Source organism: Symsagittifera roscoffensis, chromosome 1, assembly GCF_963678635.1.
Source record: "Symsagittifera roscoffensis chromosome 1, txSymRosc1.1, whole genome shotgun sequence".
In the NCBI taxonomy this organism is placed as follows: domain Eukaryota; kingdom Metazoa; phylum Xenacoelomorpha; order Acoela; family Convolutidae; genus Symsagittifera; species Symsagittifera roscoffensis.
Genome location: NC_087062.1, coordinates 19,478,346 through 19,550,434, shown reverse-complemented (window position 1 = coordinate 19,550,434; position 72,089 = coordinate 19,478,346). Strand labels below are relative to the sequence as shown.

General features: G+C 42.3%; 1 protein-coding gene and 1 long non-coding RNA gene across 2 annotated transcripts; both read left to right on the top strand.

Moving 5' to 3' along the window:
* Window positions 1–43,974: 43,974 nt before the first annotated feature.
* Window positions 43,975–47,104, top strand: LOC134855303 (uncharacterized). The gene is made up of 2 exons (XR_010164466.1): window positions 43,975–46,390; window positions 46,665–47,104. It is a non-coding gene; the product is annotated as an uncharacterized LOC134855303 (long non-coding RNA).
* Window positions 47,105–64,888: 17,784 nt separating this feature from the next.
* LOC134840126 (tubulin beta chain) lies at window positions 64,889–66,785 on the top strand. The gene is made up of 3 exons (XM_063855822.1): window positions 64,889–65,010; window positions 65,185–65,404; window positions 65,504–66,785. The coding sequence occupies exons 1-3, from the start codon at window positions 64,954–64,956 to the stop codon at window positions 66,562–66,564; spliced, it is 1,338 nt and encodes a 445-aa protein (XP_063711892.1). The 5' UTR covers window positions 64,889–64,953; the 3' UTR covers window positions 66,565–66,785.
* Window positions 66,786–72,089: the final 5,304 nt, after the last annotated feature.

Here is a 72,089-nt window from a genome sequence, read left to right as displayed (position 1 = left end):
TGAGCAATCGCTCCTCTAGGATGACCCCCAGTCTTTGCTGTTCAACTTATAGCATCCCGATCTCTTTCACTCTTTCGACCCAAAAATCAAGGACTATCAATTGTTTCAAGTCAAAATACGCATCCCTTGTCGAACGCCTTTATACATTATCCCAACACATGAAAGGGGATGCGATCTCCTACGAACCTAACAAAACAAAGGGCATTTTACGCTTAGCCCATGTTTTTGCAGAGTCGTCTCTGGTGATCAAAACTCGTAGGGCCTCCATCAGTTCTAACTCTTGTTCCTTCAATCTCGAATCGTTACCTATTCGTACTCTGACCTTTTGATTCCCATAAGACACCATGGCAACCGTACTTGTAACTCGGTCCTCACGCATGGGTAGGCCAAAAATACCGCCACGGTTGAAGGTGCATTCATAGACTTATCGGAGTATTTCTGGAGGGCAACCCTCTAAAAGATTTTCAACAGCTGCTCTAATCCGTTTTCATTTGCCTCTGATGGCATTAGAGTGATTTATTCTTTTCGTTTCAGATTGGAGCCCTCAATTTACTCTTGTAAATGTTCTTGCATGGCTTTCATAACACTCCCGACCATTAATCGCACTCTCGCTGAGTTCCTCGCTATGAGCATCTCCACCTAGCCACCAGCGGGATCACTCAAATGGACTGAATCGGGTTTTCTAATCCGACTGTAGTCGACCACGTCGAGTTGTTCCTCCAACTTCATTCGTGCTATGTTCGTTCGCGAGGGCTTGTAGATGTTCATTCGTAATGGCTGATGAGTTCCATATCGAGTTTCATATCCGCCAGGGTTCATACGCATTTTGTCGACTTCGAGGCTGTTGAGATCAAGCCGGCCAATAGCATAGGTGGTATCAGGTTCTCATTTTCTCCTCCAATCGGTGCCACACAATTCCCATGTTCATTCTGGTTCGGATGGGACACTTTCGCTAAACTACCGCATTGGCTTTCGACTTTATCACCCTGGGATTCACTGTTTTGCTCCCTACTTTACTTTTCAGCCTCTTCAGCCCTTCCTTGGCTCGCTTAACGAGTGCCTCCTCGAGATCGGGTATTCATGGGCGCTTTCCTCCGTGACTGACTCGGTCAGACAGTCAGACTCCATGACCGTCAGACTCCATGAGGTTCAGTTTTCCAAGAACCTCACGGTTGATTGGTTGATTCAATCCCACCTTCATTACGGACTGCGTCCCGTACATACGTATCACGTCCCAAGTCTTCTCCATGAAGGCCACTCGGTTATCAAAAAACAAATCTCTGACCAATCACGATTTAAAAAACAAGTCACAATTTAGAACCATTATACTAACCATCTCCACAATGAAACGTCATTCAAATCATTTAAAAGTGGTCAATTGAAATTCTCTTTTTGTTTTTAGATCAAAAGACAGCACCAAGGTGGATCGTCCACCTCCGATTTTGTCAATGTAAAATGATCAGATGCTAACATTTTTTGCACCGGGAGTAGTCCAGGTCACAAAAACATAATCATGACATAATCATAATCACACAAAAACACAAAATATCAATATCACATTTCTCAATAATACTACACAAAACCTTATAGTTAATTTGTATCCTAAAAACAAAATCCTAGTACTTAAAAAGTAAACTTAGTAGAAAATTCTTAACCCTAATCATAGCTGTAGCATATGATCAGATAATACTTCTTGTGTAAGTAGACTTCAATGTCGGTTTTACCAGGAAATCTCTGAGTTGAGTTAGTGGCAGCACTAAAATCTCAAGAGTCACGTGTTGTCTATCAGTGGCCTTAGTTACCAAGAAAAACGAGTATTTTCCTGGTATTAGTGATATGCAACAGAGGGTAACGCTATCATCCCTCCTGCACCAGGCCTCTCTTCCCTCAAAAACTCGATATTCTTTTGTCAATTCTTGCTCATGCATGTGTTCCCTTCAGTCCTGTTCTGTATCATTGATCAGGTCGAAACCCTGTGATACCACTATTTTGTCTCAACCCACTATTGAATCCGCACTTTGTCCAAAAAAAATTGGTCTACGGGTTTTATTTCTACTTGTCCCTTCCCCTGTTGCTATGTCGCGTCTTCATGGTCAAGGGAAAGTCGGGTTCTACTCTTTTGTCAATTTCTGTCTGCCCTGCGCAGTCTCAGTCCTCGTCGATGTATGGTAGAGTTTCTTGATCGACCTCTAATTGCTCAGTTAGATCCAGGTCCAGTGGCAGATCACAGTCAACCATCATCTCAATTCGGTCGTTCTTATCACGTGTGCCTCTCTCATTTACTTCACAGATGGGATCCATATCAAGTAGTCATCCTCATGCACGTCAGCCAGGATGCACTAGTCTTCTGATGAGGCAAGGCGTGGACTGATAAACGCGACCACCTTGGTGCGTCTCAGTTATTTGAAATGAAACACGTCATTTTTTCAGCAACTTTTTGGTTCCCTTTGGGAGAACAACCTCCTGGGACACCCAAACATAGTCCCTGGTTGAGTGAGCCTTGGCGTCAGCGGTCCTCTTATGAAACTTCCTCTTCTGCCTGATTTGAGCCTGTTGCATATTCCTTCTGCACACATCATTCGGTTCTTTTTGCCTCCTGATCAAATCACGCACCTACTTTTGCGGTGATGTTTTCCTTCGCTCAAGTTTTAATAAACAATCTTTGTTGATTTGTTCCAAGTTTTCACGCACTACAACAACTGAGTTTTTCACTTCTCTCCACTTCTGCTCCATTTCTCGTGTTCAGTTCCTACTCCATCGCTTCTTGTTCCTGTTCGCCCATCTCGATGTCTTTCACGACCTTCTGCAGCGTGTCCAAACAGTTGGGGTCCGTGCCCCATTTTTTTTTGTTCTAGCCATCTCTGCTTGCAACATGGCAGTAGATCCACGTTCACTTTCTGCTCTCGGTTCCTACAAAAGCTATTGTGCAAGCACAGGCTCATGTTCCCTTCTAGATCAGCTTGTAAGAGCTCCTTTTTTTATCATTTTCCGTGGTAAAAGGCGTTCCAGCTACTCATTTCACAGCTGTATTCACAGCAATCGTGTGCGTCAGGAATGTTCTCTTATAGGCTTGTGGTTCTTTATTTAGCTGAAAAGATTGATAGGCCTTCGTGTTCCTGGACATATGACGCTTCGCATGTTCATATATCCACGACGTCATAACGTCACGGAACCAAGGCATCAACCTCTGCCTCGCCCATATCTTTTCGATGGCTTTGGGTATCCTCAGTACCTTCCAGGTGGTCTTGAAAAGATCCAAATTGTGGTTGAATTTCACGCTGCTTAGTTGCTTACGTGTCGGCATGGTCATCTGCTGCTCGATCATCCCCTTGTTTGCTTCCAACCACCTCACTGCGGTCATGACACTAACTACCAAGATCGATTCAGGCTGGGTCTGGTCAGGCATTCCCGTAGAGAACAACTCCTCCACATCCCACACTAACATTAAGTTTCCTTGTTTGGGGTACCATAAGTCTTCGCCAGGCATTGACAAGGATACTCCCCATGGGTCATCAGAATGTTTCTGCAGGTCCGGTAATCTGAAGCTTCTAGCAATGGTTCCACCTCTGTCATGGTCTGACTCGTTCCGTCCTTTTCATCTATGGTGGATAATTTAGCCGCTAATGCTCCAATCGCCTTCTTTTTCTGGAATTCACTCACATTACCCTCACAAAACTTCATAAAATTTACACCCACTACGTCTTGCAACTTGCCTTTTGATCTCCTCGGGACAGCAAAATGATCTTCGTCAACAACTCATACGACCTCTCCGACATTCTGGCCGATCTCAAGCATTTCGTTACTGAAAGAGTTGATTGATCAACACTTGTTGTTTCCTCGCATCTAACACCATCATGTGCGTAGGAAACTTACTAGTGCAGTATGGTGCGGAGCCTGAGCCCACAAGATATCGAGGCAGTAGGTCTATGATGTTCCTCACTATCTTTCAGATTAATCTCGTTTTCCAGAGCCTCTCGGCAACCTCCAATTTTCTGTTCCGTCTGTAACGCTCCAGGGAACACTTCTAGACTCAAGGAAGTGACCAACTTGCGGGCACGCTCCACGCGCTTCAATGACTCAATCGAGCCGACCATGCTGTAAAATCCCAAGGTAGTCATCAGGTTCACTTCCATTGCTCCACGGCAACCCGCATTCATTTCCATCTCGCTTTTGTCCGACATACTCAACCTTACGTACAATTTGGTTAACTGGCAGTGCTGCTCACTCAGTTTATTCAAGCAGTGGTATTCAAGCAGAAGCTAGGCAAGTGCCCTTCCTCATCCAATCACTTGGAGAATTCCCCCTGGACGGATCCATGGGTGGTCTGTCATCCTACTTCATAATTTTCAGAGCCAACAGGCTGTGTAATAAGGCTAGATTGTGCAGACTCCCGTCATCATTCAACTCTAGTACGACGTCTGCCGTCACGTGCCATATCAAACAGGAATTTGGATGAGGACACCATGAAGGCTTCATGAGCTCCCGGATCGTTACTAAGCTGGCCTTTACGGGACCGTCCTATGAACCGCATTCAAAGCTCACCTGCCCTTTCAGTTCCGGAACCGAGGGTTTGAGCAATCGCTCCTCTAGGATGACCCCCAGTCTTTGCTGTTCAACTTATAGCATCCCGATCTCTTTCACTCTTTCGACCCAAAAATCAAGGACTATCAATTGTTTCAAGTCAAAATACGCATCCCTTGCTTCCTCATCCATAAAAAGGCTACAAGACCTTCCGAGTACACCTGAAACGAAATGGAATGGTTTCAGTTTGCCCACGGTTGTAAATACTTTGGATCTATGGCTCTTTCAATTAATTCACGATTCACTTCAAGTTCTTTGTTGGAGTATCTCCTCACTTCATCCAGTGTCCGATAGCTCTCAATATCGTTTGAATCATTGATAGGTGTTTGGAGCGGCATGTCCTGGTAAAACTCCAGCAGGGCTCTCAGGAAGGTCTGTCCACGATCAATCCCCACTTGTCGAACGGCTTTTATACATTGTCCCAACACATGAAAGGGGATGCGATCCACCACGAACCTAACAAAACAAAGGGCATTTTACGCTTAGCCCACGATTCAGCAGAGTCGTCTCTGGTGATCAATACTCGTAGAGCCTCCATCAGTTCTAACTCTTGTTTCTTCAATCTCGAGTCGTTACTGCCTCGTACTCTGACCTTTTGATTCCCATAATACACCATGGCAAACGTACATGTAAATTGGTCCTCACGCATGGATAATCCACAAATGCCGCCACGGTTGAAGGTGCGTTCATAGATTTATCGGAGTATTTCTGGAGGGCAACCCTCTAAGAGATTTTAAACAGATGTTCTAATCAGATTGGAGCCCTCCATTTACTCATGTAAATGTTCTCTACATGGCTTTCATAACACTCCAAACCATTAAGTGCCCTCTCGCTGAGTTCCTCGCCATGAGCCTCTCCACCTAGCCCTCAGCGGGATCATTCATATGGACTGAAACGAGTATTGTAATCCGACTGTAGTCGACCACGTCGAGTTGTCCCTCCAGCTTCATTCGTGCCATTTTCGTTCGCGAGGGCTTGTAGTCAACAAGCCCACCAGATCCGCACTGGTTGATGACTTTCATCTCGAGTTTCATTTCCGCCAGGGTTCGTACGCTTTTTCTCGACTTCGAGGCTGTTGAGATCAAGCCGGCCAAAAGCAAGGGTGGTATCAGGTTCTCCTTTTCTCCCCCAATCGGTGCAACACAATCCCCCTGTTCATTCTGGTTCGGATGGGACACTTTCGCTAAAGAGGTCACTACCGCATTCGCTTTCGACTTTATCACCATGGGATTCACTGTTTTGCTCCCTACTTTACTTTTCAGCCTCTTCAGCCCTTTCTTGGCTCGTTTAACGGGTTGCCTTCTCGAGATCGGGTATTCATCGGCGCTGTCCTCCGTGACTGATTCGGTCAGACAGTCAGACTCCTTGAGGTTTAGTTTTCCAAGAACCTCACGCATGATTGGTTGATTCAATCCGACCTTCCCTACGGACTACGTCCCGTACCTACTTATCACGTCCCAAGTCTTCTCCATGAAGGCCACTCGGTTACAAGTCACTCCCGTTTTCCTTTGCAATTCACTTTGGTATCTCTCCCATTCTTCCTCTGAAAACGTGCCCAGAAAAGATCCTCTCAAAGTTTTGTCGATGCTCCTCCTTCTAGGGGACTCGTGAAAGCGGTTCTGTGCGTCTCTTCTTCGAGAGTCCAATGCCAGGTAGACTAGGTCCACTAGAGACAAGCTGGCTGGTGCCTCTTTCGTGGGGGACATAAATGAGGACGGTGTCATTAGTTGCAAAATTTCATCGACCTCCCCACTGTCATCATCTTCACTGAATTGATACTCCAGCAAATCCCTTTCTAAGTGCAATCTGCTCGTTTTATCTTCCTTCCCTCCATGGGATTGTCATCTTGGTTCTCGGCATCATCATTAGTGGCATCATCTGGCTTAGGTCCCGGTCCCGATGGGCCCTGGCTCATATCCATCACCGAGTCCGGCCAAGCCCACGGCCTTCTATTCCCATTGCGTTGAGGAGCGCGACGGTGAACATCGCCAGCTCCGGGTCTTCCAGTTCGAAATTCAATCCACCAAGCGTTGATATATCTCGTCTAGAGTCGTTCCTAGGCTCGCTGAGATAAAATCCCTAAGATAATTTGTTTTTCCTATCATAAATAATCTTCTTTCCTATCAAAGAAGATTATGTTTTCCAAAAATAACCTTCTTTACTTCCAGTTATTTTCTTGCATTTCAATTCTTTTGGTTTTGGATATCAAAAAACAAATCTCTGACCAATCACGATCTAAAAAACAAGACACAATTTAGAATCATAATACTAACTATTCTATCTCCACAATGAAACGTCATTCAAATCTTTTAAAAGTAGTCAATTGAAATTCTCTTTTTGTTTTTAGATCAAAAGACAGCACCAAGGTGGATCATCCACCTCCGACTTTGTCAATATAAAATGATCAGATGCTGTCATCTTTTGCACCGGGAGTAGTCCAGGTCACAATAACATAATCATGACATAATCTTAACCACACAAAAACACAAAATATCAATATTACACTTCAATAATACTACACAAAAACTTATACTTATTTTTTATCCTAAAAACTAAATCCTAGTACTTAAAAAGTAAACTTAGTAGAAAATTCTTAACCCTAATCATATAATACTTCTTGTGTAAGTAGACTTCAATGTCGGTTTCCGAAAAGATTGCGTGTACTAGAGCATATAGCTCCCTGGGTTGCAAGGTTCCCCTATTGGGGTCTTAGATCGGCAAGGAGAGCAAGGTCACTCCTCTCTCAACCAGGAAATCTCTGAGTCGAATTAGTGGAGCACTAAAATCTCAGGATTCACGTGTTGTTTATCAGTGGCCTTAGTTTACAAGATAAACAAGTATTTTCCTGTTTTTAGTGATGCAACAGAGGGTAGCGCTATCATCCCTCCTGCACCAGGCCTCTGTTTCCTCAAAAACTCGATATTCTTATACTCTCTTTTGAAGTCGGCCGCTAGTGCTGTTTTAAAACTTACATCCGCAGTTTTCGCTATAGCGCACGTGCTTTCCGTGAGTATAAACTCACTGTCTGTCTCGACAATGTTGTTCGAGTAGTGATTCGGTAGGTCAAAGTATGACCCGAAGATTCGTCCAGAATTTTCGCCCTCCGTTTCCAATTCCCCTGTTTCCCTTGCCGACTTTAATTTTTTGATCACATGATTTTTGTTGTGGCTGAGTCTTACCCCTACTCCCCGGACAAAAATGTCCATATACATCCCTGTCGATCGCCCAGGATCGTGCAGATCGAGGTTGGATTCGGGAACACGTAAGGGACCATCTGGAGCGATCCAGTTGGACTCGGTGTTGTCATGACTGATGTATTTGATGCTAGTCTGATCAACATCCTGAATCGTCAGGATTGTCTCTCTGTGATCTGGAGCCATTCGAGCACTCGCAGTTTTGTCAATTCTTGCTCATGCATGTGATCCACCTCAGTCTTGTTCTGTATCATTGATCAGGTCGGTACCCTGTGATACCACTATTTCGTCCCGACCCACTGTTGAATCCGCCACCTCGTCCATAACAAATTTGTCTACGGGTTGTATTTCCACTTGTCCCTTCCCCTAATGCTATGTCGCGTCTCCATGGTCAAGGAAAAGTCGGGTTCTACTCTTTTGTCAACTTCTGTCTGCCCTGCGCAGTCTCAGTCCTCGTCGATGTATGGTAGAGTTACGTCATCGACCTCTAATCGCTCAGTTAGATCCAGGTCTAGTGGCAGATCACAGTCAACCATCATCTCAATTCGGTCGTTCTTATCACGTGTGCCTCTCTCATTTACTTCACAGATGGGATCCATATCAAGTAGTCATCCTCATGCACGTCAGCCAGGATGCACCAGTCTTCTGATGAGACAAGGTGTGGTTTGATTTCTCGCAATGAGCTGAGCGTCCGGTGCTCAACTGATAAACGCAACCACGTTGGTGCATCTCAGTTATTTGAAATGAAACACGTCATTTTTTAGCAAATTTTTGGTTCACTTTGCGAGAACAACCTCCTGGAACACCCAAACATAGTCCCTGGTTGAGTGGGCCTTGGCGTCAGCGGCCCTCTTATGAAACCTCCTCTTCTGCCTGATTTGAGCCTGTTGCATATTCCTTCTCCACACATCATTCAGTTCTTATGGCCGCCTGATCACATCACGCACCTACTTTTGCGGTGCTGTTTTCCTTCCCTCGTACTCCGGATAAAAGAAAGTTAAGGGGAGGGATTTTGTGTGGCCCGTTATCATCATGGGCGGGATTATTCCCGAAGTGGAGTGTTCGGTACTACTATACGCACCCATTACCTGCGGTAAGTGCTTATCCCAGTCGTCCATGTATCGTGAGCAATAAACCCTTATCATCGTTAGTTTTGTGCGATTTTGCTTTTCGATCAGGCCATTCGTCTGCGGGTGAAAAGTGGTCGAGTGGGCCTGCGCCACTTGCGACCTCTTCATTAATTTGTTTGTGAGATCATCTACGAATGCTTTACCCTTATCTGACTGGAATGTGATCGGGCAGCCGAGTCTGTCAATCCAGACTTTTATTCAATGGTCGCAAGTTTCTTCCGCTGATGCTGTCATGCAGGGAGCTTTCTCTGCGTATTTTGTGAAGTGATCAATCATCACCAGCATTTGATTCTAGCCTGTGACGGTCATGCAGATTTTCTGAAGTTCGATTTGTACCACCTCATTGAATCCTGACGATTCTATTGATTGCAGGGGAACCTCAGCTTCCTGGGGTCCTTTGCTTGCTGACATGACAAGCATGCAGAAAATTTTCCACAAGCCTTTTGCAAGCCAGGCTTCTGTATCCGGTTACAACTTTGTCCACGCCTTGATGGCCCCTCTGGTGGTGTGAGCGAAACAATAACTTAGTTTGATACAGCTGTGGTAGTACTATCGAATTGTATTTGTAAAGGGCGTTGTCTTCTTCTTTGCGCTTGCAGGCCACAATCCCGTCTTTGTTTAAGTATAGCAAATCCTTTCTCTTCAGGTAAAACTGCTTCATAATTTTATAGCTGTCTTCTTCCAAGTCACCTTTATCGGCTGCTCCGTTTTCTACCCATCTCATCAAATTTTTCGTCATCCTATAAAGGTACCCGGCGTTCAAATATGTCTTCATCACGTTAAGCTGTCCGCTAATTATTTCGGAGAATGGGCATCGTCCATCGTTTTAAGACACAATAACTTTCTCAATGGTGTCGCCTCTTGCTCCAAAGGCTCTAGATTGGTACGGACGACCGTAGCATGCGGTAGTAATCCAGTCGGACGCTTCGACTTTGCCAACATTTCAGGTTCGTCTGCGGCATTGCGACTACCATGCCTACCTCATCGGAGGTATATCTGTCCTTGTCTGGGTCTTGATGCATCTCTCTAACTAACCCGCGCTGTTTCCAATCTACTAGTAACGAGTGAACAGCAATATCCGACACGTCGGATTTGAAAGTGGTCTCAGACACTTTTCCCCGTACTGAGACTTCGAGTCGTCACTCGAGATGTTTGAGTCTATCCAGTCGCCTTCTAACTTGCACTTCATGCTTCTTGACTCCCCGGACAGAAATCTGTCCCTCGTTTATCCTGACATCGACTCCTCGGATAAATCATCCTTGTCGGGCCCGAAGGAACACGACTCCCCGGACAGTGTCTCATCTCCAGACGATGTCTCATCTCCGTTCGAACAGTCCGAGCAAGGCTCGTACTCCTCCTTCGCATCAGTGAACTGAGCCCTCCTTGCCATACTGGATTTCAGTTCAACACTGACCCCTTGAGCGGACTGAGTACTGGTCAGTTGCGAACGTTCCACGTATGGTGTTCTCAAAAGGAAATCTTTCGGTAGCTGGTTTACTATTGATCGGCAATCCCGTTCAACATCTCGACTCCGGATCGCTCCCGGTCTCTTCTCCGTTCGTTCGGTGATGGTAGGCATCTGCATGGTCTCCATTCAATCAGGATCCTACCTCCCAACTTCTCTATCCATCAGATCGCGGAGCTTTCGCAAGACATGCGGTGCTAGGCTCAACGTTTTGTTCAGTGGCGCTATACTACTGATACTAAGCCTGGTAAGTTCTTGCTGTACCAGGTTGGAGCGGACTACCAAGTCCAAGGAAACCGGATCACCCTTCGCCAACACTTTTATCTCGGCAGCCATTTCCGCAGGAAGTTCGGGGTGTCCTGGTATTGGATGCTCTGACTTGTCAAGCCATCTGGTGTGTGGAAGCTTTTAATAGGTGTCTTTGTCCAGAAAAAAAACACCCTTAATCTTTGCCAGGTTAGCCTGCTTCTCTATCAGTCGCTCATTAAACTCTGTCTTCTTGCTGAGGCTGTTGGTATTTTGGTGTTTGACACGTGTTAGGTGCTCTATAAAAAAATGATAGCTATCCATACGTACAAGCCCGCGAGCGATATAGCTCTGATCCATCGAATGAGTTTTTAGCCAGGCGAGAGCGCGGTTTTCAACGCGCAAATTAAAGGGAGCACTCCCTAAATAGGCTCTGTACTTTTCCACAGAAAAAATTACTGCGAACATCTCCGCTTTCGGTGCACCATTTTTCATTAGGTATCTCTTAGGACTTTGCTCCCATAAGCTATGGGTCGGAGAACAGTCTTTCCAATCCATACCTAAAATGCTCAAAAAACTAATTTTACTCCAATAAATTTTTACGGCTTTAATTAAGCTATTCTAAGCTTATAAGCTACTAAAACAAGCTATTGGAAGCCTGTTTGCTCGCTTCAATATTTCGTCCCGACCCACTGTTGAATCCGCCACCTCGTCCAAAACAAATTTGTCTACGGGTTGTATTTCCACTTGTCCCTTCCCCTAATGCTATGTCGCGTCTCCATGGTCAAGGAAAAGTCGGGTTCTACTCTTTTGTCAATTTCTGTCTGCCTTGCGCAGTCTCAGTCCTCGTCGATGTATAGTAGAGTTTCGTCATCGACCTCTAATCGCTCAGTTAGATTCAGGTCCAGTGGCAGATCACAGTCAACCATCATCTCAATTCGGTCGTTCTTATCACGTGTGCCTCTCTCATTTACTTCACAGATGGGATCCATATCAAGTAGTCATCCTCATGCACGTCAGCCAGGATGCACCAGTCTTCTGATGAGACAATGTGTGGTTTGATTTCTTGTAATGAGCTGAGAGTCCGGTGCTCAACTGATAAACGCAACCCCCTTGGTGCATCTCAGTTATTTGAAATGAAACACGTCATTTTTAAGCAACTTTTTGGTTCACTTTGCGAGAACAACCTCCTGGAAGACCCAAACATAGTGCCTGGTTGAGTGAGCCTTGGCGTCAGCGGTCCTTTTATGAAACCTCCTCTTCTGCCTGATTTGAGCCTGTTGCATGTTCCTTCTCCACACATCATTCAGTTCTTATGGCCGCCTGATCACATCACGCACCTACTTTTGCGGTGCTGTTTTCGTTCCCTCGTACTCCGGATAAAAGAAATTTAAGGGGAGGGATTTTGTGTGGCCCGTTATCATCATGGGCGGGATTATTCCCGAAGTGGAGTGTTCGGTACTACTATACGCACCCATTACCTGCGGTAAGTGCTTATCCCAGTCGTCCATGTATCGTGAGCAATAAACCCTTGTCATCGTTAGTATTGTGCGATTTTGCTTTTCGACCAGGCCATTCGTCTGCGGGTGAAAAGTGGTCGAGTGGGCCTGCGCCACTTGCGACCTCTTCATTAATTTGTTTGTGAGATCACCTACGAATGCTTTACCCTTATCTGACTGGAATGTGATCGGGCAGCCGAGTCTGGCAATCCAGACTTTTATTCAATGGTCGCAAGTTTCTTCCGCTGATGCTGTCATGCAGGGAGCTTTCTCTGCGTATTTTGTGAAGTGATCAATCATCACCAGCATTTGATTGTAGCCTGTGACGGTCATGCAGATTTTCTGATGTTCGATTTGTACCACCTCATTGAATCCTGACGATTCTATTGATTGCAGGGGAACCTCAGCTTCCTGGGGCCCTTTGCTTGCTGACATGACAAGCATGCAGAAAATTTTCCACAAGCCTTTTGCAAACCAGGCTTCTGTATCCGGTTACAAATTTGTCCACGCCTTGATGGCCCCTCTGGTGGTGTGAGCGAAACAATAACTTAGTTTGATACAGCTGTGGTAGTACTATCGAATTGTTTTTGTAAAGGGCGTTGCCTTCTTCTTTGCGCTTGCAGGCCACAATCCCGTCTTTGTTTAAATATAGCAAATCCTTTCTCTTCTGGTAAAACTGCTTCATAATTTTATAGCTGTCTTCTTCCAAGTCGCCTTTATCGGCTGCTCCGTTTTCTACCCATCTCATCAAATTTTTCGTCATCCTATAATGGTACCCGGCGTTCAAATATGTCTTCATCACGTTTAGCTGTCCGCTAATTATTTCGGAGAATGGGCATCGTCCATCGTTTTAAGACACAATAACTTTCTCGATGGTGTCGCCTCTTGCTCCAAAGGCTCTAGATTGGTACGGACGACCGTAGCTTGCGGTAGTAATCCAGTCGGACGCTTCGACTTTGCCAACATTTCAGGTTCGTCTGCGGCATTGCGACTACCATGCCTACCTCATCGGAGGTATATCTGTCCTTGTCTGGGTCTTGATGCATCTCTCTAACTAACCCGCGCTGTTTCCAATCTACTAGTAACGAGTGAACAGCAATATCCGACACGTCGGATTTGAAAGTGGTCTCAGACACTTTTCCCCGTACTGAGACTTCGAGTCGTCACTCGAGATGTTTGAGTCTATCCAGTCGCCTTCTAACTTGCACTTCATGCTTCTTGACTCCCCGGACAGAAATCTGTCCCTCGTTTATCCTGACATCGACTCCTCGGATAAATCATCCTTGTCGGGCCCGAAGGAACACGACTCCCCGGACAGTGTCTCATCTCCAGACGATGTCTCATCTCCGTTCGAACAGTCCGAGCAAGGCTCGTACTCCTCCTTCGCATCAGTGAACTGAGCCCTCCTTGCCATACTGGATTTCAGTTCAACACTGACCCCTTGAGCGGACTGAGTACTGGTCAGTTGCGAACGTTCCACGTATGGTGTTCTCAAAAGGACATCTTTCGGTAGCTGGTTTACTATTGATCGGCAATCCCGTTCAACATCTCGACTCCGGATCGCTCCCGGTCTCTTCTCCGTTCGTTCGGTGATGGTAGGCATCTGCACGGTCTCCATTCAATCAGGATCCTACCTCCCAACTTCTCTATCCATCAGATCGCGGAGCTTTCGCAAGACATGCGGTGCTAGGCTCAACGTTTTGTTCAGTGGCGCTATATTACTGATACTAAGCCTGGTAAGTTCTTGCTGTACCAGGTTGGAGCGGACTACCAAGTCCAAGGAAACCGGATCACCCTTCGCCAACACTTTTATCTCGACAGCCCTTTCCGCAGGAAGTTCGGGGTGTCCTGGTATTGGATGCTCTGACTTGTCAAGCCATCTGGTGTGTGGAAGCTTTTAATAGGTGTCTTTGTCCAGAAAAAAAACATCCTTAATCTTTGCCAGGTTAGCCTGCTTCTCTATCAGTCGCTCATTAAACTCTGTCTTCTTGCTGAGGCTGTTGGTATTTTGGTGTTTGACACGTGTTAGGTGCTCTATAAAAAAATGATAGCTATCCATACGTACAATCCCGCGACCGATATAGCTCTGATCCATCGAATGAGTTTTTAGCCAGGCGAGAGCGCGGTTTTCAACGCGCAAATTAAAGGGAGCACTCCCTAAATGGGCTCTGTACTTTTCCACAGAAAAAATTACTGCGAACATCTCTGCTTTCGGTGCACCATTTTTCATTACGTATCTCTTAGGACTTTGCTCCCATAAGCTATGGGTCGGAGAACAGTCTTTCCAATCCATTCTTGCTAGTGATGAAGTATGCCCGAGATAGCGGCAACAAATGCGTCTATGTCTAGCATAAACTTTCCTTTCTCGGTCGTCATGCTGAGGACCGGAGCCTCGCAAAGCTCGCGTTTGATGTTCTCAAAAGAGTCTTGAGCCTCGTCAGTCCAGCCTTATTTCGCATCAATTGCTGCAGGCTATATCTTGTCAGTATACTCTTTGATAAATTCTCGATAATAATTAGCGAAGCCGAGAAAGCTCATCAAATGTATGTCATCTTTTGGTGCCTACCATGACAGCACTGCTTCAACCGCTTCAAGATCTGGTCTGACTCCGTGCTTGTCTACAAGGCGACCAGGATACTTCCTTGAGTCCATCAGGATCTCACACTTGGAGGGTTTACGTTTCACGCCGGCCTGTTTCATGCAAGCAAAGACTTCGTCCAGTCTCTCTATGTGGTTCTCCAGGGTTGGTGTCTCGACGACAATGTCATCAACGTAACACCTTATGAGATTCCATTTCTTCTTGGTTACGTTCGTGAGTGCCTGGGCCATCAATTGCTGAAATGTAGCCGTCGCGTTGCATAGTCAAAACAGCATTCTTTTCCACTGGAATAGTCCCAGTTCACATGCAAAGCCTGTTTTCTGATACTTTCAAGAAGATTTCATCAATGCAGGGAATCGGGTATGCATCTTTTATCGTTACTGCGTTCAATTAGCAGAAATCACAAAAAAAAATCTAAGTTGCCCCCTTTTTTTAGCCATGACCACGCCATAGGCCCACGGGGACTTCCATGGCTCAATCATGTCATCTTCCATGGAAATCTCATTTTCTTTCATGCATGCTGCTGACTTATGTGGGGTCATTCTCCTAGCCCCTTCCCTGTGATGTACCGTTTCCTATTCTATCTCTAAAATTGCAACAGCCTATGTCGGCTTGATGCTTCGAAAAAACCTCTGCGTTCCAATTCAACACTGCTCTAAGAGACTCCAGTTCCTTATCCGATATCTTGCCTTTCAGGTGTTCTATCTCAGTTAGGACTGGCTTGTTCGCCGCTAATTCTGTGTCTGTTGGTCTCTCAGGGAGTTACGAGGAACCAGACAACCCATCGTCTGTCTCTGATTTCATGGAAAACACTTTTTTGAAAGATTTCTATTCATTTATTCCTTTCAGTATGCAGTCGTGGTTGGCAACTAATGGAAATTCAGTTACTTTAAAATTCTTCAAGTTCTCCATACTCTGATATTCTGTGTTCAGAGGCAGCGCATAGCCAAGCTTTTTTCCACGTTGTATCGTCACCGATGTTGGCTGTGTGTTCAAGAACACAATCGCACACAGTCCGTTCTGAGTGAGTGAAAAGCTTCTTCCTAAAATAGCTGAGCTCTTACTGTTCGGGTTGGGGACCAGAAATACTCGTCTGTTGTTACTAGGTTCATTGAAATTCCTCGTCCTAAACGTCGCCACTACTGCTTGATTTGGTTTTAACCTCACTTTCCGATCTCGGAAAATGCACCTTTGCTTGATTAATCAAGATATTATTAACAGGTTACTTTTCATACTTACTCTCTGGGTCCTTGATTCGTATCAACCCGTCGTTGAGATCAATCGTAACGTCAAAATGGCGCAAAAAGTGCGCCCTAGGATGAACTGATGGGATTCGTCCAAGTTTTTGACAACCAGGAAGCTCATTCAAAGATCCCTTTCTCCAAATTGCAGCAAGATTGTGGGAGTTCTTCCGACCATATAGATTGCGCCATAATTGGCCTCAGCCAGTCTGGTATTACTCGGTATCAAATCCGACTCATTGAGGCCCAAACCGGTCCAGGTGCTTAGTGCTTATGGGCATGACACTGACCACAGCTCCAGTGTCAAGCAGTCTTTTCACGGAAAGTTGTCAGCCCTATACGTCCAGTACGTGTGCTGCCAGATCGGCTTCACAGCCTGTGTGGACCGCATCCTGTTCAAGCATGGCATTTTATCCAATTCGTTGTACCTTAAAGTCCTCTTGACCGATGTAGATCCGGCCTACTTAGTCACTTGCCTTGGTCACGTGGGCTTTCGTGTAAACGTTTATGTCATCCACATTCATTAGAATCGGATATGGGCCATAGACCTTTACATATGGTCCATCTACTCTCATCAGTCTCGGCTCACCGGTTGTGAGTAACGATATCACAGCCCTAGAATTGAACTTGGGATCTTTTTTTCTCAGGTAATCTGCATAGATATCCAGGTTTACCAGGGTAATTCACCACCTGTGACCCGCGACCGATTTGATCGATTTTATCTTGCTTCCCTGTCTTGTCATACCGAAAGTCATCCCTGAGAACACATTCAATCTCAAACCCCTTTTCTTATGTTCCTAGCTGTTTTATTCTTTCACTGTCTTCTCTAGGGCATCCAGTTTCTCGCGCAACTCTGTATTTTCTAGTTCAGACCTCACATATTGTTCAACTTCTTTCGTAGCTAACTCTTGTTGAAATTCTGAAATGCTGTCCGCGCCGCTTAATCATAACCTTGAGCGTACCAGCTGGTGCAGCCTCCAGACTTGAGGCAAGCGCGTCGTCCGGCAAGGTCTTTACCTTCTTAGCTGTGAATGTGCCTTGTGTCATTTCTTTCTTCAACGACCCAGCTTCGTTCATCAGGCTTGCTTGAATAGCTTTTACTACTGAAAGCGCCTCCTCGTGGCGTGGATGCTTCGCGTCCGCTACTGCATCCCAAAACTGAGTGCAGTCCGTTTTGAAATTTACTTCCAGATTGAAAAAGAAACATCTAGGTCCATATTTCATTATGAGCCCTCTCACGTATTCTTCGTGATCTTCTTCAGTTAAGTCAACGTCGTTAAGAAAGTAACCGATCGCTTTCATGTTTATTTATGGTGGAGCAGGCTGAGACGTGATGTCATCAGGAGGCTTATACCAACCAGAACTTGTGCCGGTGTTCACTACGCTGTAGTTGCCGTAGTTGTTGAAGTGATTCTGAGCCCTTGGTTTTATGAACAGATACTCACGCGATTTCATGCGCAAATCATCGGGCGTCGGCACGGAGTTTTCTGACAAGAAAAAATTGGCGGTCAACATGGTCTTCAGTGCATCACTCTTTACTCCATCCATGGAAAAGTTCTATGGCAAAGTTCTGAGGCTATGGCAAAGTTCCTTTCTGAGATTCTCTCATCAGGATTACTTCTCTTTCTGAACAGTTAGAGGTCATCCAAAAACTTTTCAATAGACTCATCATCTCTTTGGCTCCTCTTCTCAAATTTCGCGGTTGCCTGATGGCCCTGCACACCCGAGCCGAAACGATTCAGCAGGATGTCAAAGATTTTGCTAGCACTGTCACGTTCAAGTGTCCTTTTCGCCATAACACAGCTTAGGGCCGTGCCTTTCAAGTTGTATGTCAGTGCGCAAAATTCCTGTTTCGTCAAGAGTTTTTTTCCTGAAAATGTAACTTCATTATCTCTATCCAAGAATCACTGCAGCCATCTGACTCACCTTTGTACGACTTCGGATTCTTGAGTTTCCTTCGCGAACTTTCTCCTCTCTCAATAGACTTCAGTAGTTTAGTAATAAACGTCTCAAGAGACCTGTTCAATGGGCCAAACATTGAAGTGTACCCTAGGTCTCTCTCTATGATTAGGTTCAAAACTTGTTCTCAATCTCGGGGGAACCTCTGCATGTCTTGGTACCCTGAATCTGTCAGTTGCCTGACGCGAGTTTCCCCTTGGACCGAAATCATTTTCCTGGTTGCTGATGCTGAAGAGTTCGTCAAGCTTCCGAATCATAAGATCAGCCTTAGCATCCAATCTTTTCTCCAAGTTTGTCATCGTTTGAGCATAGGTGCTGTCATGATCGTTCAACAGTCGCTCGATCTCTCGTGTCATTCTGCTATCTCTCTCTTCAGACTCCTTGACAGCCAAAGCCAAGCTCTCCGCAAAGCACTGATCGGTATTTTGAATAGATTGGGCCTGATCAAGTTTTGCATGTGATTTTGCGTCTGCCAGCTCATCTGTTAACGTCTCATGGCCCTACTGAGCCCTCTCCTCCACTCGATTGATCCTTTTTGTCATGTCTTGCCGTAGATTTTAAACGCCTGTCATTACATTGGCAAACATGCCTCTCAATGCACCGGCCATTCCCAAAACTGGAGTCAGACCTAGAGACATTGACGTCAATTGAGGTTGCAGCCTAGTGCTCGATGACGCACCACCGTTCTGCCTTCCCATCGACATAATCAGCCTATCGAATTTCGCGGACTCTCCCATCGTTATCCCATCTGACATCGGTATTGATGGAGAAATGGACATCGCCTTCTTGATCTTCTCCCGTCTCGGCCTGGGAAACAAATATGTGTCCGAGTGCATTAGTCCCAGATGGTCAAGGCCAAAAGACAGTCCATCAGTTCGGAGCGACGTCATGCCTTCATCATACAAAGTTTTAAAATTCTTGAGCTAGATTGTTCTTCCCTGGCACTTATGCTCGACATCATTGCTCCTTTCTCCGACCACTGTTCTTGGTATCCCATCTATAAGTCACTTTGAATACAAGTTACTGTCCTGTATCGGTCTCTTGACGCTCCGAGTTCTTCTGAGATTCTTTGATTCTTTCCCGCTCAAAGTCGTCTCGAGACCCTTCTAGGTCTTCGTGATGGTGACAGTCGGGTTGGGTGGGATCATTGTTTCTTCCCCTTCCTCAAAAGGATCAGTTGGAACCTCGTTCGCTGCCCTGGCCTCAGCTTTTCGCCCTTCTTCACCAACTAGATTCTTCTCGCTTCTTAGTTTCATTCCGCTCACTAAAAGAGCACTACGACCTTTATTCGTAGCCTCATTAGCAAAAACGTCGAAGATGCTGCTAAGCAAAGACTGGCTGCGCCGCGATATAAACCTCCGCCTGCTTCCCGTGCTCTTCCTGGGAGTTTTACTCACTTCTCCTAGCGAATCCCTCCTCTCCATAATTCGCGATTAGTGAGGTTTCGGTAAATGCATATAGAAAAAATCTATACTTTGACGACTCTACAAAGTTAAACACAGTGGCTGCCCAGTGTTGAGTTACTAATAACTCCACTCAAACACATAGCGTATAATAGTATCTCAAAAATCCGCAAGATATAATAACCAAGCACACAAAACATAATAACAATAAAATATCAACACACCCTATAGGTGACAGCGATCTCTCGTTCCAGTATCACTGTACTTCTGATGAACCCGATCTAGAATCCAAAGTTGATCGCGAGTCTCTGTGTCTATTTACTCAACTGGTCTATTTACTCCTTATAAACACATCTCGTAGATATATGACCTGCTATTTTAAACACATCTCGTAGATAATTGACCTTCTTAAAGGGATATTTGATGTTTGTAAATTACCTCGGAGGGTCCCTCTGAATTTTCACTAAGGAGGGTTGTTAAGGGGCTTAATTGTTTACAGAGGGTTACCTCGGGTTACCTAATGCAAACATTTTTATTGCTTAACTCTAAAAACTCAAAAATTCTATTCTCAAAACATAACATAATGAGAAAATTCGGAAACTACGAAAAACTTTGATCTAAAGAATTTGGTCAGCTTTGGATGAGAAAATTGCTCCTTTTTCAACTGATAACTATCAAAAATTGTTGTCTAAGCACCCTCAGCGAGCCAAATTTGCAGCTCCAAATCCAAAAAATATTGATACTTTTTTCGTAGCCGAATTTGACCTATACAAAGCGATAATGTTCTTCACGAACGGATCATCAGCAGGTCCTTTTAAAATAGTTCCTCAATTTTCTAAAGATCTTGTTAGTAAATCGAATGGCACTGCAGGACTTAAATTTCTGAAATCGATTACTAAGCTAATAAACCTCATTGGAGATGATGAAATACCCGAACCCCTAAGATCTTTTTTGGCGCAAAGCTTATCGCCCTCATAAAGGTAGACGGAGGGTTGACACCGATTGTCATAGGCAACACTTTGAGAAGTATTGCGTCTAAACGCGTTGGGGGCAAGGCCTTCTCCGAGCGACAAAAATTTTTTCGGAAACGTACAGAAAGGATGCGGTACCAAACGAGGAACACAAATAGCTGCACACTCGTTTCGAAACCTAATTGAACGCAACGACCATCCAAAATGCCCTGTTCTTTTAAAACTAGATTTTAAGAATGCCCTTAACTCTCTAAACAGAGAAACAATGCTGAATCATGTTTTTTTTTCAAATCGCCCCGAATTGTATAATTACACCCATTAAGCGTATAATAAACTTAGTTAACATTTTCACGGAATCTCTATCATAATGTCAGAAGACGGAACTCATCAGTGTGATCCTGAAGCCCCACCTCTTTTTGCGGATAATAAGACGAGTTAAAACAAATGGAAATTAAAACAGTTGGAGTGGAAAATTAACATCTGGTATTTAGATGATGGAAATTAAGCCGACTACTATAAGTTAGTACTCCGGGACGTTAACTACTTTCTGAATTCAGAACAAATTTACGGATTGAGCTTGAACAATGAAAAATATGAAGTTTGTTTTTTGGGACCGACTACGAGTACAAAGTATAATTCAATTTTAACACTATTTCGAAAAATAAAAATAACAACAAAAGAAGAACTCATTTTGGGATCTCCAATCGGCGAACATTGCCGAAAAGAGTTGCTCGACGAAAAACTTCAGGAGCTTGAAAAATCTCGGATTTCATTGACAAACTAGACGCTCAATATGGTTTTCACCTACTGAAAAACTGCTTTAGCAGACCAAAACTCCTTTATTTTTTGCATACAAGCCCTTGTTTTTTGCAAAATCATTTTTTTGGAAGGCTACGACGAATTACTAAGAAATTTGTTTTGCAAGGTCAAAAATGTGAAAATGGATGATAGCCAGTTGTTACAAACAGTTCTCCCGGCAGCCAAAGGTGCTGTGGAAGTTTCTTCCGCTCGTCTACTAGGTTTACCTGCTCTCTTAGCCTCAGCAGTAGGAGCGAAAAATGCTTTAAGCAAAATCTTTGATTTGGAGCATGTGCATGGAACCTATGATGATGCGCTTGAACGGTGGCTTAAACATGGAAAAATTGAAATGGCTCCGGAAAATCTAATCAAAAAAAAATGAGCAGGGCAAATTTTTGACAGCGAAATTGCAGATTTGATTTTACGACTCGAACCAACGGACGTAAAAAGATTCAACGCGTTCCAGTATAGATTTGGCTCCCAATGGCTGAACGTCATACCGTGCAAAAATTTAAGGTGAAAACTGTCGAACCAACAACTAAGATTTTCGATTGCACTTCGATTAGGCTCGAAATTGTGCGAACGGCATAAATTCGTGAGCGGAAAAGACGCTACCGAAGATTATTGGCTTGTTCTTTCTTGCCTCAAAAGTGCAGTGAGATTCTCTAGGCATTCAAACCTGTTTATCTCCTACTAACATTGCGTCTGTTGTAACATTCGTCTACTGCAGTCACACATGAGGCTTAAGAAAAATAGGCCCTATAACCACTGGCTCAAGGGTCAGGGACACCATCTCTTGTGTTTTTCTACCTCAAGAACGGTCGGAGCCAGTTCGGTTCGTTTGTGACATGAGACTACGACCCGTTACAGCTTAAAGGCTACTACTAAAATATCCCCCACTCTAGAATTAGAAACGTCCCCATACTTAGGTCTCTAGATACCCAAAATACATGAACGCCGTTAAAAACCGGGTTGGAACAATCCGTTAAGTTACTTTTTATTAGACAGTGGAACTTTGATCCATTTCAGATGGATCAACCTAAAACTCGCCTTACCTCAACATAACAATCATAAAACACACTCTAGGAATTTAAATTTGTACTCACATAGTAGCACGCTCAAGAAGTGGGAAATAATCCAGTCGGTAATTAACTCAAGAATTAAATAACGTAACTAAATGAGTCTAATGTTTTATAGTTTGAACAATGAGAACGAGTTTATACTCTAGACAATAGTTTTCTTGTGAACCATTAGGACACTCAAGTTGTCCACCTTTCCACCGAAGGTTCACTCTAGTCCAGTTCCGAATAACACTCCAGTCGCTATAATCCAATTCGTGGGAATGCTCTCGTCTCTGTCACAGATGGGACAGCTCTACTCTCGATTATGATAGTGATGGAAATTGCGAATAGCAATTTCCTACTGCTTTTTCTTACAACTTTCCCGCGTGTGTGACTCAATCGTTCTGAAATTGTTCTGATTTCTTTTTTCTGATTTTCAGTTATCGCGAGAAAATCGTGCATGACAGGTTCCATTCGAAATTTTGAAAAATTAAATTTCACTCCAAAATCAAGTGTTTTTTGCTTCTCTCAAGGTCAAACTTCCAAATATGACCGACTGGCACATACTCCCCGGACTCGAGATCGATGTCCTCATCGCGTGCTGTCTTCTGCCAGTGAGTCCCAGAAAACCGAGTGTTACTCAAGATACAGTGCCAGTGGTCATTTACAGAAGTTTGCAGCAGACTTAAGCTTATCTACACCCCAAAATTCACAGCCATGTAAAATTTTCACACTATCGCTAAACAGCAATCAAAATCTGCACACACCTGCACCCTTGAATTCTTGCTTTCCAAGCCAATCATTTAAAATTTCTTTTGTCCTATTCAATCAGGAAATTGTCATGCAGTATTTTGATTTATATAATAAATATAGTATATTAATAACAATATTTGCTTTTTTAAAACTTCTTTTTCGTGAATCCTGGTTTCACCCGGACCCACGCTCAAGTCCCCCCTTTCCCTCTCAAGACTCAAGATCCATTCGAGCCACCTGCTCATCTCGCACTCTTCGCCTTGGAGGTACTGCACCCTGAAGTACTAGATACGGCAAACTGTCTCAACAGTTCCTCTTCATCATCGGAGCTAATCACAATCTCCTCCCAAGCCTTCAGCTGCTCGTAGGATCGCATCCATTCTCTTTGCTCTTGCAACCTCTTTGCTTGGTTGGGTATTGCCTTCACCCTAGATTCCCGGTTCAAGCAAAAGGAGTTGTGCAGGCTCAAGCTCACGTTCTTCGCCAGGTCCTCCTCTAGTATCGATTCCCTCGCCTTGGTATTGTCTCTAGACATCTTACCCACTCTCTTCCATCCTGTCGTGATTGCATTACGATGGGTTAACAGGGGTCTCTTGAAAGTTTCTGGCCCAATCTCGGCCTGGAACTGTCGATACTCCTTTTGATGTTTTCTCATGTGATCTTTCGTTGTCATGTACAACCAGGACGTCAGCGTCGCCCGAAACCATGGGAAGTACCTCAAACGGCTCCAGACATGTCTGACTTCCGTTGGTATGGCGAATACCTTGCACGCAGTCTCAAACAACTCGAGTCTCCTACTGTAGTCTATCGCGTGTATTGACTCTGCCGTTGGCGTCCCCGCTTCCCGATACTTCGTTATATTCTCTTCTATCCATCTCAGAGCCAAGATCGTACTCACTACCAAGATCGTCACCTTCTGTCGGTGATCCGGTAGTCCGATCGACCGGATTTCTTCCATATCCCACACCAGGCAAAGGTTCTTGTGATCTGGATACCACACCGTTTGCGCTAAACAGTGGCATGGGCATTCTCCATGGGTGATTTCAATGCTCCTGAGGTTACGCTCCCCTGAGGCTTCCAAGAGAGGCTCAAGCTCCATCATTTTCTCATGCATCGTGTCGTTATCTTCCAGGTTTGGAGCACTTCCCACAGGTTTTCCGATCACGTTTTGTCTCTCGTGATCGCTTGTGTTCTCTCTCTCCAACTTCAAAAGTTCTTCTCCCCAGATTTCACTCAAGTCATCTCTCAATTCTTTTGGTACTGTCCCTCTGATTTTTCTCAACAACTTGTGCGAGTGATGCGATATCCGAGCCAACCTCACGCACTTGGGCACTGAGAAGGCCTTGTCCACCAGTACTCTCTGGCTGGATGCTTCCACCATCACCATGTGCAGTGGGTAGTGACTTCCGCACAAGTTGGCCATCATTGACCCTATCAGCGATTTCGCGTTCAATGGCAAGCCATAAGCTTCGCTCATGGGAAATCCCATTTCCGCCTCGAGACCAACCTTCCAGCTCCGGATGTGTTTTTGAGTCACCTGCAACACCCCGGGCCATGATTCTACGCTCAACGCCGTCACTAAATGATGTTCAGATTCTAGTCTTTCCAGTGACTGCAGACTACACATTCTCGAGAAGAATCCGAGAGCTGTCGCTATATTCACCGTGGTTCTCGCGTAACACTCCGCTACTATTTGCACTTCACTTTTCTCCCTTTCTGTTATGTCTTCGAACCAAGTGACCAGGTCTTCTTTTTGAAATGACAGTATTCTAACGCATGACCGTCCATCGCAGGTGTGCTCTCCGTTTCCACACGTCAAATCCAGACAGCTACCTGGCTCCAATTTCTTTGCTGACCCGGGATTACTAGTCTTTTCGCCTGGCTCTTGCATCTGAGGTGAAATTAGCTTATGCAGCACACTCAACTTTGCCAGATCTTCATCTTCCGTTGGTGCTAACCTCACTCGCTCGGTGGTTTCCTCAATCAGACTCGCGTGGGGATGTGGACACCAGGAGGGTCTTAATAGTTTCCATACCACTCCCAAGTTCGTGGTCAACAAGCCATTTCCATCGCCCATGTTCACTTCAACTCTCTTGTCTGAACGTGGTATGCTCACCACCTCTGGTGTTTTCTCAAGAATCAGGCCCAGGTTCGGCCCCTCTTTTTCCACCGCGTCTATTTCCATTATTCTTTCTGTCCAAAACTTCAGTAGCTCCGCTACCTCATGGTTCCTGTGGGCGCCTCCAGCTTCCGAGTCTAAGAAGGGGTTGTAGGCCATTCCCATCACTCCAGACACATATTGGTATTCCCCCTTCTCGCTGATTCTCGAGTACTGCTCTGACGAGGCCAGGTTACGGTGAACATCATGTTCTTCTTCGAACTTCTTATTATAAAACCTCCGTACCTCGTCTAGCTTCCTATGGTTCTCTAGGGATAGTCTGGAACCCTCTTCCTTTTCTATTCCTGTGCTCTGATACACGTTCAAGATGACCGTTGAGACTCTTTTTTCCATGGTTTTGCTTGCGCTTGCTCTCTGTTGGCATGCCAGGATGGTGCTATCAGACATCATCGACATTATCCATCTCAAGAAACACGTGGCATCCTTTCTTCTGGCCAGGCTCAAGCCTGAGTTGTCCCTGGCTACGTGTTGCATCAGTGCCTGATACATCTCTAGCTTCTTGCTTCCCAACTTCAGCCTGTCATACGAGGTCAGTGTTTCCAACTCTATCCCCACCAGACTCCAGGTGAACATTAATTGTCCTGCAGTTCTAACGAAGGGATTCGCTATTAATGGTGTTGCTGATGAGGGTGTCCTCATTGCTTCTTCAAAATGATCCTTCAACAAACTCTGCCAGGACCTCTTCAGATGATTTGCCATTTCTATTCTATTAACCTCGGCCTTTTGCTGGGTGGCCCAATTACGTCGCTTGCGAGCTACTCCACTGTCCAACTTCTTCCAGCAGTCCTCCATTTCTTTCAATGTTTCAAGGGCCACCCACCACGTCCGGGAGGTGTTCCTCGTCTTGTTCCTTTCCAATGGATCACTTGTCACTCGCTTGCCCGTGGCCTGGTGTGCCTTCGAGATCCATTCTTTGCCGACATCTACTTCCCATGTCTGTCCGTTCGGTGAACCTCTCTTCACGTTTATCTTTTGAGGCTTGAAGTCTTCCTCCGATGTCGAACTGGTGGAAACCTCTATCTCCCTCTCTACTTCAAGTGGTCTTCTGAGCTCCGAGCTGCTCTTGTATGCCGCCGTCTTGCATCTAGCCAAAACCATGGGCGCCGTCTCTCTCAAGTTTCCTTCCAAAACAGCATCCACTGAAGGACTACCCAATCCTTCCACTTCTCTCTTCCTCTTGCGAGTCTTCACATCTCTACTTGAGGGTGTTGTGGCTACCATCACTGATTCGACCTCTCCATCCACTCCTTCCAACTCTTGCCTCCCCCCTGCTCGAGCCTTAAGGATATTAGTACTTTTAATCATATTACTAGTCCCAACCTTATCCCTTTTTATATCATCAACCATTTTATCTACAGTTTTTTGTCTCCGAGTAGAGCTGTCCTCACATTTTTCTTCTCTAGTCTTCGATCGTGAATTCCTCAGCTCTACCAGCTTGCTCAGTAGTTCTTTTCTCGCCTTCTCATCTAGGCCCGTTCCTATCAGAAGCGGTTCTCCAAATCTTACGACTGTGTCCCACAGTTCCTTCTTGAATTTGTCCAGCGTCGTCTCGCTGCCCACTTCTTGATTGAATTCTTCCAAGAACTCCTTCCAAGCATCGTCCTTCAGTGATCCCAGGAATATGTCCCTGTTCCCTTCGAAAGTGTTCTTTTCCCTTTCCTCCGAGCTCAAGAGTATCATCCCCATATTGAAGGTCTCACTTGCCAATGGCAATTCCAGATCCTTCCGGGGAGACGGAATCAGGGGTGGTGTGGCAGTATCTGCCCAATTTTCCTCGCTCAAGTCTTTCAACAGCTCTTGAGTGGTGAGCTCCTCCCCTGATGGCCCTGGTTCAGGCGTATTCCCCACTTCCATGTCTTCACCGGCTTCACTGAGAGTTTCATCCATACTCTCTTCTTCTGACTCATGTCTCCTTCTCTCGAGAATTTTCTTAAATCGGTCCTCGACGGGTCCGCTCCTCTTGTCTCCAGGTGTGTCCACGGACAGTGGTGATGGTGTCGTAGGATCCAGCTTTTTGTATTCCGTCAGTGCTACATGCAGTTGACCTGCTGCATCTAGTTCTGTTCCTTCCTGTCTTATTTCCACCTGTTCCAAGCCATAGGGCGCCTTATATTTTCTCGTGGCAAATTTCATGTCGTCTACCAGTGCGACGTGCCCCTCCATCACGATCATCCTGCCATCATCCCATATGGGTAACATGTTCTCAAGTCCCTCCTTCTCAAGAGTTCTCAAGACCTTCCGCACCTCATACCCTGGGGGCTGCGAACCTCTACTCTTTTTCGCTTGCGTCGTCCACTAATTTACCTTCATCTCGCTGGTATGGAAGTAGACCGCCGCCGTGTAGCCAATGAACAGGGGGTCCCAGCCATCAGTGAAATCCTTCTGCATTTCCTCCGTCGTCATCCTCGCCATTATGGAGGGAACTACCAAGGGACTATTCATTCCTAAGGTCATCCTCCTGACTATTGGGAACTCAGGCATGGTGGCTGGGAGGATTTCTTTCTCCATTATGGTCTCCAGCTCCCTCTTCACCAGTGCGAAGCACTCCTTCCAGGCAGGAATTCTCAAGATTTCTCGTCCGTCCGCCGTCAATTGGTTCAAGTTCCAGAATTTGGGATACATTTCAATGGGACCCTCTCGCTTGCCTCCCATTCTACATTGCATTTGCCCCCTGAAGTTGTACACTATCAGCTCGGCATCTTTCACCTTTCCAAAGAGTACCGTGTTGCTCATTCGCCCTCTGAGCACCTCCTGCTGACACCAATTTAACGCCGTCCCATCCAGTATACTGATAAGGCTCAAGTGCGTTACAGAGTGACGATACGTTGTCACCAGGGGGTCTGGGAACGCGTACGTCACTGCTGGACCATAAATGCAGGTCACCACCTCCTCTAGGCCCCGGATTATCCCCATTGGGTCCCACTTCATTGCCAGGCATAGGTCCGTCAGCAGAGGCATCCCTCTGTTCGTCTTCTTCCATTCTTCTCTCGAAGTTGGATTCTCATCTTCACCCGTCATGTGCCGATTTTGCATCATGAGGTATTGCACTAGCAACGTCTTCAATCCTGCGGCACACTTGTAGGAGCTGGTTTCAATGCTCGTGTGGACTCTCCCCATAGACAGAGGCTCTCTATATTCCATTAATCGATGAAACGACACCAATTCCCCATGGGTCAAGAGCACTAGTGCCAGGTACCCATCAACTCGAAGTGTCTCCACTCCCCGACTAAACATGTATGCTGGACCCATGTTGAACAAGTATCTGGGGTAGACCAAATACAGGGCCAAGAGCAGGCTGATGGGCATGCCCAGTATCTCCTGCACGAAGGCTCCAAAGATATCCGCCGTGGTACCGAATATTCCTGCCAAGAATTCCTTCTCCCAGCAAGGACTCAAGAACTTGAGAATCTCGTAATCCCTCCGAGTCTTCAATTCGCCTTTGGCGTGCTCTCTCCAGAACCCTGCGATCGTCACTTCATTGGCGGCCGAGACAAATCTAGCCACCGTCATGTCTCTTACTTCGGCCAGCTCCAGTTGCTTCTCTAGGAAACTCCAGACTTGCTTCACGAGGAGTGGTGCTTCCTCCCTTGTCTTATTCGTGGCGTTCTCCAGCCTTGGTGTCAAAAATGGCCACCAGCCATTCTCTTGAGTCAAACGATATTTCAACGATCCTAATTGCTTTTCCGTCTCGGCCACATTTCTTCTCTCGTTACTGGGACCTCTAGACTTGCTGGTGGAGTTCGTGATCTTCACATCCATACTCCGAAACCACAGGCTGGCCGTTAATTTGCTTATCGCCGGGTGATCGTCCCCGATGACTGGGCTGAACTTGAGCTGCCTGGCAAAGTTCGATATCTCTAGCAAGAGCACCTCGTCTAATACGATCAGGATGTCGGCTAGTCCATAAAAGCCCCTCAGTGCATGAGATATGTCCGCCCATGCCGCCGCCAATTCTGACTTGCGAAGCCTCAGGTTCGATGGCTCCAACTCCCGATTGGGGGCTGCCATTAGAATCCGCCATTCACTCCCTTCTGCTATCAGGATCAAGACCGCGTACACGAACTGTAGGGCGGGTGGCATATTCGCGTATCCAGGGGATGTGGTAAACACCACCTTCGTCTTGGACCCGAATCTCGAGACAACATTCTCTTGCACTTCATTCATCGCCGCAAACAACGCTTGAATGGCTTCCCATATCTTCCTCGATGTCGGAATTTCATCGCCCTTTAGTTGCTCAAGAAGTCCCATCGCGTGCAGGTGATCATTCATCCCTGCAAACAACAGCAGCTCAGGTTCACAGGGCATCTCCGACTTTATTGCCACTACCAGAGTTAACATCTGATTTAATTCAGCTCCTGGCAAAGAGTATATCAAAGTCTCCGGCCAGAACAACTTGGGAGACGTTCCTTCGAAGTCTGATCCCGCCACAATGACTACTCTCGCAGCAGCTGGGTCTGCTCTATCATACACTGCCAGGGTTTTGGCCAGCTGGGTACTCCCACAGGGCTTCCCGTACCTGGGATCTTCCGCCAATTTCGAGCCTTCGTAAGCGGCATCTGGCAATCCCGTTCCTCCCGGATTGAGTAGCTTGTCTACCACCTTCAACTGTGCCGGGGTTGCCAACCTGATCCTGGCGATGCTAGTTCGGTGCTTGGGAGGTTCTGCTATAAGTCCCGGACTCCCCAGCAGCTTGAGAGGTCTGTAGTTAATTGGTCCCATGATCGTTTTTGTGGGAATTCCCGTCAGGTCTGTGGTCTCCATCAACTTCGCTCTCGAGAAGTGCGCCTCATGAGCTTTCAACCAGTCCACGCAATGATGCCTATTCAAATCCTCGTGTGATACTCGTTCGATCCCCAGGGTTTCCGCCAATTCTTGCCTGCATTCCAAACTCTCTAGATCCAGTTCTTTCACCTTCTCAGGATATCTCAAGCGAGCGGTCTCCATAGACTTATTTTCCCGTTTGCTCTCTGCCACTACCACTGAGGATATCGCCGAGCTTGGAGGTGTTGATGACGTCACCTCCTCAGACTCCATTGGCGTGGCACTCTGCAATCTGGTCTGGCTGCTCCTTGAACTGTCTCTAGTGTCAACTCTCGGTCCCAAGCGACCAGACAAGGCCCTTGAGGCAAGGAATGGTGGGTTCGGAGGTGGTCCTAAAGTGAATTGGGCTGTCTCTAGCAGATCCGCCTCCAGCGCATTTATGTGTTCTTGGAAGACGTCGTTTAGCCACTCTGCTCCCCTCGGTCTATCAAAATTGATTCCATCACTGGAGGTGTCTTCAGGGAATCCCTCTTTCTCCATGCGCTCTGCCACGTCCAACAGTCTGACAGGGAGCACACTCTTCCGGTGGATGTCTCTTATCCCCTTGTTTAGGTTCCGCACCTTCTCGTTCATCTCCAAGGCGTGCTGATCAAACATCATGTTGTAGGGGACAGTACATATCGTCAACAGGATGGGGTCCATCTGAATCCTCAGTTCCTCAAGAAGGCAGCTCACCTTATCGTGCAGCCTTGTTATTTTCCTCGCTTCACCCCTTGATACATCGTTGGTCCCGATCATCAGGGTCACCGTGTATACTTTGGTCATCCCCAGCATGTCAAGCGTTGCTAACATCTGTGGCGTGGCAGCTCCAGCGAAACTCAAGATTCCCGTCTGCCAGTGCGATCGGATCCGGGTCAACACCCGCACCAGGCTGTCCCCTACGATTAGATGAACCGCACCTTCTGGTACCCGGGGTGGCGCCATGTACTGCACCCAGGCCGCATCATGAAAGCAGTCTCTCCTAGCTTTCTGCTCCGTACTCCAGTCCAGCCGATTGTGCCTGTGGTACCTCCCCTCTGTATTCTTCTTATAACTCAAGATCACGACACTCCTAACCGGCTGTTCCCTCCACGTCGGGGGAAGCTCCGGTCTTGCCGAACTCTCACGACTCTTTTGTCGCAATCTCTCGCCCAGTTCTCTCAGACGCGATGAGCCGCCGCTCACCTGACTGTCACTCGAGGTCGAGGTTGGGGTATATCCCGGCAGCTCCACATCCATCAGTGGGCGTATGGGTTGCGTCTCTAGGCTACGCAAGGAAGACGTTGCGTCATTCGGTATCCAAACTTCCAACCCTTCACTCATGTGTTCACGGGCCTCGCGGTCAAGGTTGAACCGTGCTCTTGCTCTGGGGGCTTCATCCACCTCCATACGTGACTCTGGCCTCGAGCTGGTGACCACTCGCTCCTTCGGCCTGGCTCCCTTCTGTGCATCAAGCTCGCGTTGTCGTTGTTCTATTCTGTCTAATTCCGACTTCAGTTGATCACGATTTGCGGCGTTCTCCCGCACCCTTAACTCCTGTTGATGCTCAGCTTTTTGTATCTCAAGCAACCTCAGAGCCTGGTCTCGCTCGTTGACCGCCTGGTCCCTTTCCAGCTGAACCTTCTCCCGATCCAGATTTGCCTGATCCCGATCGAGGTTCGCCTTATTCCTTTCCTTCTGCGTCTTCTCGAGCTCTTTCTTTAGAACACCTAGATCCGGATATGCCTCGGTCGTCTGTTGCATTCGTGACATCGATGGCACCCTACTCGAGCTCTGGCTTGTGGACCTCACTGTTGGCCTAGTCGGTAGTGGGAATTCCCCTGCGCCATATTCGGTATTTTTATTCAGGCCAGGATTCCTTGCCAAGTCAAAACCCTTTACTCCTCCATCCACATTCCAAGACAACCATCTGGTCTGTTCTTGGTTCGATATTCCCTCGGTGGTGTAGCCGATCATCAAGACAGCCTCCGTTGCAGACTCCCTGCACTCACCCTGGTCCTCCAACTGGAGGATGGCATTCAGCATCACCGCCATTCTCTCGTCTATTTGGGTGTAGTCCAAGTCCCTCAGGCGCCTGTACAGCTCATCAAGAGTGGGCTTCCTCAGGGCCGCGGGCACGGATTTCCATAATCGGTCTGCCATTCTTCGTGACTTCGGGATGTATACAGGTATGTGTTGACCAGCTCAAGAATTACCTTACCAGCTCAAGAATTACCTTACCGACTCAAGTATTACCCAACTCAAGAATTCTCTCGAAATGTTCCCTTGCAAATATTTGCTGCAAGTGCCGATTATCGCGAGTTCAATCAAGATTTCTCTCTCTGTTTCTCGCTGGAGTATAGTTGGATTTTCAACTTTGTTTTTCAAACTTGATCTGAAAACAGAAAGCATATTGAAACTTGACATGTCATGTTCCTAACCTAGAGACCCCCCTTTTACCAGTATGGTTAAAATCTTATCATTTTCATATCACTTAAAACAATTCAATTGGAATTCCCTTAAAAGCATGCAGATTCATTTTATGTTTTAGCACCGTTAACTCGTTTTAAAATTTAATTGTCATGCCAATCATATCTTTAAGATCCCTTTACCTGCGCCGCACCCCAGTACCTAACTCAAGACTCCTCACTCACACCCGACTCGATACCCCCATGTACCCGACTCAGGCGATGCTCAAGTAGTACTTCTTATGAAGATACACCATTATCTCAGTTTCTGCAAAGACCAGATGTAGGATAGCGTACAATTCCCTCGGGCTCAGTTTGCCCCTGTTCGGGTCATACACCGGCATTGAGACTTCTGTTATCCCTCTTTCAATCATGAAGTCTCGTAATCTTGTTAGTGCCAATATCACGTGTTCGGGATCGATTGTGTTTCTGTCATTGACCCTCGTTACTAGGAAGCACAGATATTTGCCCGGGACTTGTGCCACTGACGGTGGAAGCGCTGCCATCCCTCCCAGTCCTGGTCTCTGTCTGAACAGAAACTCTACATTCTGGTACTCTCTTTTGAAGTCAGCTTCCAATCTTGATTTGAAACTCATGTCCGCCGTGATGCAGATCGCGCTGGTCCTGTTTGACAGGATGAAGTCGCTATCTGTTATCATGATGTTCTCCGAGTATTCATTGGGTATTTCGAATTTCGTTTTGAAATTCCGACCTATAGTAGGCTCTGGCTCTTCTTCCTCCAGTTCCAATTCGCTCGTTTCTCTCACTTCCTTGAGCTTCTTTATCATCAAATTTTCGGTGTGGGTAAGTCCTACCCCCACTCCCCGGACAAAAATATTTATCGACGTCCCCGTCGATGTTGTCGGGTCTGAATTGTCCTGAGGAATGTCCAGTGGCCTGTCTGTTGCCGTCCATCCGAAAAGAGGGTCCTCTGTCTTCATGTAATTTGCTGCTGATACATCGACTTGCTGAATGCTTTGTCCTTCGCGGCTCTCGTCTTTGACATCACGCATCCACTCTAGAATCCTCAAGTTCGTGTTCTCCCTCCTCTCTATCTCACTCTGTTCGAGATCCGTTTCTACTTCTGGCGTCGAGTAATCATCCTGCGGATAATGACCACCATCGTCAATGACCTGCCATTCCTCTCCAGCTTCCAGTTCGCCTGCCTTCAGTAATTCCTCGCCCAATTTGTCTGGCTGTATCTTATCGATCAAGAAGTCGTCCCCGTACCTGTTGTACCTCATGCCTGTGCGTTTGCGATTGCCAGTCCTGGTTTCCGGTGGTGTTGTTCGATCCGGTTCCATCCATTTCGGCACCTCGTCTTGCTCCGGGTCGTTCCAGTCTTCTTCTAAAAATGATCCTGCATCAGACTCCACTCCTATCTTCTCATTGTCGTCCAAACTCAAGTTCTCATTACCATCATTTTTCTCTCTAGTGCCTTTCTCATTCACTTCACACGCTGGCTCTACCACCAGGTACTCAAGACCCTCCATGTCCTTCGGTATGCACCAATCCTCTGGAGACGGGACGTGAGGCTTCAGATTTTCATAATGTGCCGCTCGCCCCGTACTCAAGCGATAGAACCGTCCTTGTTGATGAACCTCCGTTATCATGAATGGTCCCCTCCACTTCTTGAGTAGTTTCTTTGTTCCCTTGGGCGGTATGACATTTTGGAAGACCCACACATATTGGCCCACTTCATATGGCTTTGCTCGTAATATTTTTTCGTCGTATTTCCTGCGTTGCCTCATTTGCGCTTGCGCCGTGTTCCTCCTGCATAGCTCGTTCAATTCCTGTTGTCTTTTGATCGCTTCTTTCACGTATGCCTGAGGCGACGTCCTTTTCCCTTCGTATTCCGGGTAAAAGAATGTCAGAGGCATTGCTCTCTCCCTGCCCGTCAACATCATGAAAGGACTGATGCCCGTAGTTGAGTGCTGTGTACTGTTGTAGGCTCCTACTACCTGTGGCAGGTATTTGTCCCAGTCCGTCATGTATCTTGAGCAGTACACCCTTAACATGTTGACCAGTGTCCTGTTTTGTCTCTCTACCAACCCATTGGTCTGTGGATGATAGGTTGTCGAGTGTGCTTGAGCAATGTGCGATCTCTTCATCAATTCTTTTGTCAAGTCCCCTACAAAAGCTTTGCCGTTGTCCGACTGGAAAGTCATTGGACAACCATACCGCGATATCCAATGCGTTATCAGATGATCACATGTCTCCTCGGCCGAGGCTGTTTGGCACGGGACCGCTTCCGCCAACTTTGTGAAGTGATCTATTATAACCAGTATCTGGTTATATCCCGACTCCGTCATGCAGATTTTTTGATGGTCTATCTGCACCACTTCATTGAACTCTGAGCTCTCAACGGACTTGATGGGAAACTTCATCTTCCTTGGGTCTTTTACCTGGAGACATGCCAGGCAGGCATTCACCCATCTCTCGCAAGCTTTTCTCATTCCTGGCCAATCAAACCTGTGAAGTATCCTTTGTTGTACTTTGTCTATCCCCTGGTGGCCCATCTGGTCGTGCGATCTGAAAAGCACCTCCGTTTGATACAACTGTGGCAGTATGATGAGGTTGTGTTTGTGTAATATCTTCTCCTCATCTTTCCTCTTGCATGCTACCACCCCATCAGCTGTGTGGTAGAGTAAGTCTTTTTTCTCTTTGTAGAACTGGCTCAAGATCTTGTAGCTGTCTTCCTCGAGTTCCCCCTTCTCCTTGACCCCCGACTGGATCCATTTGGAGAGGTTACTTGTCATTTTGTCATTCTTTTGGGCTCTTATTAGGTCTGACAGCCTATATCTTGCCTTGACATGCTCCTTTAGCGCCATGATCTGTCCATTCATCTCACCAGGTTTGTGGATGTCATCACTCAGCTTCACGCATATCATCCTTTTCACGATTTTCATATCATCTTCTGGCACCAGATTTGTTCTGACGTTTGAGTTGCATGATAGTTCTCTGTATGGCTTCCTTGAAACCGCAATTCTCTCAAGTTCCTCACCACCTCGTATCTCCTGTATCTCCACATTGTACGTTCCTGATGATGGATCCGTCTGTAACTCCCTGTCGTGGTGCCTTGTCTTCTCTTCCGCCAGTATCATGCACAGACTGTCCTGGTTTTCGCTGCTCTCATCCGAGTCTTCATCCCATCCTTCACGCTCCCCGGACAATTTTCCTTCTCCGGTTCCTTCTTCCGTGAACCTGGAACACTCCCCGGACTCTTGACCTGGTCCCAGGTGTTCAGTATTTTCCTTGAACGTCACTTTCTTTTTCCTAACCCTGGTCTGCTCCAGAATGTCTTCGGGGATTTTGTCAACTAGTGACCGCACGACATCTTCGCTGTCAGTGACGCTTCCTCTTGATGAGTCAGTATCGTTCACTGTCTCTTTTCTCCGAAGTATAGTGAATTCCGGTTTCTCTGTACCCTTCTCCTGGATCACGGGCTTATCATCTGATAGTTTCTCGAGCAACCTCATTAAGTCATCATCTATCTGCGCAGTTCCTGCTTCCACCTGGTTAAGATCATAGCCTTTTGCCTTGAGCGTCTCCTTCACGATCTTCGACTTGAGTATAATCTCAATCGGAATCCTCTTGTTCTTCCTCAAGATGGTCTTCTCTGGAGGCTCTTTAGGCAATTCAGGATGATCTTCTATCGGTTTGCCTGACTTGTCCAGCCATCTCGTGAGTGGAAGACTGTCGTACGTTTCCTTGTCCATGAATGAGAAGCCATCTTTGATTTCAGGTCTGTCTGCTTCTCTTTGCTCTTGTCTCTCATAGAACTCCGTCTTCTTACTCAAGCTGTCGGCATTCTGATGCTTATCTCGCGTTCTATGCTCAATTATCATGTTGTATCCGTCCAGGCGAACTATCCACCTCCCAATGTAACTTTGGTCCATTGAGTACGTTTTCAGCCAGCTCAGTGCTCTGTTGTCGACTCGCAACTTGAATGGTTCACTGCCCAAGTATGCCCTGTATTTCTCGACAAAGGTAACCACCGCGAACATCTCAGCTTTCGGTGCTCCGTACTTCATTTCCGTGTCACTCAGGACTTTGCTCCCGTACGCTATTGGTCTCAAGACTGTCTTCCCATTCCATTCTTGTTCTTGGTGGAGAATCCCAGAAATCGCGACTACCGACGCATCCGTGTCCAGCACGTACATCCCTTTCTCAGTCGGCATACCCAGTACTGGTGCCTCACATAGCTCTTTCTTTATCCTCTGGAATGACTCTTCTGCTGCGTTGTTCCACGTGAACTTCTTGCCCTTGTGTCTCATTAATTGTTGCATCGGGTATACCTTGTCTGCATAGCCTTTGATGAACTCTCTATAATAGTTAGCGAAACCCAGGAAGCTCATCAACTGGTGCTCTGTCTTCGGTGATTTCCAGGTCAGGACTGCTTCCACGGCATCCGTATCAGGTCTGATGCCGTGCTTGTCTACCATCCTGCCCAAGTATTTTATTGAGTCCTTGAGTATCTCGCACTTTGATGGTTTACACTTTAGCCCCGACCTCTTCATGCATGCAAACACTTCGTCTAGTCTCTCAATGTGGTCTTCCAGTGTTGGCGTCGCTATTACCACGTCATCCACGTAGCACATTACCAGGTTGCCATACTTCTTCGTTACGCCTATCAGCGCGTGTGCCATCAACCGCTGAAACGTGGCTGTGGCATTGCAAAGTCCAAACGGCATCCGTTTCCATTGAAACAGACCCAACTCGCAGGCAAACCCTGTCTTGTCCCTGTCCTGCTTCCTTAGTGGTACTTGCCAAAAGGCTGAGCCTAAATCAAGAGTCGTAAAAAATTTTGCATCACCTAACTTCGAGAGGCTCTCATCAATCCTAGGTATGGGATAGGCATCCTTCACCGTGACGGAGTTCAGGTATCGAAAGTCACAACAAAACCTCAACTGGTCGCCTTTCTTTTTGGCCATCACTACTCCACACGCCCACGGTGACTTGGATGGTTCTATCATGTCATACTCTAGTAACGTCTCGATCTCTTTTCTACACGCGTCCGATTTGTGTGGGGTCATGCGCCTCGCCCCCTCCCTGTGTGGTACCGCGTTTTCCTCAAGTTCTATTTCATGCTCAACGAAATTGCAACACCCGATATCCGCCTTATGCCTCGAAAAAACATCCTCGTTCCGCTCTAGTACGTCCTTGATGGCTTCGAGCTGTTCATCTTTCAGTTTGCCCCTCAAATGTTCAATCTCCGGCAGAACCGGTTTTTCATTTTGCATTTCATCTAGTGTGGGTCGCTCTGGAAAGTTCGAACAGCTCGAAAGACCATCATCCGTTTCTGACTTAAGTGATTTAATAAGACCTGAAGAATCTTTTATTTTCTGCAATCGTCTCAAGATACAAATTTTGTCCCTGTGATTGGGACAATCCACAACTTCATTTTGTTTTGAGTTCTCAATTGTTTCATATCGAGTTTTAACCGGTAAAGCATATCCCAGTTTCCTCCCTCTCTGTATCGTGATCGGTATATCAAGGGTATTCAACAAGACACTGACGCAGAGGCCGCTCTTCGTTATCGAAAATGATCTTCCTAAAACAGCAGCACTTTGACTATTAGGATTCGGAACTATGCACACTTGCTTGTTGTCACTTAGTTCATTGTAATTTTTCATCCTCAAACTTACGATTGCCGCTTCATTAGCTTTTAGCCTCACCCTCCTACTCAAGAATACCGGTGCTTTGTTTTCATTTGCCATTATTAAATTTACCGGTTTGATTGCGTACCTCCTATCCGGGTTCCGTATCCTGAACATTGCGTTATTTAAATCAATCGTTACGTCGAAATTCCTGATGAAGTCTCTGCCCAAAATGAATTGGTCAGATTCATCTAGGTTTTCTACCACGATAAAGCTCATCCACAGGTTACGTTCCCCCAAATTGAGGGCTATTATCGGCGTCCTGCCCAGCACCCGTAGGGCCCCTTTGTTTGCAGCTGACAGCCGTATTCTCGAGTCTATCAAGTCACCTTTGTCAAAGCCCATCTTCTCCCAAGTTTCGATTGGTATAACGCTCAAGACTGCTCCCGTGTCAAGCAACCCACGCAACTGAGTCTTCTTGCCACTTATATCCAGCACGTGCCCTGTCACATCTGCCTCCGTCCCGATGTGCATTGCATCTTCCTCAAGCATGGCGCAGTGTCCAATCGATCTCACTTTCAATTCTTCTTTCCCTACGTAGATTTGTCCAATTAGGTCTTCGTCACATGTTATCATCGTCTTGGTATAGATGTTAATCCCATCTATATTTAGCATCACCTCGTGTGGACCATAAGCTTCAGTATACCTGTTATCAACACGTACCGACTTGCTGCCCCCTCTCGTCAGTAGTGCTCTCAGCGCTCTAGAAGTCGTTTGTGGGCTTATACGACTCAAGTAATCTGCGTACACATCAATATGCATTATCGTCTGGTCGCTCGGCTCGCCCAGGTTTCTGGTTACCTCGTGGCCGCCCACTGTGATTATCGACATTAATCTAGCCCCGATTCTCGATATGCCGAATGGCTTTCCCGTAATCATTTTTACAGTGTTACAATTCCCTGTCTTCGTTGAGCCTGGTACAGCCTCTGGTATTTGTTTCGATCCGGTTAATGCCTCGTTAAAATTCTGTCTTTCTATCTCCAGCTTTAGTCGTTGCTCTATTTCTTTCGCAGCCAGATCCTGTTTCACTTTAAAATTGCTTCCGTCGCCGCTTTCTCATAATTTATCTCTAGAGAGTTCCCTGCCGCGGATTCTATGGCATCATTAACATGTGATACAGCTTTCACTGTCTTCGTCGGCAATTCCGTGCTTGGTGCTCCTAAGTTCCTCGATTCAAATTCGTTTTGCCTGTTCCGCTGATTCTGCACCGCCGCTAATTCCAACTTATGTTTAGGGTGACTCTGGTCCTTGACCGCTTCCCAGAACAAGGGACAATCCATTCGGAAGTGCCCCTCCTGGTTACAGAAGAAGCATCTTGCGCCTATCTTGATGATTAAGCCACTATAGTACTCGTGTTCCTCCATCTGGCTCATGTCCTCCTCATCTGGTGCATATCCTAGACTCTTCATGCCTTGTTTGTATGTTGTGCAGTCAGCCACGTGGTGATCCGCCGACCCGCAGTTCGCGCATGATCTGCGCTTGTCCATGTCGTCTCTAGGTTTGTACCATGACGACCTCTGCGGTTGACTTCCCCCTTGCGTGTTCCTGTTTTCTGAATACGAGTATTTCTTGGGTTTCATCAGCATGTATTCCCTTGATTTCTGTCTCATTTCTTCTGGGGTTGGTGCGCTGTCTTTCGACAATGTGTAGTATGTTGCTAACATTGTCCTTAAGTCGTCACTTTTTACCCCATCAATGAACTTCGAGGCAATGCTAAAGTTTCTTCTGTTTGTCGACTCCTCTGGGTCACTCCTTCTTCTCAAGCTCTCTAGATCATCTAAGAACCGATCTATTGACTCGTCGTCCCTCTGCCTTCTCTTTTCAAATCGCATCATCGCTTGGTGACCCTTCATGCCTGACCCGAATCGATTCAGCAATATCTTGAAGATCTTGTCCGCGGTATCGCGTTCTTCTTCTTTCTTCGCAACCACGCATTTTAATGCTGTGCCTTCTAAATTGCTGAGTATGGCTGTGCATGCTTGTCTTTCATCGTTCAAGTTGTCTTGCTCTAGATGTAATCTCATCACCTCCACCCACGTGTCAATGCATCCATCTGAGTCGTCTTTGAATTCTTTTGGCTTCTTGAATGTTTTTCTTGATTTCCCTTCTCTCCTATCGCTCGAGTTAGTGTTCCTCGTGGCGAAGGCCTCTAGAGTCCTGTTCATCATCTCCCAAGTGTTTGCCCATGTCATAGCATCCGGACCTGCGTTGCTGTTAGCTGTTGAGTCCCCCGGACCAGTCGTTGTACTTGACATTCCATTCTTCATGATTGTTTTAGCAGCTGTTGGTGCTATGCTCACCGTATCCCGGTTTAAGGGCAACGGTGTCGATTGCCGTTTGTTCCTTTGTGGTTCCACAAAGTCAACTCTGGTGCCTTGCGTGCGATCCGCTGCCGGTCTTTCTTGTGAGGTAGAATTACTCAAGATTGCATCCAATTTCACCTGTATTGCACACGAACTTTCGGCCTGATTTTTGCTCATTGTGTCCATTCTCTTTTCCAGGCTACCTAATTGGCTGTTGACATCATCATATCGGTTTTTTAACTGTTGCAAATCTTTTTTGATGTTCTTATCTCGTTCTTCATTGGTGGTTTCTACATTATCTGACATTTCCTTGAGTCTCTCTTCTGTTGCCTTGGCCAGGTTAAAATAACTATCCAGATACTCGTTTTTGTTGTATCTTAATTCTTTTCTTATCACTTCTCTGTCCTCTTTGCTGTGCTTCAGCTTTTTGTCGATCTGATTCAGTTTCGCCATCAAGTCACCTAGCTCAAGAGTAGCCTCTTCATGGTCAGCCGTCGGTTTTTCTTCGGCCGTCGCTTCTGCTCTAGTTTGTCCCTCTCTCGGATTGGCTTCTGTCGTCTTCGTGCTCACTGTTCCAAATGTTCGTGCTCTTCCAGCTTTTGGTTCTTCAGTCACGTTCTCTTTCGTTTTTATTCCGACCATCATCGCCAACCTTTCTGTAAAAGATGTCTTTTTTACTTGAGAGTCTTCTTCCACCGTTTCTTCGGTGTTGCCTATTGCATCTTCCACGTTGTCTATTGGTGAGAATTCTATGGGTTTCGAGTTTGGTTCTTCTGCATTGGGCATTGGAGTTGACTCCGTCGCTATTTTCCTTGTTTCATCTACACTTTGATCAGGTGTCTCTAGATCAATCTCGATGGTGGGTTCTACTCGTTCCCCTTCCATGCCCTCTCTTGCTCTCTCCGTTGTACTCCTTGTGCTGACCATGTTAACTGAAAAGTTCTTCTTTGTTATCTTTGGGCCCATTGATGTTGTTTTGCGTAGCGACGAATTATACTTTGCTTCGGTAGGTCTTTTTTCAGCTACCGGTACCCTGCTCCGCCTCATTATTTCTATTTACAATTGCTCTTATTTACAATTTTACTATATACACAATCCTATTCTAAGAATAAAATCTTTCGAGAAAAAAAAATTTCTTAAAAAAAAATATACAACGTGGTGAAAACCTTGTTTCAGTTCTCTTTATTAACTTTTCGAGAAACTTTTCTTATTCGTGGTCTCAACCGTACCTGGTTCCAATTAGTCTTGTTCTATCTTAATTCTATCTTAAAACACTTCTTGTAATTTTACTTCAATTTTTATACTGTCCCAAGACTTCCAATTGCCGTCCCTACTCTTCTTTGTACCCCCCCAGGCTTCTTTCTCCTGTCCCAAGACTGTTCGGTACCGTCCCAGTACTTTCCGGCAGTGTCCCAAGACTCTTGTCCAAGACTACTGTCCCAAGACTAGTGTCCCAAGACTAGTGTCCCAAGACTACTGTCCCAAGACTAGTGTCCCAAGACTACTGTCCCAAGACTAGTGTCCCAAGACTACTGTCCCAAGACCCTGTCCCAAGACCCTTGTCCCAAGACCCTCGTCCCAAGACCCTGTCCCAAGACCCTGTCCCAAGACCCTGTCCCAAGACCCTGTCCCAAGACCCTTGTCCCAAGACCCCGTCCCAAGACCTTGTCCCAAGACCCTGTCCCAAGACCTTGTCCCAAGACCCTGTCCCAAGACCTTGTCCCAAGACCCTGTCCCAAGACCCTGTCCCAAGACCCTTGTCCCAAGACCTTGTCCCAAGACCCCGTCCCAAGACCTTGTCCCAAGACCCTGTCCCAAGACCTTGTCCCAAGACCCTGTCCCAAGACCCTGTCCCAAGACCCTTGTCCCAAGACCTTGTCCCAAGACCTTGTCCCAAGACCCTGTCCCAAGACTGTCCCCAGACTGCTCTGTCCTAAGACTTCTTCGGCACTGTCCCAAGACTGTTGACAAGTGTCTGGGTGGTGGGACTTCTTTCCTCTTCGTTATGGGGACTTCTTGATTCGCCGTACCTTGTACCACCACTCAAGCTCTAGTAAAATTTTCCCAAAATCCTCTCTTAAAAGCCAAATGCTGACCCCCCTTTTTATTATTTCTCTTTTTGGCTACCTCTATTTCAATGTTCCAAGTAACTTGAGACCAAAACCTGTGCGCAGGTATCTTGTGATCACCTGTTCGTACAAAATTTTAACACAAATCCTCACCAAAATGCAACAAAAATCTAAGCAAGAAAAAGTAATAAAAACAGAAAGATGAGCCCACCTAAAATTCAAAGGTGACAAATGTCTACCTTCTATCGAAAAAAATGTCTGGTACCTAATTGCCACGCGTTTCCTTCCCCCCTGCTAGCGATCTTGTGGGGTATCACAAAAAAACTGTCTATGTCCGTTCCCCCCTACCGATCCGACCAGGGTACCTACCTTAACCTAATTCCAATTTTGGATATCCGCTTCCTATGACCAACGCGTGTAAATGACTAATGTAACTAAATCAACGATGTCGACTAATTAGTTACTCTAATTTCCCCCCTTTTTACAATTTACTACCGCCAACCTCTAACTTAACCAGCCCCCCTTCTAACCTCCCCCCTTTTTAGCCCCCCTTCTTAAGCCTAAAATTACCTTAAGCGCCGGGTGCTAAACCTCTCAAGAGAAAACCGTAGACCTGTCTCCAGGCCTGCTCAAGTAAAAACGTTCCTCAAAACCGGGGGATGTCGCCTATCCTATTTTACACTTATCTCCTATAATGTAATGTGGATTTTAACGATACCCGTTCTGCCCAACTTGAGAACTCGAGAATTGCCAAATCCTTCTTGGCTGCTTTCCCAATTGGCTGCTTTCCCACTCGACTGGTCACCTGTTCCAGTCCAGTCTCCTATTGGTTCAGCTCAAGTGTCCCTGAACCACTTTCCCACTCGGCTGGTCACCTCTTCCAGTCAAGTCTCCTATTGGTCCAGCTAAGTTCCAAGCTATCTGAAAACCCTTGACAACGCCCCACTTCGGGCACTTTATTCAGTTTACTGGTTTAAATTGCTAGGTTGATCGAAACGATCGAACTTGTAAAACAGTATGGGTATACTATTTAATTAATATAAAGGTTTGATCCAACTAATCTGGTGTCAAAGTCACTGTCTTTTTTCGTTTTATAGTTTTTGTTCCTTTTTCTATTCTTTTTTGGTTTTTGTTTTGCTTTTTGTCTTTTTGCTCGTGTTTTTGTCCCCCTAGTTGCCCCCCTTTACTCGGTTAGCTAAGCCTCGTTCGGAGAGCGTACCAGGAAATTTTCTCGAGTTTTCTTAAAAAGCTATCACGGTACAACCGGAAGGTTTGCACGTTCCTGTCGAACCGTACCGCCGGTACTCTAGAATGGGCATTCAGCCCGAAGCTGTCTCAAGTGGGTTCGACTCCGTAGTCTTGATGTCGTAAACACCCAGGAGCGCCATAAAAACACTATGTAACATTCGTCTACTGCAGTCACACATGAGGCTTAAGAAAAATAGGCCCTATAAACACTGGCTCAAGGGTCAGGGACACCATCTCTTGTGTTTTTCTACCTCAAGAACGGTCGGAGCCAGTTCGGTTCGTTTGTGACATGAGACTACGACCCGTTACAGCTTAAAGGCTACTACTAAAATATCCCCCCACTCTAGAATTAGAAACGTCCCCATACTTAGGTCTCTAGATACCCAAAATACATGAACGCCGTTAAAAACCGGGTTGGAACAATCCGTTAAGTTACTTTTTATTAGACAGTGGAACTTTGATCCATTTCAGATGGATCAACCTAAAACTCGCCTTACCTCAACATAACAATCATAAAACACACTCTAGGAATTTAAATTTGTACTCACATAGTAGCACGCTCAAGAAGTGGGAAATAATCCAGTCGGTAATTAACTCAAGAATTAAATAACGTAACTAAATGAGTCTAATGTTTTATAGTTTGAACAATGAGAACGAGTTTATACTCTAGACAATAGTTTTCTTGTGAACCATTAGGACACTCAAGTTGTCCACCTTTCCACCGAAGGTTCACTCTAGTCCAGTTCCGAATAACACTCCAGTCGCTATAATCCAATTCGTGGGAATGCTCTCGTCTCTGTCACAGATGGGACAGCTCTACTCTCGATTATGATAGTGATGGAAATTGCGAATAGCAATTTCCTACTGCTTTTTCTTACAACTTTCCCGCGTGTGTGACTCAATCGTTCTGAAATTGTTCTGATTTCTTTTTTCTGATTTTCAGTTATCGCGAGAAAATCGTGCATGACAGGTTCCATTCGAAATTTTGAAAAATTAAATTTCACTCCAAAATCAAGTGTTTTTTGCTTCTCTCAAGGTCAAACTTCCAAATATGACCGACTGGCACATGTTTTAGAACCACGAAACCTCTACAGGACCGATCAGAAGCGACCAGACGGTTTGACGATCGTTCCATGGGCTGTTGATAAGCAGCTCTTGTGGGATGTAACGGTTGTAGAATCTTTCGCGCCTAGTATTTTTTGTGCCGGGTGCGTTTGTAACCCTGGTACGTCTGCCGCTGAAGCAGAAGAGCAACAAAATGATAAGTATAAAGATCTATTAGATGATGGGCATCTTTTTCAACCTCTAGCTTTTGAGATTCAGGGCGCGGCCAGCCCCAGCACAGAAATTTGTTTGAGCAAACTTTGTAAGAACTTAAGCATATGCACTGAGGAACCCAGAGGTGGCAGTTTTATAAAACAGAGAATCTCCCTAGCAATACTGATTGCGAACCCCGCTTGCGTATTCGTAACAATAAATGACAAAATAACTTTCGAAGAAATTTTTTATTTGTAACATTTGTATTTTACATTTTCTCGTGTCGAGTTGCGTGTTCTTATTGAAAAAACGTAACCCGTTTTGGTTTTAATTGTAAGGACATCAACACTTGTCATCTTCTTTTATCATTGTCACTTCCATATCTAGAAAATTCCAAGGATTTTGACTGGAATACGTGATGAAGGGACTCCTGACTGTAACCTCGGTTACTATGATACTTTTGACCTTCTGATTACCTTTATAGCTAGAAAAAAGCTCTAAGCTTTCTTTTTCTTTAACCTCACCACGGACAAAAAAACTACACAATTGAAAGGAACTGTGTATTGTGCTCGGAAAGTTCTGTGCTCTACCTTCACGACAACTGACTATCTTTGTCAAACGTCACTGAACGTAGGAATACACTTATGAAGGTAGTTTTTATTTAGATGAAAGTCCTAAATTTATTTCACGCTCAAGTTTGATTTTCGGGATTTGACTTGGATTTATTTCCAAGTTCATTTCGTTTCATATGTCCATGGCAAACTCACCGTCGAACAGGAAAAGTGTATAAGTCGTCACGGAAAACGTGATCGACTTCTAGTTTCGAAAGTAGATTTTAATTCACGTATATCCCAGCGAAATAAAAAAAAATTACTCATTGGTTGAGTTTTTTCAAATTGGGGGTAATTTCGTCAAAAAGTGTATCATAACTACATCATGCCTCTGTGTAGCAGAGCTACAGCATGCCCTTGTTCAGTTGTCCATTCAGTTTTTGGACTCAATTGATCTTTCGTGTTTCTATTGAAAGATCAATTCGACTTAGTTTCGCCTGACAGTTAGCTTAAATCGAGCTAGTTAAGTCAATCTATTCGATTTGTAAAGATTTGTAAGCTGCTCTTTTAATGCAAACTAAGATTTGAAATGACAAGTAAACAAATAGTTATATATTCGTTTTGGTACTTGTATATAAGACTTTGAGCTGAACATTCAATCACTGACATGACGGCTAAGTTTTCAGCCTTTGTGCGAACGTGTGTACTCACCTCATTGGTCGTCATGTATGCGAATGTCTGGATCTTTACGCTTTCCCAGGAGCGCAGAAAATATCCATGGTATTATTTTTTAACAATGTGGAACTTTTTCTTCCAAACTTTGTACAGTGTTTTTGCTGTTATTTCATCGGCAGCTGAACTCACTTTTGGTCTGCCCATACTTTCCAAAGTGATCATTGAATCTATCATTTCATACGCAATTACCCCCTTATCTTCTTTTGTGGTGATTGTGTTCTGGGCTATGTTTCTATATGATGTAAGTATGCCTAAAATTTAAATCGATTTTTGGGATATCTTATGCTATCCCCACTTTGGTACCTATTGACAAATTTTCACCCCTAAAATGAATTAATTTAGCGGTTAAGTAGGCTCGAATTTTGTAACTAGTTCGAGCCTGCTTAACCGAACAATTCTCAGTTATAACGAACAATTCTCAGTTATATATATTTTTGTCATGTACAACAGTTTTTAGCAGGATATCAAAAACGTTTTTTTTTCGGCGGAATTTTTGGATCATTTTATTGGCTTAGGAAAAACTGATGGTGAGAAGTGGCGAAGCTGACTTGCTACCCCCGTGGCTGAACTATACTATTCATTTATACATTTTGTTGCTTCCTGCTGTCGAGTTTTTCTTCCTTCCTAGACCTCGTTTCTCAGCCAGAAATGCGATGCTGTCAATGGCTGGTATCGGATTGGCATATCTTGGACTACTGGAGTTCCTTATGAACGTTTATGAGATCACACCGTACCCCTTCTATCAGTTGATGTCAACGTCTTCACGATTTTTGCTCAATCTCTTCTTCATAGCAGGTGTAGCTCCTGTATGCTGTCTCCTCACGTGGAGTTTCAGAGCAGCTGTTCACTTGTTGAAAGAACAAAGCAAAGAAAAGTTTAACTAGTCTAGCAACGTTGTGTTCCAGTATTTTTTGTCATTCTTGCTTGAAAATCACAATAAAACCTGGTACAATCATTTGGTTTTCAAACATAATAGTAGAACAAAAGCATCCGAGTAGGATCCTAAATAGTCGCATAAGCTTTTGAAGTTATTTTTAGCAGCAAGTTAAAGTTAATAGTTGCTTAATTAACAGATACAATAAGTGCGCTTGCGATTAGCTTTTATCAGATCGAGATATAGACTTTTTTCAGGTTAACAACTTACACAAAATCACTGAATCGTTTGTGCTACTGACACGGCCAATTTTTTTGTACTCAATTTTGACTGCTGGCTGTTACCGAACTGTCCATACCACGTTGCGTACACTACACATATAGCATTAATAGATCCATGCATGCGATACATAGTTTTTCCAATAAGAATTGATTCGTCGAAAGTTTCCGGTTTATTTTGCTAAAAATCTTTGTTTCCTTAGATCGATGAAAACCTGACAAAAAATTTAGGAATGCTTGAAATCAATCCCACAACGACCATCCCAAATCTATCTATCTATATCTATCTATCTATACTATATTTAAATGCTAGTGACAGCTATCTCCCATGTTTAAGCATAATAATTTTGCATGTTTAACGTAAGAATTTTTCATGTTTAAGCTATACCATATATTGCAATGCTTAAGAAAATTTTTCATTTAGTTTTCCGCAAGGTCGTTAATTTTTCAGTAATTTTTTTCGAAACCAAATTAAATCTGTCTGTCTGTCTGTATACCTGCTTTTTTAATTAATTTGATTGTCTGTCTACCCGTCTCCTAATTTTTTTTACTTTCTTCTGTCAAATCTATTATATATTTAAATGCGGGCTTCACTATCTCGCCATGTTTAAGCTTTTTCATTGTGTTTTTTTTTGCATCTTTAACAAAAGAATTTTTTCACGTTTAAGCTATATCGTATATTGCAATGGTTAAGGTTTTTTCGATTTTCCCGTTTAAATTAAGTTTTTATTTCATCAAGTTTGTAATTAGCAACCCAATAGTTGGATGTTGTCAGAGTTTTCCTAGGTTTTGTGATTCTGGCCTCCAGGTATGAATAACCAAATCTTTGTAGTTTTCGAGATATGACGTTTTTTAGGAGTTTCTCAAAATTTTTCAGAGAACTTGGTTTAAAGGTTTTTTTTATAAAACTTGAAATTATCCTCGTAGTGAGGCTCTTTCAGGGTACTCTCAGGAGTTGTGAATTTTGCCTCCTAGTATGACTGCTCAAAACCTTTGCATCTTTCCAGATTTAAAAAAAAAATCACAAAAAAGTCATTAATTTTCTTTTCAAAGTTCGAAATTCTCAACCCTGTAGTTGTGTGCTGTCAGAGTACTTTCAAAGATTGCGATTTTTGCCATCTAATAAGACTGCTCAAATCTTGGTAGTTTTCGAGATGTGCAATTTTTTCAAAACAAAATACCTCTTTTGGAAAACTTAAGGTGAGGTTTCTAAAAATTTGAATTTCCCAACGTTGTAGTTGGGTACTGTAAGATTACTCTCAGGAGTTGTAAATCTTGCGTCCAAATGCGACTGCTCAATTGCTTATAGCTTCCCAGATGTGACGTTTCTTAGTTCATTTTAAATTTTTCGAAGAACTAATATAAAACTTCACAAAATTTTATGGTTCTTCAAAATTTGTATAAAAAACTTGATTAAAATTTTTGCAAATTTTGAAGTTACGAACCCTGTAATTGGGTGCTGTCAAAGCACACTCAAAGAAAGCAGATCTTATTTCCAATATATGCGGTTTATCATGAGTATCGGAGGTGCGTTTTACGCTAGTTATGTTTAACTATGGTTCTTTTTCTTAGTTCAAATTTCCTTATTATTTTTTCAATTGCTTTTTAGCCTATCTCTGCGATGTTGAGAGCTGAACATCCTCCGTCAGGTAATTAATTCTTTTTGGAGTTCAGCTCTCCCGCTCCAACAGGATATTGAGCTGAAGGAATTCAACTACACGCAAGGGGTCAGTTCATAAACTGATTATGCTCATATCTGTCGGTCTGCCAGGACAGTTGAATAAATTGTGTACATTTTGGGGACCAAGTTTACAAATGTTGTATATTTACCACTTTTGGTTCAATCTCGTTTCAGGTAAAATTCAGGATTGGTGAATAGCCAGAACGGAGGTGTGCAAGCGTGTATGAGTTTCTTTTCTTCTTTGAAGTTTACTCCTGGACTACTTATACCCAGAAGTTGACTGTGGCAACTTTTGGGTATACTATACCCAAACTTTTGGGCAACTTTTGACTGTGGCAACTATAATTTTTCAAAGTTTTGGTGTGCACAAGTTTTAGACCTCTTTTGTATTGATTAACTTTAAGAACTAAGTCATTTGACACAAGGTGGGCAACTTTTGTTTCACATTTAGAATTCAATGCTTTCAGGATGCGTCTGCTTTCTGATTCTAAAGTTTTATCGTCTACAAGCTCCCGAAGACCGCTTTTACTTCGGCAGATTACGAAATAAAAAGAGTTGCCATTGATTTGTCTTCAAGGGAGACTTTAAGATGCCTGTTTTGAGCCATTAATTCAGTTGATTGAGGTAGAAGTTCATAGCTGTGTGAAGCCCAATCGGTTGTGGACCGGATGTTAGAATGATCATCAGCATGAGTGATAAGCGGAACATTTTCACGTGGCTTATATATAAGTTGAAGAATGTGGGCGAGAGAACAGCACCTTGTGATACACCTTGTTTAAATTTTCTCATGCTGGATTTCGCGTCCCGAAATTCAACATATGTGAAGCGACCTTGTCAGTAGGATAATGGCCATCGTTTTGTTCTTCAAGACACTTCCTCAAGACTCGAAGACGACAACTGTTGATTGTTCGTTAACCCTTGCGAGCGCAAGTGCCGTGTAAATGGGAATTAGACTTTTTCCCGTAAACAACTTTTTTCTTCAAATCTGTAAGAAATTAAACTTGATTATTTTGAAATTTCACAACTTCCAGACTTCTTCTTAAATGGTCTAAAGGTGACACTCGCCTTTGCCTCCTAAGTCTTAGGTTTCAGTTCCAGACGGACGTTGCTTTCTTCAACTTGTATGGAATTGTCGCCTGTCTGCTTTTGCTTTGTCGGCTTACTGACCACATGGTGTTTTTTGAGCTGCAAGCCTTAATCCTTGAGGTTCTAATTGTTGTTGATTTTTTGCTGTAGTTTGTAACTTTTCATACTGCCTCAGTGTTTTTTCAGCTTCACAACTTTATTCGACCTGATTATTTTCGGATTTTGTTTTAATCTGCTGTGTTAACTTTTTAGTTGTTTGAAGGACAAAATATTATAAATATATATAAGTTGAAGAATGTGGGCGAGAGAACAGCACATTGTGATACACCTTGTTTAAATTTTCTCATGCCGGATTTCGCGTCCCGAAATTCAACATGTGAAGCGACCTTGTCAGTAGGATAATGGCCATCGTTTTGTTCTTCAAGACACTTCCTCAAGACTCGAAGACGACAACTGTTGATTGTTCGTTGCTTATGATGTTTTACCCGTGCGAGCGCAAGTGCCGTGTAAATGGGAACTAGACTTTTTCCCGTAAACAACTTTTTCTTCATATCTGTAAGAAATTTAACTTGATTATTTTGAATTTTCACAACTTCCACACTTCTTCCTAAATGGTCTAAAGGTGACACTCGGCTTTGCACTCTAAGTCTAAGGTTTGAGTTCCAGACGGACGTTGCTTTTTTCAGTTTGTGTGGAATTGTCGCCTGTCTGCTTTTCCTTTGTCGGCTTACTTACCACATGGAGTTTTTTGAGCTGCAAGCAATAATCCTTGAGGTTCTAATTGTTGATTTATTGCTGTAGTTTGTAACTTTTCATACTGACTCAGTGTTTTTTCATCTTCACAACTTTTTTCGACCGTATTTTTGGATTTTGCTTTTATCTGCTGTGTTAACTTTTAGTTGTTTGAAGGACAAAATATTATAAATTATATTTGTTTGCAGCGTAAAAGTTCCAAGTTTGGAAAAGATCGATTTTTTTATGACATGTTTTTTGGCCTTATGATTGCCTACTCACGTATTGTCGGACTATTGGCCACTCAGTAAATATTAAAAGCTTAATTAATGCTGATAGTTGTGTTTCTCGATAGTTTTTCTGAAATTGAATTTTTCATTTTTCTCAGAAATAATATTTTTTGACGTTGTTGTTTTCGTCTCATTTTATATTCGCCAGCGTGCAATGCGTGCATTTTTTTCTGGAATTGAATTTTTCATTTTACTCAATGATATTTTTTGACGTTGTTATTTTTCAACTTTATATTCGCCGGCGCGCAATGATGAATGCACTTAGGTGAATGTGCCCTTTTTTGAGCTCAATTGAAATTCTTCTACTGAAAATACAAAAAACTCTCCAATTACGAGCGTTGAAATAGGGCGAAAAAATGTGAACGATTTCTAGTTTCGAAAGTAGTTTTTAAGTTATAGATTTCCAGTGGAATAAAAACTTTACCAATTAATCTAGTTTTTTCAAGTTTGCCATTAATTTGAGTTGCCATTGATTTGTCTTCAAGGGACAATTTAAGATGCCTGTTTGGAGCCATTAATTCAGTTGATTGAGGTAGAAGTTCATAGCTGTGTGAAGCTCAATCGGATGTGGACCGGATGTTAGAATGATCATCAGCATGAGTGATAAGCGCAACATTTTCACGTGGCTTAGGCATCGAGCTAATATATAAGTTGAAGAATGTGGGCGAGAGAACAGCACCTTGTGATACACCTTGTTTAAATTTTCTCATGCCGGTTTTCGCGTCCCGAAATTCAACATATGTGAAGCGACCTTGTCAGTAGGATAATGGCCATCGTTTTGTTCTTCAAGACACTTCCTCAAGACTCGAAGACGACAACTGTTGATTGTTCGTGCTGATGATGTTTTACCCGTGCGAGCGCAAGTGCCGTGTAAATGGGAACTAGACTTTTTCCCGTAAACAACTTTTTCTTCATATCTGTAAGAAATTTAACTTGATTATTTTGAATTTTCACAACTTCCAGACTTCTTCTTAAATGGTCTAAAGGTGACACTTGGCTTTACACTCTAAGTCTAAGGTTTGAGTTCCAGACGGACCTTGCTTTTTTCAGTTTGTGTGGAATTGTCGCCTGTCTGCTTTTCCTTTGTCGGCTTACTTACCACATGGTGTTTTTTGAGCTGCAAGCAATAATCATGGAGGTTCTAATTGTTGTTGATTTATTGCTGTTGTAATTTTTCATACAGTTTTTTCACTTCACAATTTTTTTTCGACGTATTTTTTTCTGATTTTGCTTTAATCTGCTGTGTTAACGTTTAGTTGTTTGAAGGACAGAATATTATAAATTATATTTGTTTGCAGCGTAAAAGTTCGAAGTTTGGAAAAGATCGATTTTTTTATGACATGTTTTTTGGCTTAATGATTGCCTACTCATGTTTTGTCGGACTATTGGCCACTCAGTAAATATTAAAAGCTTAATTAATGCTGATAGTTGTGTTTCTTGATAGTTTTTCTGAAATTGAATTTTTCATTTTTCTCAGAAATAAAATTTTTTGACGTTGTTATTTTCGTCTCATTTTATATTCGCCAGCGTGCAATGCGTGCATTTTTTCTGGAATTGAATTTTTCATTTTACTCAAAAATATTTTTTGACGTTGTTATTTTTCAACTTTATATTCGCCGGCGCGCAATGATGAATGCACTTAGGTGAATGTGCCCTTTTTTGAGCTCAATTGAAATTCTTCTACTGAAAATACAAAAAATTCTCCAATTACGAGCGTTGAAATAGCGCGAAAAAATGTGAACGATTTCTAGTTTCGAAAGTAGTTTTTAAGTTATAGATTTCCAGTGGAATAAAAACTTTACCAATTAATCTAGTTTTTTCAAGTTTGCCATTAATTTGAGTTGCCATTGATTTATCTTCAAGGGACAATGTAAGATGCCTGTTTGGAGCCATTAATTCATTTGATTGAGGTAGAAGTTCATAGCTGTGTGAAGCTCAATCGGATGTGGACCGGATGTTAGAATGATCATCAGCATGAGTGATAAGCGCAACATTTTCACGTGGCTTTGATATCGGGCTAATATATAAGTTGAAGAATGTGGGCGAGAGAACAGCACCTTGTGATACACCTTGTTTAAATTTTCTCATGCCGGATTTCGCGTCCCGAAATTCAACATATGTGAAGCGACCTTGTCAGTAGGATAATGGCCATCGTTTTGTTCTTCAAGACACTTCCTCAAGACTCGAAGACGACAACTGTTGATTGTTCGTTGCTTATGCTGTTTTACCCGTGCGAGCGCAAGTGCCGTGTAAATGGGAACTAGACTTTTTCTTCATATCTGTAAGAAATTAAACTTGATTATTTTGAATTTTCACAACTTCCAGACTTCTTCTTAAATGGTCTAAAGGTGACACTTGGCTTTACACTCTAAGTCTAAGGTTTGAGTTCCAGACGGACCTTGCTTTTTTCAGTTTGTGTGGAATTGTCGCCTGTCTGCTTTTCCTTTGTCGGCTTACTTACCACATGGTGTTTTTTGAGCTGCAAGCAATAATCATGGAGGTTCTAATTGTTGTTGATTTATTGCTGTTGTAATTTTTCATACAGTTTTTTCACTTCACAATTTTTTTTCGACGTATTTTTTTCTGATTTTGCTTTAATCTGCTGTGTTAACTTTTAGTTGTTTGAAGGACAAAATATTATAAATTATATTTGTTTGCAGCGTAAAAGTTCGATTTTTTTATGACATGTTTTTTGGCTTAATGATTGCCTACTCACGTATTGTCGGACTATTGGCCACTCAGTAAATATTAAAAGCTTAATTAATGCTGATAGTTGTTTCTCGATAGTTTTTCTGAAATTGAGTTTTTCATTTTTCTCAGAAATAATTTTTTTTGACGTTGTTATTTTCGTCTCATTTTATATTCGGCAGCGTGCAATGCGTGCATTTTTTTCTGGAATTGGATTTTTCATTTTACTCAAAAATATTTTTTGACGTTGTTATTTTTCAACTTTATATTCGCCGGCGCGCAATGATGAATGCACTTAGGTGAATGTGCCCTTTTTTGAGCTCAATTGAAATTCTTCTGCTGAAAATACAAAAAACTCTCCAAATACGAGCGTTGAAATAGCGCGAAAAAATGTGAACGATTTCTTAGTTTCGAAAGTAGTTTTCAAGTTATAGATTTCTAGCGGAATAAAAAACTTTAACAATTGATCTAGTTTTTTCAAGTTTGCCAATAATTTGAGTTGCCCTTGATTTGTCTTCAAGGGACAATTTAAGATGCCTGTTTGGAGCCATTAGTTCAGTTGATTGAGGTAGAAGTTCATAGCTGTGTGAAGCTCAATCGGATGTGGACCGGATGTTAGAATGATCATCAGCATGAGTGATAAGCGCAACATTTTCACGTGGCTTAGGCATCGAGCTAATATATAAGTTGAAGAATGTGGGCGAGAGAACAGCACCTTGTGATACACCTTGTTTAAATTTTCTCATGCCGGATTTCGCGTCCCGAAATTCAACATATGTGAAGCGACCTTGTCAGTAGGATAATGGCCATCGTTTTGTTCTTCAAGACACTTCCTCAAGACTCGAAGACGACAACTGTTGATTGTTTGTTGCTTATGATCTTTTACCCGTGCGAGCGCAAGTGCCGTGTAAATGGGAACTAGACTTTTTCCCGTAAACAAATTTTTCTTCATATCTGTAAGAAATTTACTTTGATTATTTTGAATTTTCACAACTTCCAGACTTCTTCTTAAATGGTCTAAAGGTGACACTCGGCTTTGCACTCTAAGTCTAAGGTTTGAGTTCCAGATGGACGTTGCTTTTTTCAGTTTGTGTGGAATTGTCGCTTGTCTGCTTTTCCTTTGTCGGCTTACTTACCACATGGAGTTTTTTGAGCTGCAAGCAATAATCCTTGAGGTTCTAATTGGTGTTGATTTATTGCTGTAGTTTGTAACTTTTCATACTGACTCAGTGTTTTTTCATCTTTACAACTTTTTTCGACCGTATTTTCGGATTTTGCTTTAATCTGCTGTGTTAACTTTTAGTTGTTTGAAGGACAGAATATTACAAATTATATTTGTTTGCAGCGTAAAAGTTCGAAGTTTGGAAAAGATCGATTTTTTTTATGACATGTTTTTTGGCTTAATGATTGCCTACCCATGTTTTGTCGGACTATTGGCCACTCAGTAAATATTAAAAGGTTAATTAATGCTGATAGTTGTGTTTCTTGATAGTTTTTCTGAAATTGAATTTTTCATTTTTCTCAGAAATAAAATTTTTTGACGTTGTTATTTTCGTCTCATTTTATATTCGCCAGCGTGCAATGCGTGCATTTTTTTCTGGAATTGAATTTTTCATTTTACTCAAAAATATTTTTTGACGTTGTTATTTTTCAACTTTATATTCGCCGGCGCGCAATGATGAATGCACTTAGGTGAATGTGCCCTTTTTTGAGCTCAATTGAAATTCTTCTACTGAAAATACAAAAAATCCCCAATTACGAGCGTTGAAATAGCGCGAAAAAATGTGAACGATTTCTAGTTTCGAAAGTAGTTTTTAAGTTATAGATTTCCAGTGGAATAAAAACTTTACCAATTAATCTAGTTTTTTCAAGTTTGCCACTAATTTGAGTTGCCATTGATTTATCTTCAAGGGACAATTTAAGATGCCTGTTTGGAGCCATTAATTCATTTGATTGTGGTAGAAGTTCATAGCTGTTTGAAGCTCAATCGGATGTGGATCGGATGTTAGAATGATCATCAGCATGAGTGATAAGCGCAACATTTTCACGTGGCTTTGATATCGGGCTAATATATAAGTTGAAGAATGTGGGCGAGAGAACAGCACCTTGTGATACACCTTGTTTAAATTTTCTCATGCCGGATTTCGCGTCCCGAAATTCAACATATGTGAAGCGACCTTGTCAGTAGGATAATGGCCATCGTTTTGTTCTTCAAGACACTTCCTCAAGACTCGAAGACGACAACTGTTGATTGTTCGTTGCTTATGCTGTTTTACCCGTGCGAGCGCAAGTGCCGTGTAAGTGGGAACTAGACTTTTTCTTCATATCTGTAAGAAATTAAACTTGATTATTTTGAATTTTCTTAACTTCCAGACTTCTTCTTAAACGGTCTAAAGGTGACACTCGGCTTTACACTCTAAGTCTAAGGCTTGAGTTCCAGACGGACCTTGCTTTTTCAGTTTGTGTGGAATTGTCGCCTGTCTGCTTTTCCTTTGTCGGCTTACTTACCACATGGTGTTTTTTGAGCTGCAAGCAATAATCCTGGAGGTTCTAATTGTTGTTGAATTATTGCTGTTGTAATTTTTCATACTGTTTTTTTATTTCACAATTTTTTTTCGACGTATTTTTTTCTGATTTTGCTTTAATCTGCTGTGTTAACTTTTAGTTGTTTGAAGGACAAAATATTATAAATTGTATTTGTTTGCAGCGTAAAAGTTCGAAGTTTGGAAAAGTTAGATTTTTTTATGACATGTTTTTTGGCTTAATGATTGCCTACTCACGTATTGTCGGACTATTGGCCACTCAGTAAATATTAAAAGCTTAATTAATGCTGATAGTTGTTTCTCGATAGTTTTTCTGAAATTGAGTTTTTCATTTTTCTCAGAAATAATTTTTTTTGACGTTGTTATTTTCGTCTCATTTTATATTCGGCAGCGTGCAATGCGTGCATTTTTTTCTGGAATTGGATTTTTCATTTTACTCAAAAATATTTTTTGACGTTATTTTTCAACTTTATATTCGCCGGCGCGCAATGATGAATGCACTTAGGTGAATGTGCCCTTTTTTGAGCTCAATTGAAATTCTTCTGCTGAAAATACAAAAAACTCTCCAATTACGAGCGTTGAAATAGCGCGAAAAAATGTGAACGATTTCTAGTTTCGAAAGTAGTTTTCAAGTTATAGATTTCCAGCGGAATAAAAACTTTAACAATTGATCTAGTTTTTTCAAGTTTGCCATTAATTTGAGTTGCCCTTGATTTGTCTTCAAGGGACAATTTAAGATGCCTGTTTGGAGCCATTAATTCAGTTGATTGAGGTAGAAGTTCATAGCTGTGTGAAGCTCAATTGGATGTGGACCGGATGTTAGAATGATCATCAGCATGAGTGATAAGCGCAACATTTTCACGTGGCTTAGGCATCGAGCTAATATATAAGTTGGAGAATGTGGGCGAGAGAACAGCACCTTGTGATACACCTTGTTTAAATTTTCTCATGCCGGATTTCGCGTCCCGAAATTCAACATATGTGAAGCGACCTTGTCAGTAGGATAATGGCCATCGTTTTGTTCTTCACATCGTTTTGTTCTTCAAGACACTTCCTCAAGACTCGAAGACGACAACTGTTGATTGTTTGTTGCTTATGATCTTTTACCCGTGCGAGCGCAAGTGCCGTGTAAATGGGAACTAGACTTTTTCCCGTAAACAACTTTTTCTTCATATCTGTAAGAAATTTAACTTGATTATTTTGAATTTTCACAACTTCCAGACTTCTTCTTAAATGGTCTAAAGGTGACACTCGGCTTTGCACTCTAAGTCTAAGGTTTGAGTTCCAGACGGACGTTGCTTTTTTCAGTTTGTGTGGAATTGTCGCCTGTCTGCTTTTCCTTTGTCGGCTTACTTACCACATGGTGTTTTTTGAGCTGCAAGCAATAATCCTTGAGGTTCTAATTGTTGTTGATTTATTGCTGTAGTTTGTAACTTTTCATACTGACTCAGTGTTTTTTCATCTTCACAATTTCCTTCGACCGTATTTTCGGATTTTGCTTTAATCTGCTGTGTTAACTTTTAGTTGTTTGAAGGACAAAATATTATAAATTTTATTTGTTTGCAGTGTAAAAGTTCGAAGTTTGGAAAAGTTCGAAGTTTTTTATGACATTTTTTTTGGCTTAATGGTTGCCTACTCACGTATTGTCGGAATAGTAGCCACTCAGTAATTATTAAAAGCTTAATGAATGCTGATAGTTGTGTTTCTCGATAGTTTTTTCGAAATTGAGATTTTCTTTTTTCTCAGAAATAATGTTTTTTGACATTGTTATTTTCGTCTCATTTTATATTCGCCAGCGTGCAATGAGGAATGCACTTACGTGAATATACCCTTTATTGAGTTCAATTGCAATTCTTTTTCTGAAAATACGAAAAAATTTCCAAATACGAGCGTGGAAATAGCGCGAAAAAACGTTAACGATTTCTAGTTTCGAAAGTGGTTTTTAAGTTATAGATTTCCAGCGGAATAAAAACTTACCTATTGATCCTGTTTTCTCAAGTTTGCTTAATATTATCAAAAAAGCGCCAATCATAAATTGTTCTAGAAATTCAAAGAGCTCAGAGGGCAGCTTTTTGTCGTTTGAAGTTCTAGGCAGCTAATTCTCTCTTCGAAATTCGAAATTTTCATTAAAATCCGTTTTTTTTTGCTTATTTGCGTTCATTACTCTTTTCCAACTGTCAGTTGGCCTTGTTTTTTTAACTGCTAATTTTGTCTAGAGATCTGATATCCGTTTTAGTTACATTTCAGATTTCTTCTTAGCTCTTTTTGTTTGGGTTAAAGAAGTGCAGCTGTGCTCCTGTAAAAGATAACGGAGCGTGTAATTATGATAAGTGCAATTAATTTTGGTGTATCATAGTAATTATAAAAGAAATATTTTGTTACTTTTGGATTTACAATTTTAGAACGATTTCTCCTGCGTTTTATTCGGCTTCATTTCCCACTAAGTCAATGAAAGCAATGAATGGAGCTTCATATCTTGAATTATCTGAAGTTATGATTTAACTGATGGTTACACTTGCGATTAGCAAGGATATCAAATCCCAATAAAAACTTTTTTTTGGTTAAGAGCTTGCTAAACAGACTCCATTCTAATCGTCTGGCCAGCAGCTCTGTTTCTGAGCATCTTTTGAGCATGTTTCATTTCAAAGCACATATCTTTGTCGAAATTGTTTTTTTTTTATATTAGCTGAAATTTTACCAACTCATATTTGGTATATTTCCGTTTTTCCTTTTCTCTTTGTTTAAAAGGGGGGCGTTTCGGTTTAAAATATATCGCCTTAGTTGTCTTATATTAGGTTATTTGATGGCAAATTTTTTTTTATGAGTGTGTTTGGAACTTCCAAATTGTTTTATAACCCCAAAGTTGCTTTCGAAAATTAATTTGGCACAACTGGTGACTGTTCAATAACTGATTAGTTACGGCTTTGTAAGTTTTTAAAATGTTTAGATTATAGAAAATGTTTTAATTGAATGTTTTCCACAGAAAGAACTTACTCGACGAATAGAGGCAAATGTATGGAAATCTTTTCAGTTTATTTCACGTTTTTTTTTTCAAAAAATTGTCCAATGTTCGTTTTTGTCAGCTAGCTGATAATTATTTCGTAAAATATGCGAAGCTCGGGTTCGCCTCTGTGGTTCAGCTTTTCTTCGTTTCTGTGTTAATGTATAATTCGAGGCATTTAAGATGTAAAAATATTTTTTTTACGCTTGTTTTTGGTTTTATGCTGGTTGTATATCCAAATCAGATTTTTAGTTTGAATTCAGTTTTTTTTGGCATAAATTCAATTTTTCATTTCTGCTGTTGACTTTTTTCCTCGCTTGTTTTTTTTTTGGCTAAAAAAAAGGTTTGTGCTACTTTATATTGACTTAGTTGTCTTGGCTTGATAGACTTTATATCGACTTTTTTGATGGGATAAACAAGTTCTCATGTGTGTCGTGTGTATTTGGAATTTCAAGTTTTTTCATAGCTAACTTTTTAATGAGAAAATTTCAACGGGCGTCTGCTGAAGTTTCGTCATGTTAGATACCGCTTCTAGTTTTGGATCAAGTTAACATCCTCCACCCCAGCGCTTAATTTAAATTAAATTTGCTAAGCGCTGCATGTAAAGTGCTCGATTCTGATTGGCTGAAAAATCCCAATTTAGAACCAAGTTAACATCCTACCCCCCCCCCCCCCCCCCCCCCCCAAAGCCATTTGGGGGGAGGATTGTTAACTTGGTTCTAAATTGGGATTTTCAGCCAATCAGAATCGAGCATTTTACATGCAGCGCTTAGCAAATTTAATGGCTTTGGGGGGGGGGGGGGTAGGATGTTAACTCTGTCCTTAGATTTTGTTTTGATGCGAATTTATCTCTAATATTTGAATTACTTATCAGGCATTTTTCATTTTATTTTTGGATTTTTTTAAAATTTAAATTGACACTTGTTTAGTTTCTGAACAACAATTTCAAGTTTTTTTTTGCTCTCAGTCTTTCCTTTTATCGGTTAGAGGGTTCAATTGACGTTTCAGAAGTGGCTTTAAACGTTAAGAACTCCCATACGAATGAAAAAATTATATTGTCCAGTTTCTTCAAGATAAGTTTAGGAAAACGTTTCAATCAAAAAGGAAGAACTCATGAATAACCTTAAGTCACCTAAGTATTTAGTTTTTCGAAGCTTAATTTAGTATTTGTTTCAACCAGTGAAAATGGGGATGATTTTTTGTCTTTGGGTGTATATTAGTTTCTTTGCTTATTTTATTACGAGTATAAAATATGGAGAGTTATTGGCTTTCCTTCAGATCTTTTCATTACACTATGCAGAAAAAAAACAACGCGAAATTAGAAAACTTTTTCTGTAGTTTTTCAAGATTATGGACGGAACTATCTGTACTACTTGCACAGCAACCGGTCATCTTTGCTTAAATTGTTTTTTTTGCGGTTGCCTTGATATCATTAGCGCTTATTCAAATGTCTGGGTTATATTTATTTCTTTTACATTTTCATATAAGTTTTTTGGACCTTCCTAATAATACCGTCTGAAATTATTTGCTTTAGTAGAACATAACTTAGTGATGAGTTTTATTAGGAAATGACCAGCTGTTAATTTATTTTGGCCGGAAACAGTAAAAAGATCCATATATTATTTTTCTAATTTCGACTCAGATACTGTCGTCTTTTCCTCTGCTACATTTCAATATAGAATCAAAATTGGTGCTATTGAAAAACATAACATCAGTTTGGTTTTTGGCACATACGCAGATGAGGTAAAATGGTAGTTTTTCTGAAAATTTTACTCGGCACATTTTTGTAGAATTAGCAGCTTTGCTGATATTTTGTGCTTTTCGCATGGCAACCGGCTTCTCATGTCATAAACCTGTGATTGGTAAACGTGTCTATTCATGTGACGTTTCCCTTATCTGGCACAGTGACTAGTTTACTGCATGATTATGTAACACTTTACCCCGTTACAATTTCAGCCAACTTTCGTTTTTAAAGCAAGAAAGAAGAAAAAGAGCTAGTAAATCAAAATAGCCCAGCTAAGTGATCAGAAATGGTGAAAGTGTTTGATTTGTTGCGTAGTTCTTGGCCTATTTTGTATTATGTATCATCGAGAATATTTTTGAATGACTGCGTTTTTTTTAAAAATGATCAATTCTCTGATAATCAGATAGTGCTAAGAGCAGACACCACTTCTACAATTTTAGAACGATTTTCTCTGCGTTGTATTCTGCCTTCATTCGCCACTTAGTCAATGAATGGAGCTTCATATCTTGAATTATCTGAAGTTATGATTTAACCGATGGTTACACTTGCGATTAGCAAGGATATCAAATCCCAATAAAGACTTTTTGTTGGCTAATAACTTGCTAAACAGAGAACCTTCAAATTTTCTGGCCAGCAACTCGGTTTCTGAGCATCTTTTGAGCATGTTTCACTTTTCGTTTTGCCTCTGCGATTTCAAAGGGCGTTTCGGGTCAAAATATATTGCTTAGTTGACTTATATTAGGTTGTTTGATGGCAAATTTTTTTATGAGTGTTTGGAACTTAGTAATTTGACATCCAAAATGTTTTATAGCCCCAAGTTTGTTTTCGAAAATTAATTTGGCATAACTGGTGACTGTTCAACAATTGTCGGCTTGTTACGGCTTTGTAAGTTTTTAAATAGTTTAGACTATAGAAAATGTTTTAATTGAACGTTTTTCACAATGAACTAACCCGACGAATAGAGGCAAATGTATGAAAATCTTTTCAGTTTATTTCACGTTTTTTTTTCCAAAAATTGTCCAATGTTCGTTTTTGTCAGCTAGCTGATAATTATTTCGTAAAATGTGCGAAGCTCGGGTTCGCCTCTGTGGTTTCAGCTTTTCTTCTTTTCTGTGTTAATGTATAGTTCGAGGCATTTAAAATGTAAAAATAATTTTTTTACACTTGTTTTTGGTTTTATGCTGGTTGTATATCCAAATCAGATTTTTAGTTTGAATTCATTTTAGTTTGGGTTATATTTATTTCTTTTACATTTTCATATAAGTTTTTTGGACCTTCCTAATAATACCGTCTGAAACTATTTGCTTTAGTAGAACATAACTTAGTGATGCGTTCTATTAGGAAATGACCAGCTGTTAATTTATTTTGGACGGAAACAGTAAAAAGATCCATATATAATTTTTCTAATTTCGGCTCACATACTTTCGTCTTTTCCTCTGCTACATTTCAATATAGAATCAAAATTGGTGCTATTGAAAAACATAACATCAGTTTGGTTTTCGGCACATACGCAGATGAGGTAAAATGGTAGTTTTTCTGAAAATTTTACTCGGCACATTTTTGTAGAATTAGCAGCTTTGCTGATATTTTGTGCTTTTCGCATGGCAACCGGCTTCTCATGTCATAAACCTGTGATTTGTAAACGTGTCTATTCGTGTGACGTTTCCCTTATCTGGCACAGTGACTAGGTTACTGCATGATTATGTAACACTTTACCCAGTTACAATTTCAGCCAACTTTCGTTTTTGAAAGCAAGAAAGAAGCAAAAGAGCTAGTAAATCGAAATAGCCCAGCTAAGTGATCAGAAATGGTGAAAGTGTTTGATTTGTTGCGTAGTTCTTGGCCCATTCTGTATTATGTATCATCGATAATATTTTCCAAATACTGCGTTTTGTTTTCAAAATGATCAGTTCTCTGATAATCAAATAGTGCTGAGAGCAGACACCACTTCCAAACCGCTTTTTAAAAAAAATAAACAAAAAAGCCGAAAACTTCCTTATAGATCATGCTATATTAAAGAGCAGCCGTGGCCGAGTGGGCTAGGCGCTTGTCACTCAACACCGGGGTCTTGCGTATGAATCCCGCTTCGGTCACGGTTGGAGGGTTCCCAGTGTCATCCGACTCTTCAGGGTTGGACTGGCTGAGGCGATATATATGACATCTCCCTCCCTCGTGGTTGTTCCTGCAGTAAGCAGGCCGGGGGCTAATTTAATAAAAAGCTATTGTAATGTTAATCACTCTTTTCCGACTGTGACTGAAATTTTTTTGCCTACTGATTGCAAAACCTGTCTTCTTTTTGAGGAGCGTGCTAATAGCATTTGTATCGATTAATGTAAAAAAGGTCAGTTTTCACATTCTCGAAAATTTAATTGTTAGAAAATGAAATTTCAATTCTTTATTAAGTGATTTTTAAGATTTAGGCTAATTTGACTTTTCGAATTAACACCTAATCAAAGCAATCATTGCCTGCTAATGAGCACACATACTTATCACTACGCCCCCTTATTTCTGGTGTTTTATTGTTCTACACCGATTAGTAAATAATTGCGAAAAATTTCTGCTTCGGGATCATTATGCCCGTAAATGTGTCTGCTTCTAGAGCGAACTGTTTTTAACCAATTTTATTTCGCTAAAATTAGAACATGACCTAATCCACACTGTGGTAATTCCTAAGGCACTTCAGGTCCCTTATTGGGAAGTTTTTGGGCCATCTGAACCGAACAGTGCTCATTTATTTCATTCCAAGGCTGAAATACAAAAATCCGGAACATGGATAACTGAATGACCCACTGGTTTATTGCCGTGTTTTCCATATACTTGGTTAGAATTGTATATAATTCTGCTTCTCGTTTCCCTGGTTTCCAGCTCTTGCTTGTTTCTATCTGAAATGTGCACAGTAAAATAGCGTTCCGTTACAGTTTGAGCATAGTTTTAAAAACACCTGCAAATCTTATTTATACATTTCATTCCTAATTTTTTAGCTTGAAAATTCTCTACTTTTGTTTTATCTGGAAATTATGACCAGTTACCGTTTCAATCTTATTTCTGGAAGCACCTGCGAGATTTTTTCTGAAGATTTTTTCGTTTTTTTGAAGCATGTTTTCTGAGGCCTTAGAACGATCTCAGGACGGTAATTATTTTGTGTAGGCCTTATATGGCTATGGTTTGATTATATGACGTGGCTTCACCTGCGCGTTTCTCTTGTTTTCAACGGTCGTTCGTCGCGGTTTTTTGCACCAAACCATTCTTGAAGCCAAGTTGTTTTGGATATTTTTGAAGCGCACGTGTCACTCTCAAAACAAAACCAACACACCATCGAAATTCAGCGTGTTTTGTGTGTTGTTTTGTTTGTTATTTTGGCTGCAAGCATTTTTCGTTTTAACATTTTATTGCTAACTTTGTTACAAAAAGGTACGTGCTTTTTTGCGTTTTCTTTAGTATGGTATTTTTGGTGCATTTTGTACCAATTGAGAAAAATATTAATACATGGTATTATTTTGGCTTCTTTTGGATATTTTCTTTTGGTTAAGTAACTTTAGGTAATAGAATAAATATTAGACATGCTTGTTACAGATTCGGCTGTTCAAGTATTTTGTGGCAATTTTTAAATGGCTTTGTTCAGTTTTAAACATGCAGTGGATAGTTTTAACTTCATTAATGGCTCGTCTCTTCATGAGTGAGTCGGGACGAAGGCGTTAGCTCTACTTGTTTCTGTTTGTTGTTTTTAATTAGACGCCGGACTGGTTGTTGGCGTGGTAACGCGCCATCTTAAATTACATTCAATCTTAATTGAAGTCATTATTTTAGATATACTTTTCAGATTCAGTTGCTAGCAACTTCCACCACTTTTTCTTCGCGTGTACAAATCAAATTCAACCTAATTCAAAATGAGGGAAATCGTTCACTTGCAAGCCGGACAGTGCGGAAACCAGATCGGAGCTAAGGCAAGTCAACTCTTCATTAGTAATAGTTCCTCTGTTTCGAACAAGTCAGTATCTTGTAACAAGAAAATTAAACTGAACCCAACCCTTGAACACATGAATTTTTTTTAAATCAGGCTAATTGAAGACAGTGGATTTGTAGGTGTTTGATTTGCTAAATTTTGATTTATGTTATAGTTCTGGGAGGTCATCTCTGACGAACACGGCGTTGACCCCACCGGAACCTACCACGGAGACTCCGATCTGCAGCTGGAGAGAATCAATGTCTACTACAACGAAGCTACCGGTGGCAAATACGTGCCTAGAGCAGTCTTGGTAGACTTGGAGCCCGGAACCATGGACTCAGTCAGATCCGGACCTTTCGGACAGATCTTCAGACCCGATAACTTCGTTTTCGGTGAGTTCCTCAGTCTTGAGTTTTTTGAGTGAATTGTTTCCAATGAGGTGGTTGGATGTAGTAATTGTGCCGGTGATTAATTGTAACTTGCTGTTGTAGGACAGTCTGGAGCTGGTAACAACTGGGCTAAGGGACACTACACCGAGGGAGCCGAACTTGTCGACTCTGTCTTGGATGTTGTCCGAAAGGAAGCCGAGGGCTGCGATTGTCTTCAGGGATTCCAGCTGACTCACTCTCTGGGAGGTGGTACCGGATCCGGAATGGGAACCCTTCTCATCTCCAAGATCCGAGAGGAGTACCCCGACAGAATCATGAACACCTTTTCCGTCGTACCTTCACCTAAGGTGTCAGACACTGTCGTGGAACCGTACAACGCCACCCTATCCGTGCACCAGCTGGTTGAGAACACCGATGAGACCTACTGCATTGATAACGAGGCTCTGTACGATATCTGCTTCAGAACCCTGAAGTTGACCACTCCCACCTACGGTGATTTGAACCACCTCGTCTCCGCCACCATGTCTGGTGTCACCACCTGTCTCAGATTCCCCGGTCAGTTGAACGCTGACTTGAGAAAATTGGCAGTCAACATGGTGCCGTTCCCTCGTCTGCATTTCTTCATGCCAGGGTTCGCTCCTTTGACCTCGCGAGGATCTCAGCAATACCGAGCTTTGACCGTCCCTGAGCTGACCCAGCAGATGTTCGATGCCAAGAACATGATGGCCGCTTGTGACCCAAGACACGGACGATACCTGACTGTCGCAGCCATGTTCAGAGGACGTATGTCCATGAAGGAAGTCGACGAACAGATGTTGAATGTGCAGAACAAGAACAGCAGCTACTTCGTCGAATGGATCCCGAACAACGTCAAGACCGCCGTCTGTGACATCCCTCCTAGAGGACTGAAGATGTCGGCCACCTTCATCGGAAACAGCACCGCCATTCAGGAGCTGTTCAAGCGAGTGAGCGAACAGTTCACCGCTATGTTCCGACGAAAGGCTTTCTTGCATTGGTACACTGGTGAGGGCATGGACGAGATGGAATTCACTGAGGCCGAGAGCAACATGAACGACTTGGTCTCTGAGTACCAGCAGTACCAGGATGCCACCGCCGAGGAGGAGGGCGAGTTCGAGGAGGAAGAGGAAGGCGAGGAGGCCTAAGTCACCTGTTGACATCGAAGCAACCAAGTATGCGATGTTCTCCGAATCCTTGGAATAGGAGCGATATTCTATCTTAAGTTGCTCTATAAACTGTAACCAAGTATGTTTTGTTCCAATGAAAGTAAAGTTATGTGTAAAGCAATATTAAAGTGTCACAATGATTGGAATTTTTCGCAAAATCAGCTTTTAGTGCGTGCAACAAAGAATTTTTGCAGATGAAATCTTTTCAGAATTGAGCTTGTCTAGCGAGTGTTTTAGGGATAGCGTGTAAAGTTTTCTTTAGTTTCGCGGAGTTGCAGCACTTTGCTATCAGGGTGACTGCACTGAACTGAACCCGAAAAAATTAGTTGGAAACTGAAACGTAGATTCCGGCTGTAGGCAGAGTCAATCAGAATGTTCTCCATTTTGGAGTACCAAGTTGTAGTTTCTGCAACAGCTCATGTCACCTGAATAAAATAATCCTGCTAAAGTTTTTTGCACTTAGAGTATGTAAAGTGTTCGAAAGTGGAGAATTGAGCCAGTTAGGGAGTTTCTCGAAAAATTCCCGTTTCTCGAAAAACGGGCGCAATCTTTCGAAACATGAGTGAGCTTCGATTTTCATTCAGCATTTGAAAAATGCAGTAGAAGATTTTGCTACTAATTTTGCTTTAAAGTCCACAACAACGCAGCAAAAAAGACTCCAGTGTGGCAGATCTGTCGCTAGTTCGAAGCTAGTGAAGTTCCTCTGGGCAGTTCACTATGTCAAAAAGCTTGATCTCAATTTTTTCTAGCGAACAGTAGTGAATGAGCGCAGTTAAAATTGCTGATTAATAGAAAAATTATCGATGAATAATTAAAATATTAAACGCGGTTAAATTAAAACTGAGTATTGACTATTGCTCGGAACACTTACAGAGCCGACTAAGTTCATCACAACAGACTCCATTTGCAAAAACTGAGCAGGAACTACGACAGTTCTGGCCTTTTTTCTAATGCTTATCTTTGCTACTTTTTTTCAAACAAGCAGCATCTACACCTAGACTCTCAGTTTTATTAGTACCTTGATGTTTTTAAGATCACTCGTAAATTTCTTTATCTGGAGTTCTAAAGGTGTGTTCACTGTACTCGTCCATGTTTCCAAGGTTTAAAGATCTATCATTTCGAAAGCTTTTCGGTGAAAATGATTAGCGGTGTTAGGATTAAGTTAGCTCTTTTGATAGTTATGGTATTTATAAGGTTCTGGACGTTGAGCATTCCTGAACAGTCTAAATATCGTAAGTTTGAGCCAATCGTGAAAATGTACTTTAACATCGAACCGTGAACTGTAACAGTTTGAGTGAAATAATGATTGTTAGTTAAAGAAAGGCTGTGTTTCAGCTATGTAAAACGTCTAATGTAACTCAAGATTAACTCCTTTGGCTACGTTAGAATAAAACGGTTCTGGTTGCGTCGTGGAGGAGCGGCGAGCTGAATCCCGGGGGTTGTTGAACGGTGATCTGAATGAGCAAGGAAATGGAATCACTTAATAACTCGCCCTTTAACTTTTTTATTGCAGTTTTTTTTTCATTTTAACCATCTTTTGTTTTAAACAACCATTGAAGGTATCGCAACCCGGTAAACCAGTTTTTTTTTAGATGAAAACATTAAACATTTTTTGTCACTAATGATCTCATCGCTGCATCAACTGTTTTTACTAGCTTTGCTCGTATTTACACAAGCAAAGCTTGTGTTAGAGTAAGAACTCTTTTTCCCCCAACTTAAATCGCTGATATTGCTGCGACAAAATGTGTTCATTTTGATCACTAACCAGCTATTAAGTACAGCCAATGCCAAGAATACTAACAGACTATTTTACTACAAATATCCCTTTAGCTTCAAGGTATCATGGATCTGTATCGTAAAGGTTCGCAAGAGACCAGCAACAAATTAAGAGTGTTCGAACCTGGGCAGGGTCAGATGTTTTTAATCAAGTTATTCGTATACTAGCTGAAATGCGTCCGCTCTTTAAATTGAGGCATGTTAGTTGTTTTTAAATAGTTGCTAATGCGTCATAATTGGCTTGCGTAACTTAGCAATTATGTAGACTAATTGGCGTGCGTCACTTAAGAATTTTTTTAGGCTCATATTTTTACTCAGTGAGTTTTCCCAGCAGAGTTACCGGTCATATTTTTGCTTGGGTATGCGAAGTGCAGCTTCGCTTCGGTGTTTAATTTTTCATTATTAGGGTCGCAGGATAAAAATTTCATTATATATTGTCAGATTACACAATTTGAATCATTGGGCAATATATTTTTTCAAAATACCAGTGGATTAAAATCCATTAGTAGTGCTACAGGTTCATTAAGCTTTCAGTGTAACAGTTAAGTTAGTGAATCATTTGATTGCTTTATTTATCAAAATTCAGCTGCTCATTCTTCATGATTGGCATGGAGTTAACGTTCATGCCTGCAAAAATGAATGTCTGGCGTTTGAATCCAGTCAGGACGTCTTCTTTTGAAAATTTGTGTACTGTCTATGGTTTGTTTTGTTATTGTTTGTCCGCCACTTCACGGATTTAAACAATTTTCACTTTAGTTTAATTTGATTTTTTTTTCGTGTAAAAGGAGTATTAATTGACTTCCAAGAAGTTTTGCGGATTAAAACAGTTTAGTATAAATGAATTTGTACGAAGTTTTACGCCTTAGTTACTCTAGCGATCAGCTTAGTGTATTATTACGAACCTTCATTTTTCTAACCCAACTCGCAAGTAAAATATTCACTTAATTGGAATTTTTTTGTAGCATTTGAAACTGCATAGCATCTGTTCTCTGCTTTATTTGAGGCTAGTGATTAGTTCCTGTTAAGCTTCCGTGGCTGAGTGGTAGTGCGTGAGACTCATAGTTTTTAGGTCGCAGTTTCGAATCTCAGACGTAGCCGAATCTCAGCCAATTCGCGGCTTATTTCTACTTTTTCTAATTGCACTTTATAGAGCTGCTTTTTGTCCTGTTATCACTAGTGTTTGCGAAGTGCAGCTTCGCCTCTTTGAAATTATTCCGTTTTCTTTTTTCACAAGAAAGATGTAAATTGAGCCTTGTCTTAAAGTTATAGATTTGCCATAGTTAAACCCATTGAAATCGTTTTTAAAAACTTTTTATCGTTTTTCACAAATGATTCCTTCGCCTTGTTTCAGGCTGTGATGTGTGCTTTTTTAATTCATTCCCGTGATAGAGAATGGTTGCATTGTCATGTCTACTCTTGAAATTTTAAGTTTTTGAAAATGAAAAAAAAAGCCACTGGCATATGTTACGCCTGAAGCCACTGGCATATGTTTTGGTATCGCAGTTTGCGAAGCTCCGCGTGACTTATCTGTGTAATTGAAAATGGGCAGGAACTTAGTCTTCGGGTGTGTTCTAGTTTTCTTTTTTTTTAGCAAAATCAGATACCACTAATAATCATCGGAATGGTTGAGTGATATATCATCATATTGAAACCTTTTCAGCTTGATTCGAAGGACTTTGAAAAATTAACCGCAAAGTCAAGTACCACAAATAATTAGCAGAATGGACTGATCAGAATGGACTGATCAAATAATTAGCAGTGATAGATCAGATCAAAATGTTTTTGTCCCAAATCGATTGACAAAAATATTCTAAAAATTTTTAAGTTTGAGAAAAGCTGTTGTGAAAGATTATCTTTTTCAATCTCATTTCAAGTTATGTTTGTCTATCATTCAAGCTATTACCTGTGATAATTGCACAAAATGCTATTATTCAAGCCTTGAAGAACTAGTTTTTGGAGCTTCATTTAGCACTTCCCTGGCCGTAAATTCTTTTTATAATCAAAAAAGATATTAAGTGTTGTTCATTTGAATTGTGTTTAGTAGTTGCCTTGTTTCAGCAGTAGTTCATCAGATTTGTTTCGGCTCAACCCTTGATGACTTAAGTTCTGTCGACTGAATTGTTTATTGGTTTCTAAGTCTTCAATTAAGGCGTGCTTGTTCTTTTTTTCGACTTCTTGATACTACAACGTCGTATAGTAGTTGCAAATATTTTTTGTAAATTAAAAAAAAACACAAAAACTAAACTTCAAAACTTAAATGTCCTTAAAAACTCTAATAATATTTATTCAGTAGAAAAACTTACCAAAAACACTGAAAAATCATTACTTACTTGTTGAAGTTTTTAAGCGAAACAAGAAAATAGCCACAAGAAAGTTCGAAAATGTCAAGATCGCAAAAAATCGAGTTTTAAAGGACAAACATATTACCTTAGAACTCTGCCAATATCAGACATATTTTCTGGCAACTAAATTTTTACGATAAAAATAAACCAATTAGAGTACAGAGATTAAAAATTGGTACATTAGAACGCAGGAAAACGTTCAAAAAGCTCGCTAGTGGAAATGAAATAAATTTATTTTTTTTTCGACCAATCTTAAGAACTTCCATCCTTCCTTCCTTCCTTACTTACTTAGGTATTTAGTTACTTACTCACTTACTGGAATTTTTTTTCAAAACAAGAAATGCGGATTTAGATTTTGTTTCGTTTCCTTGTTTTGAAACGGTGATGTCAATTTTTTGCAAAAAGTTTTACTTTGCTGTGGTTATTGAAATTGTGATTAGCAAAGGTTTTTAGTCTCGCGCTAGTATTTTCCCGTATATAACTCGGATAGTAGAATGGTAGAAGTTTAAAATTGTTAATGCGCTAGTGTTTGCTGTTAACATGGTACATGTAACTTTGGCTTGCTATTGCTCATTTTTCATCATTATTAGTTTTTCTTTGCCAATGAAATTTTTGCACTTTTTTGTGACGATTTCAATTATTTGGTTCAATTAACATAAATATTTTTTATCCTTATTAGATCTTTTTTCATTAAATAGTTTTCCCTTCTGTTTTTTTTTCACTGATTATTCGTTTTCTAAAGTTTCGGCTATTATTAGATCGTTTGAGCCGCCTCAAATTGTGTTGTTTGTGGGGCATTAGAAATGATTCATTTATATGTGTGTGGGAAGGGGCGTGCGAATTTTCAAATTTCCAAGTTTTGTAGCTTTAAATTAATTATGACGGATTTTTTGTTCAACAGGCTTTCACCCAAGTTTGGTCAGATTAGTTGCCGATTCATATTTATTGTTTCAATGATCATATACTGCTCGGCGTATTTTCTCAAATTGAGCTTCTTCCATTTTACAATTCTTGCTTACAATTTGTTAGATCTTGTTTTCGATGAAACTTCGAATAAAGGATTCCGTCTAACTGTTCTGTCTTCTATCTTGCCCTGCAATATTTGTGATGTATCGCAAGTGGTATGAAGCTACGCTTCGCTTTTGTATTTAAACTATGCACGGATTCATTATTCAAGATTGATACAACTGTTGAAAGCAAAATCTTATGTGGTAAAATCAAGCTCGCAGATCACTCTTGAAATAAGTATTTTATCGAAGTATTTTTTCATTTAATGACTTGTTGCATGATAAAAACTTTGGATGAAATCTTGAGTGGTAAAGAAACTACCAGCTGTAGTTGTTCCGACCATTGAAAATGGAGAGGAACTTTGTATTCGAGTGTTAT

What these genes read in the sequence shown, in the direction of transcription:
- LOC134840126 (XM_063855822.1), top strand. Translation starts at nt 64,954, where the DNA reads ATGAGGGAAATCGTTCACTTGCAAGCCGGACAGTGCGGAAACCAGATC. An exon ending in GAAACCAGATCGGAGCTAAG is followed by an intron (nt 65,011 to 65,184) that starts GCAAGTCAACTC and finishes TTTATGTTATAG; the next exon opens with TTCTGGGAGGTCATCTCTGA. An exon ending in ACCCGATAACTTCGTTTTCG is followed by an intron (nt 65,405 to 65,503) that starts GTGAGTTCCTCA and finishes TTGCTGTTGTAG; the next exon opens with GACAGTCTGGAGCTGGTAAC.